At 40.6% G+C, this 72,089-nt stretch overlaps 3 protein-coding genes, 1 long non-coding RNA gene and 1 pseudogene across 6 annotated transcripts; 4 read left to right on the forward strand and 1 right to left on the reverse strand.

The window, feature by feature from the left end:
• Window positions 1–3,225: 3,225 nt before the first annotated feature.
• Window positions 3,226–12,245, reverse strand: CWC15 (CWC15 spliceosome associated protein homolog). Of its 3 annotated transcripts, none has more exons than XM_027563873.1 (7): window positions 12,105–12,245; window positions 10,652–10,790; window positions 9,934–10,046; window positions 9,247–9,335; window positions 7,725–7,838; window positions 4,722–4,840; window positions 3,226–3,690 (listed from the first exon to the last, which is right to left on the reverse strand). In XM_027563873.1, exons 2-7 carry the CDS (start codon window positions 10,780–10,782, stop codon window positions 3,561–3,563), a joined length of 696 nt encoding a protein of 231 aa, XP_027419674.1. In that variant the 5' UTR covers window positions 10,783–10,790; window positions 12,105–12,245; the 3' UTR covers window positions 3,226–3,560. The 3 variants fall into 3 exon arrangements, with proteins under 3 accessions (XP_027419674.1, XP_027419675.1, XP_027419677.1); XM_027563874.1 differs by having other exon boundaries at window positions 11,577–12,203; XM_027563876.1 differs by having other exon boundaries at window positions 12,080–12,172.
• An 81-nt stretch (window positions 12,246–12,326) lies between these two features.
• Window positions 12,327–15,911, forward strand: LOC113905910. Its single transcript, XR_003514753.1, has 3 exons — window positions 12,327–12,673; window positions 14,252–14,345; window positions 14,970–15,911. It is a non-coding gene; the product is annotated as an uncharacterized LOC113905910 (long non-coding RNA).
• Window positions 15,912–40,398: 24,487 nt separating this feature from the next.
• On the forward strand, window positions 40,399–43,459 carry KDM4D (lysine demethylase 4D). Its single transcript, XM_027563877.1, has 2 exons — window positions 40,399–42,251; window positions 42,969–43,459. The coding sequence occupies exon 1, from the start codon at window positions 40,729–40,731 to the stop codon at window positions 42,229–42,231; it is 1,503 nt and encodes a 500-aa protein (XP_027419678.1). The 5' UTR covers window positions 40,399–40,728; the 3' UTR covers window positions 42,232–42,251; window positions 42,969–43,459.
• Window positions 43,460–44,224: 765 nt separating this feature from the next.
• Window positions 44,225–45,017, forward strand: LOC113905133 (annotated as a pseudogene).
• A 5,576-nt stretch (window positions 45,018–50,593) lies between these two features.
• On the forward strand, window positions 50,594–52,303 carry LOC113905134 (lysine-specific demethylase 4D-like). Its single transcript, XM_027562124.1, has one exon. The coding sequence runs from the start codon at window positions 50,643–50,645 to the stop codon at window positions 51,924–51,926; it is 1,284 nt and encodes a 427-aa protein (XP_027417925.1). The 5' UTR covers window positions 50,594–50,642; the 3' UTR covers window positions 51,927–52,303.
• Window positions 52,304–72,089: the final 19,786 nt, after the last annotated feature.

A 72,089-nucleotide genomic window follows, 5' to 3' on the forward strand; every position in this document is an offset into this window, starting at 1 on the left:
ACTAACACAACTTTGTAAATCATGTATATTTCAATTCCAAAAAATAAAAAAGATAAACCTTTATTTCACTTGAGTTTCTATTACTTTATAAAAAAATTTTTTATTTATTTGGCTATCCTGGGTCTTAGTTGCAGCATGTAGGCTCTAGTTCCTTGACCAGGGATTGAACCTGGACCCCTTGCTTTGGGAGCACATAGTGTTACAACTGGACCACCAGGGAAGTCCCTAGTGGGTTTTTAATCCTAGTAACCAAGCAAAACCAATCAATCCCTGTTGAGGCCATACTTATAACCCAAGGTAAACTCTGAAGGGTAGAGAGGGTGCTCAGTTACATCCGACACTTTGTGACCCCATGGACTGTAGCCTGACAGGCTCCTCTGTCCATGGGATTATTCCTGCAGGAATACTGGAGTAGGTTGCCATTTCCTTCTCTGGAGGATCTTGTTGACCCAGAGACCAAACCCACATCTTCTGAGTCTCCTGCACTAGCAGGTGGATTCTTTACCACTGCTGCTGCTGCTGCTGCTAAATCGCTTCAGTCGTGTCCAACTATGTGCCACCCCATAGACGGCAGCCCACCAGGCTCCCCCGTCCCTGGGATTCTCCAGGCAAGAACACTGGAGTGGGTTGCCATTTCCTTCTTCAGTGCATGAAAGGAAAAGTGAAAGTGAAGTCGTGCAGTTGTGTCCGACTCTTCATGACCCCATGGACTGCAGCCTACCAGGCTCCTCCGTCCATGGTATTTTCCAGGCGAGAGCACCGGAGTGGGTTGCCATTGCTTTCTCCACTGAAGGAATTGGGAACCTCTTAATTCAAAACTGTAGGAGAAGGAAATGGCAACCCACTCCAGTATTCTTGCCTGGAGAATCCCATGGATAAAGGAGCCTGGTGGGCTACAGTACATGGGGTTGCATCGGATGCAAATGAGTGACTAACACACACACACACACACACACACACACATATTTTTATGATAGAACAAACAACAGGCATTCAAACTTTTCAGCAGCCCATGCTACATGCTAGAAGAGGCAGGTAGAAAGAAAACATGGGTGAAATCCCTACTATATATCTGCCAGGTACTCAACCTTAAATTGATTCCCATCAAACCGCCTTACTCATCACCCTGGTTACTGCTTTTTCATAGGTGAGAAATGTCAGAAGGGCTATTTCACACGAAGAGTAAGTCAAGTGTAGCAGTTAAGAGGTGGTGGTGGTAGTTTAGTTGCTAAGTTGTGTCCAACTCTTGCATCCCCATGGACTGTAGCCTGCCAGGCTCCTCTGTCCATGGGATTCTCCAGGCAAGAGCACAAGAGTGGGTTGCCATTTCCTTCTCCAAGCAGTAAAGAGGATGGGCTGCAAATAGACACTGCAAGGTTTGAATCTTGGCTTTATTCTCTTAAAGATTTATGACTTGGTTTGTTTTTAAATTTCTCTTATAAACTTCAATTTCCTTGTTTATAAAACCCAGAAAATAATGACACCTGCCTTACAGGGAGCAGTGTTGATTACATGCATGTAGCACATTTGCAAATATTAGCTAGTTCACTTTAGTGGAACCCGAGGTGACAGAGCTGGGCTTCACATTCAGGTCCATCTTGCTTCCAAGTCCCGGCTCTTGGCAGGATTAGACGGTTTCCTCAGCCACACCTATGCAAGATGTGTTGCAAGAACGTTAGGCATTTTTGCTAGGAAGGCTGATACTGCCTTTATAAATCTGAGAGCTGAAACTACCATTTATGTGTGCCCTTGATCTATGACCAGTTACATAATGTCTCACATTGGAAAATATTGGGAAAATGGATAAAGAAATCATTGAAATTAGTTTTACTTTGATTCTTCCTGAATCTATTGGGCTCCAATAGGTTACCTGAAGTAACTGGATCTCAGAATAAGGGTGTATGCACCTAGATTGGGCCCTTGGGTATGAGTTATAAGCCCTTTATATAGTAAAAAGTTTTATTATGATTAATTGCTACTTCTTTTCCTCAAGACTTTACCCATTACCCCAAGAACTAGTTTTGGAAATCTAAATAATGCTTCTCACCTCTGTAAGCACATTTTCACGTAGTTTTAGCACTCAAATGTGTCCCACCACGTATTATTACTGATCCAATCACTCACAGCCTGAATTTCCTTAGCTTTGAATAACCCAGTATTTCCTTCCTATATAAACATTGCTATGAAGAAAATTGAAAATGAATGTGAAGGCATTTTAGAAATTCAAAGTTGGAGATAAAAACATTTCAGTATTATGAGAGGCTTTTAAAAAACACTAGTCAAGGGGCTTCCCTGGTGGTTCAGTGGTTAAGACGCCATGTTCCCAATGCAGGGGGCCCAGGTTTGATCTCCAGTCAGGGAACTAGATCCCACAACTAGGACCCAGCACAGCCAAATTAAAAAAAACAAACAAAAAACACTTGTCAAAGTATTCAAACATCAATGTAAATTGCTCAGTTGGGAAAAACCCAAAAACACAGGGCATAAACTTGGTCAAGACCTGGGCTGTAATTCCAGTTCTCCTCTGGACTCAGGTTAACCTGTGTCCAAGCTTCCACTGAGGATCCTAGAGAAGGGAGTTTAAATAAATGCCAGTGATAAATAAGTTATTTTTGCTTTAAAGGTTTTACCTCTAACCCTACCAAGCTCAACATCATTTACAATAGAGGAATCCTATGAATGGGTCTCTATCTGTAAAGATTCAATTTCCAGTCTTACATTTTCTATCAAAATGATAACCTTAAAAATCCTAGCCAAGGTTTAGGAAAACTTCATTTCCCAGCTGTGTAAACACTCCCACTTTCTGTATCCATATCCTCGTATTTCCAAAAGTTTTATTCCATATATTGTTTGATGTTAAACTCTCCCAGGCTTTGCATCTAGTGAGTATCAGTGTGCAAACTCGCTCTCCCTCAAGAGAAACATGGCAGCTGCGAATCCACAACACAGGTGAATGCCACATGCTTCCTGGGCACACTTAAGAAGCTCTTTCTTACCTGGGGCTGAGAGAAAAGAAGGGGCAATCCCAAAGTGAGAGGGGCCCCATGCTCCCTCACACACGCACTCAGGGTGCTTTCCGCTTGACAACACTCCTCTGTACCAACACAGTGGTCCAAAATGGAATCCCTTTAATCTTTCATCACACTTTTCAAAAGATAGGAGATATCATGAATTAACTGACTTGAGATATGAGGAGAAAAAGTTTACAAAGAAATACCACACACAGAAGAAAATATGCAATGTTTTACTAGCTGCATACATTTCAACAAACAAGTTGGGGACACAGATTTGGCTATTTGGATTATTAAAAATATTTATTACAAGGTTTCTTTTCCTATATTTAAGAGAAAACACATGACTGGAAATATTGAGATGGAAACTGGGTTAAACCAATTCCCAAGTCCTTATCAAGTAATTAATCAATAAAGGAAAAGATACTTTGGAACTAAAAATTAGGGAAGCCTATACACAATTTAGATAGGGGTGGGAGAGAAAAATAAATCAAAATGAAGTCAGATCGTTTACATTTTATAGCCTTCAATTCAGCACATAAAACTGTACTATTTAATGTATTTCTCCATGAACTTTTTGTGAAATTCAGATCGAAGCGTATCATTTACAAATCTTTTGTCTTTCTTCTGATCATCTACACCTTTTGCACAGTTCTTGAAAACAACGTCATCATCCCACCTGAAAGAAAAAAATAGAACAATACCTGTATCAAGAGCTAAAAACATTATGTGAACTGCAAAGCTTCCTCATGCTCAACATGCACATCATTTGATGCTGCAATTATACCCAAAAGAATAAGTAATTTTTAAGAGGCGGTTGGCTTGCTTTTTTAACAGGAAGAGTAATCCCTATTTTAGAATACACACAACATTCTTATTCTTCCAGTATAAGAAACTTTGAGTTAAAAAAGCAGAAGTTGCATAAATATTTAATGTTTTCAGGTCTAAAACAAAGACGCAGCAACCTGGCATTACCCTGATTAGTATGAACAGGTCTCAAGGATAACTGGGCAAGTCACTATAGTTAGATTATGTGGTTTTAAGGATTTTATATATACTCTGTAACCATTTAACAATGTAGGGACAAAAGAAGAAATTATTAGGGTATAATAATTAAGGCTCATATGTTGGCCCACATCTACATTAACCACAAGGAAAGAGCAGCTGAAGAGCTTAGGGCAGAACTCTAGTTAAGATTCTCTTGGTTGGCTTTCATAATGTATAAACTTAAAGAAAAAAAAAACAAACAGGCAGCCCGGGATGGGCTTAAACACATATTTTAGAGAAAATAAAGACGATTATTTCAAAATATCATCTAGCATATACAACACAAACTCATACATGCAATATATGAGTTCTCATAAGTATGTATCAAATGAAAGGCTACACAATGTGTGTGAGTGTGGATGTACGCACGTCAGAGGAAACTGCACATGGAAAATCAGCAAAGAACATGGGCATCTTTGAAAAGTGTTTTAAGTCATCACTGGTGCAGTGCAGAGAAATGTGAAAAGCTGAGCAGAGCTAGGTCAAACATGATCTGCATATTGAGAGATGTTTCAACCTCCAAACATTTCTGTCTGTACCAAACAAGGTAGAACCACCATATAGTTTAATACAACCAGAAAACTACACATACAACTTGTATTTATATATAATCTGTACTGTATACATATATATAAAATCCCAAACTTATTTACTGTACAATACCTTCTTTTAACTTTGAAGTTGGCCTGAGGCTGGGATGGGCCAGTGAGATTAAGAAGAGGGTTTCCACTCAGAATGTTTTCCATACGAATCCTTTCTTCTTCAGCCTTTTGTTCTTGTTCCTATCAATAATATGGGAAGATTTATAAGGAAAAGATTCATTTACTTATATTAACTCTAGCGTCAATCTTATTATCATAACTCATATTTTAAAAGACTGTTAGGATTTTTAGAGGGAGATGGGATACGCATCAAGATAGCATTGCTTTTGTTTTTAAAGATATACCAAAAAAGTCCTACTGAAATAATTTGGGACTTTCATTATAAATATTTCATGTTTGTTATCACTCATTAGTTTCTTTCTGACTCTGAAATTCTTGGGTTGCATATTTATTTAAACATATTTTCTTTCTTGAATTACATACAAAATTACATAATTGCTTAGAGAGTATATCACTAAACATTCTAATCATTTAAGAACATGTTTAAACATCAAAAAGACACATTAGGCAAAGCAATTTATCTCAATTTCTAAAGAAGGGTTAATACAGCAGATTATAAATAATCTTTTGACTCAATAACAATGTAAACTAGCATCTCTAGGACTGGTGACAAGTTATTATTAACCAAGAGCAGTTTCCTATTATTTCCTTTAGAGTTACTGGTTGACTGCCACACATAGCACTGGGGAAAAAAGGTGCCGACTCTTTCCAGACTCAAGTACCAGGTGCATGGTTTCATGACCACAGGTATACAGGATGGACAGCCTGTGGTTTACTCAAATCCAACCGTCTTGTTTTGTAAATAAATTTTACTGGAACAGTCTCATTCATTTATTTATGTTTCCTATGGCTGCTTATCCTACAATCAGCTGAGTTGAAAAGTTGCGACAGAGGCTATGTGGTCTGCAAGCCTAATATAGTTATTATCTAGTCTCTTGCCTGGAAAATCCCATGGACGGAGGAGCCTGGTAGGCTGCAGTTCATGGGGTCACTAAGGGTCGGATACGACTGAGCGACTTCACCTTCACTTTTCACTTTCATGCATCGGAGGAGGAAATGGCAACCCACTCCAGTGTTCTTGCCTGGAGAATCCCAGGGACGGGGGAGCCTGGTGGGCTGCCGTCTATGGGGTCGCACAGAGTCGGACATGTAAGCGGTAGCAGCAGCAGTCCTTTATAGGAAGTTTCCCAGCCCCTAACATAGGCTGACTGGTTTGAAAATGTTTTCAAACACCTCAGCCACTAGAGGTGCCACTAGAAAGTGAGACAAGGAAATAGGTACAAAACTGTCATTCTGACTCTAAAAAACACCAACACATGTTTGTACAAAGAAATCAGATGGATCTTGCAAAATTGCCAAGAATTTCTGTCTGATATGTTTATGCTCCAAATGCATTTAATTGTCTCTTTCTATATCCACAGCTGTTAGGAAGGCCAAAAGAATTTGGAATAGAATAACTGCCCTCTTGTGGTGTGCAGATGTAAGAATGGTCTGATAGTTCTCCTGGAGTTTTGCTATCCTATACCAAATTTTGACACGAATTGTATCTTTAATGTTTTTATTCTTCCAATCTGAATTCTAGCTGTCTTCAAAGCCTATCCCCAATTCTACCTCTTTCCTCAATTCTTCCCTGGCCCTTCTGACCCACATGAATTCTACCTCCCTAGGTTCCAAGCATTAACCTACATCAGTCTTTTTCCTTTTTTTAAACAGAACAATTCTTGGTTCAAATAAAATCTTACACAGAAGCCCACTTAATAAAAAAAAAAATGTGCTCTATTCTGGTTCAAAGTGGAGGCACATAGATCTACTTGAGGGTCTCAGAGTGTGCGAAATTCAACATGTTCAAAATATAACTCATCATTTCTTTTCTCTCCACTGAAACATGCCCATCCTTCTGTGTTCCCTGAATTAGTGCATGGCACTCACACAGACCCAGGAACTGTCATAGCTAATTGGTCACTCTTCTTTGGTCAATTTTATCTCCCTGATAGTTAATGTCTCTCAAATTCAACTCCTAGCATGCAAGAATCTCGGAACAGGATATGAGGATTATTGATACAGCCCTCTAATGAGTTCTTTCTTGCATCCTCCACACTTTGGCCAGAGTAATCTTTCTAAAGATTTGTTACTACTATGGGTAATACTACTATTGTTACTACTATGGGTAATTATGCAATAAAGGTACATACCATGGATCCTATTTAATTATCTGTTTTTGAGTTAGACATTCTTTCCTTCCAAATGGAGTGGGGACTCAGAAAAGCTAGGTTACATAAAATTTATTGACAGATAGCCTCAGCAAGTACCTGGAAAGAAGGCTGGGGCAGAAGACAAGGACAGAGGTAAAGATGGCTTCATTATATCTGTGGGTTCTTCCTAGGTTAATGACTACATCTAGTCATCTTTGATTCTTCTGACACTTAACAGACATTGACTAAATAAATAACTCATTTATTTTTCACAAATAAATGAGTGAAGAATAATTTAATGATTAGGCCTAAAGCATGTTTGAACCATTTCAAAAGAATTTTTAACAGAACTAGGAGACTTAGGGGAGAAGGTGATGGCACCCCACTCCAGTACTCTTGCCTGGAAAATCCCATGGACGGAGGAGCCTGGTAGGCTTCAGTCCATGGGGTCCGCGAGGAGTCGTACATGACTGAGCAACTTCACTTTCACTTTTCACCTTCATGCATTGGAGAAGGAAATGGCAACCCACTCCAGTGTTCTTGCCTGGAGAATCCCAGGGACGGGGGAGCCTGGTGGGCTGCTGTCTCTGGGGTCGCACAGAGTCGGACACGACTGAAGTGACTTAGCAGCAGCAGCAGGAGACTTAGGATGTCACTGAATTTACCAGATTTATAGACCTACAGGTGCTGTAATATCTAGACCTGGCAAGGATGATTTCTAATATAAGGTGCTACTACTTAAATTAAAAAACATTTCTGCTATAGTTTATGTAGTAAAGAAGATGCAAAAACATTTAATATGTTGGTTTTACCTTCCTGGCCTGCTCTTCAGCTCTTTCTTTTTTAATTTTTTCCAGCTCGGCAAGAAGAGCTGCAGTATCGTCATCATCACTCTCCTCTTCAAAATCTTCATCTTCATCTTCCTCCTAAAAAAGAATGGTGATGGCCCAGGAGGTTAGACATAAGGCATAAGTCATATGTTTTCCATAAAAATGGCACTTATCCAATCTTTGGAGCAGGAATTTTCCCTGGGAAAGATAAATGTAGCTAAATACAATTAGAATCAGCAACCAAACAAAAAGTAAAATAAAACCTCACAAGTAGCTTGTGACTACTTACTAAAATGTATTTTTAAATATATTTTAAACATTATAGCAGCAAATAGTATCTTTCAAATTTACATGAACAAGAATTTACATACGAAAATATTTGTAAAACTAGAAAAAGAACACTTTTTACTGACACACACTAACTACATACTTTGAGGATCAAAATAGTCTTATATTGCTCAAAACAACTAGGAAATCAGGATAATTTAAAGTACAAAAAAGGGTGTTAAATTCTCAGAGTAAAATAATTTCAAATGAATAACCATTAAATCTCAATTAAAACTGAGTTCCTTATATGAATTACTATGTTAATTTTTAATTTAGTCAATCAATTCTAGAATTACTAACATATAGTTCATTCTGAAGGAGATCATCCCTGGGATTTCTTTGGAAGGAATGATGCTAAAGCTGCAACTCCAGTACTTTGGCCACCTCATGCGAAGAGTTGACTCACTGGAAAAGACTGATGCTGGGAGGGATTGGGGGCAGGAAGAGAAGGGGACGACAGAGGATGAGATGGCTGGATGGCATCACTGACTCGATGGACGTGAGTCTGAGTGATCTCTGGGAGTTGGTGATGGACAGGGAGGCCTGGCGTGCTTCGATTCATGGGGTCGAAAAGAGTTGGACACAACTGAAGGACTGATCTGATCTGATCAGTCACTTGCTAGCTTGCTATGCTGTGCTATGCTATGCTTAATTAGATGCTACCCTTCAAGACTTTTCCCTGTACATAGAAAACTGCAAACTTAGTGGGACCTAAATTTGAATGTTAATGAAAGTGCCAATCCTTAAAAGCCTTCCACTTAGATCACATGTCTCCCTAAACACAGAGGGAGCCATTATGCTCACTGAACATGTGGAAGGGTCATCACTGGTTGGGAATACGGAAAGGTCCCTACGTTCACTGGAGGGGATGCTACTGATGAAGAGCCCAGTCTGAAGAGGTAAAGCTAGCCAATTTCCATGGTTTAATACCAGGAATTATTTTTTAGGGAAGCACACCTTTTTGGCTCTCCAGAGATCAAACTTGAAATGTGATTAACAAGATAATGCCTTCTTTGTTTTAAAATAGACTATAAAGTTTAGCACTGAAGTCAGAGTTGTAACTGAATAACAGTACGTAAATACAAATTGCTTCTTAAAGCTAAAAGAATAAAAAAAGTATTTCAGAAAAATGGTAAGTAAATTACTACATGGAGATAAGAGGAAGAAATAAACATACATCTGTTAGTGGATCATCTGCATCAAGGTTGGCAGCAGGAATCTGGTCCAGTCGAGGCTTCTTTGACACTGAAGAGGAGGTTGTATGTTCTGGGAGAAAACAAACATTAGTTAACTCACTGAATCAAATCCTGCATTTCCTGTAACATTTTAGGGACTTGGGGGCACAAAGAGCTTTTAGGTCTTAAACATGACAGTAAGGATTATAACAACAGTGGCAGGCAAATAAGTCCTTGACAAATATTTGCTGAATGAGTTAACAAAAGTATTGATTTTAGTATGGGAACTGTAGCCTCAGGAAATTTAGGATATAGTTTACACATGCTAGAAATAAAAATGGAAGAATTTCAAAGACAGAAACCATGGGGCCTTAAAAAGTCTGGCTGCTGTAAATAGTCAAAACCTCCTTAATCTGAATTGAAATAACAGTTGCTAAATATCCCCTAGCTCTTTCTAAAACAGAAACATAAAAAGATGAAATTGGTATCAATTTCATTATCATCTCTAATCCAATCCAATGTAATCTAATCCAATCAATCCAATCCAATCTTTAAAGAAACTGCTATAGCTTTCACCCCACATTTAAAAGCAAACAAACAAAAATGATAATCCATTCCTATTACCACATGAAAGAAAAACTACTGTCAACACAATGTTACGAGAGAGATGTCTAAGATAGTATTGGTACCTCGGGTTGGCCGATCTCTGTTTTTTTCTCTTGCAGCAGCTCTCTCTCTCTCCTCCAACTCTCTCCTGAAGTCACGGTTTCGAACCTCTTCAGGGGCATCCTGAGTGGTCTGTCTAAAGTAGAAACAAGACAAGGCAAAGTCACTTCTAAAAAACACACAGCTGTAGTAATGGAAGACAATTCAAGAAACGCAACTTCATCCTCAGTCCCTAAAGCAGAAAACTCCACTAGGGGAATCAACAAAATCATTATCCGAAGGTTACTAAGAGGCATCCTGTGATGTCAAAAACCTCAAACTAAATCAACAACCTTTAAGAACCTCAAACTAAATCAACATACTTTCCCATAGTAAGGCAGCAGGTTGATCAAAACGCCTTTACTTGTTGTTAGTATGCTAACTCAGGGCTTGTTACAGCAACACTTTTAATCTCATACTGATCAGTATTGATAGTGCTTGTTCCTCCTGAGAGAATATATTATTAGTCATTGTTCAATCAACATATAGAAATTCCTGGTTAACTGGAATTTCTGCTTAAGGAATATCTGGTAGCATCTTAAAATCATGGAGCATAATTTTGGGTGTCAGAAACACTACTACATTCTACTCCTATGAAAACAGATAACTTGAGTGATAATAACCCAAACACGCTATCTCATGACCACATCATTTAACAGATTTGGTCTTGTTTGTGAAACAAAAAATAAAAGGCTTCATTACCTATATTTTATCTTTGTATGAGAGGGTAGGTCTCTGCTTGAATACTGCTTTGAGAGCTGGCTCAAATCACCCTCACCTTTTCCTCTTCCACCTCTTGCAGGTTCAAAAGTTGGCCGAGCTGCTGTTGTCATCTTTTATGCTTTGAAGAAAAACAGTGCCAAGTTATTTTCAATATGACAAACTCTCATTTTGAAAAGCATTAATCTATATCCATCCTTGTGAAATAATGTCCCTAGCTCATTCCCTCAAACATCAGTGACCCCTGGCAATCCACCAAGTTTAAGTTTCTGTCATCTGTGAAATGGGGATATTCCTCAAAAGGTTATTAAATCAGGAGACTTGACACATCAAAACCCTTGTAAAATACAGTACAGCCATGTCTGAGTTTTAAACATCTCCACTCAACCTCATGCCACCAGACTCCTTACTCTCATTTCATCTAAACCTCACACAGCAGAACAGGCTAACAACTACAAAAGCAGAGACATCTTAAAAAAAAAAATCACCGACAAAGTTACTGAGTGTTCTAGGAAAAAAGTGTGTTAAACTTCAGTGACAGTTACATAGGCCTATATCTCCAACAATCTTTTGTTGATCAAATTTCCTCCAGCAGCAGCCAACATAATATAAATCAGATCTTTTCCAAGTTACAATTTAAGAAATGCTGTAAACACAAGAGCCCACCCTCAAAGGACGCTAATAACCAAACATTAGGGACCCGTTTGTGGTTACTGAAACATCCTCAAGCGTCAGAAAAGCAAGTGTCGGGGAAACTGGGGGAAATGATATACTTCTCTAGATTTTCCGGGAAAAAAAAAAAAGGGAGAGCGATGTATCCAGAGAGACACAGAAACAGCGTTGCAGGCCGCTGGGGAGCACCGCCACCTCCCTCCAAAGATAGTCATCCCTGGGGCGGGGAATTCACCTCCGGGCTGTCACAAGGAACTCGCTGACTCTTCACCCCTATCCCAGGGGGCGAGGGGTGGCCCTCTGCAAAGATGCCTTGGCGCTGCGCTCTCGGCGGCCGGCCGGAGACCACGGACACGATCTTTAGGCGCGGAGCCCCACCACTAGTGCGCAGCTCCGCCTCCTCCGCCTTTACGGGCTCTCTGACTCCGCCCCCAGCTGCCCCTTCCGGCCCCACTGACAGCCGGCTCTCCCCACCGGCAGTCCCGGGCCTCCGCGGCCTAAACCGGGTTAGCTGACTCCGCCCCTAGCTGCCCTTTCCGGCACCGCCCACAGGCCGCTTTCCCCGTCCGGCCCCTCTGGGGCCTGCTCGGTCCGCACTGGATTCTCTGCCTCCGCCCCCAACTGCCCCTTTCCGGTCCCACCCACACTCGACTTTCCTCGTCTGAAACTCTGGCGCCTCCAGGGCCCACACCGGGTTCTCTGCCTCCGCCGCCAACTGCCCCTTACGGTCCAACCCACAGTGTGCTTTCCTCTTGCCGCTCACTTTGGCCGAACTCCGACGCCGCTACCTCCGGAGATCATACAGACGCCATCATGACTCTCCGCTCCCAGAAACCTCTGCACCCGCGGCCAAAAAAAGAGCCCAAGACCCGGAAGCAAACCCCAAGCTCTTCAGCCGCCCGCGGACACAAGGACCAATCAGTGGAGACCAAGATGGAAGTCGAAGTGACGACGCAAGGGGCGGGGCTGAAACAGCCCAGGGGGCGGGCGTTTGAAATCAGTGCTTTAGAGTAGACCCTGAACGTCGTTTTGTAGCTTCGGGAGCCAATTAATGTCTCTTCCGTCTTTTCCTTTTCCGACCCCCTCCCAGATTCCTTCATTCCGGTACTGCGTGAACGGAGAGCCCCGGGTAGCCGACACCAAGTCCCCGGCTAGCGAGAGAGCATAGAAAAGGATTACACCAAACTGTTTAAATCCAACGGCTCCTGCTTCCTTTCTCCTGAGCTAGACCCAACAAACCTAGAGAGTTGGGCTACGGAAAGTAGTATTTGCATTTAATTGGATATGAAGAAAGAACAAATATGTACGGGGGCAACCACGATCTTTATAAAGGTACCATTCCTGCAAAAATATTAGTCTTCACAACGAAGGTTGTATTCGTAATGTTCGTTAAAACTTTTACTTTTAAAAAAAGCCTAAGTTCTAGTGGGAGGGGAGGTGTCACTATTTATCGAGATTCATTTATATACTAACCGACATTGAACGTTTAGAACGGTGGCCCAACTGCCAGGAGCCCTAGACGCAGTTACTATTGTAAGATGGCTACTCATGAGTTAGGTGAAGTTTTCATAAGGTAACGAACAGGAAAATTAAAAAATCACCAATCGTCCTAACTCCTTCCCCCACCAAAAGCCCTCTGGGAGCATGGATTTTGTTTGCCTTTTTAGTTCAACTTGGTATCTAATCACATAATCCTTGGCCACAGTAGGTGCTCAGTAAATATTTGTTAAACAAATGAAAATTCAACTCCCCCGACCTTAGTTTCAAATGTAAAGAGCTCATAACATCGAACAGAAAAAAGCTTCCCCCACCCACGCCCCCAGAACTCTTTCTTTGAACTTTAAATGAAACAAAGCATTAGAAAAAGTCCCTTCCCTCATAAAATTCAAGTTGCTAATCTTGATTTTTCTTACCAAAGGTATTAATTACTCTCCTAACCTGCCACATCTCGGTAAAGGACACTACTACCATCAGGCTAGTTACTCAAACCGGAATCCCAGGGCTCCTGCTTAAATTCCTTTTCCTTCACTTTTCTCATCTCATTTACTTGCAAGTCTTCCCAATTCTACTTTCAGCATATACCCCCAATTTCATTCCACTGCCTTAGTCCAAGCCACCGTCATTTTCTACCTGGAGTGTAATTGTCCCCTAATGATCTTCCTGCTCCCACTTTTCTCCTACAGTTAACTTTGCATATAAAAGTGAGAGTGATGTTTTAAAATCGTGAACCAGGTAATGTTACTGTTCTGCATAAAAATTCACTGCACTTAGAATGAAAATCAAATTTCTTAATGTGACCTGACCTGAGAGTTCTTAGGGTTTGGTTCCTACCTACCTCCCTGGCTTCACTTCTGATCATCGTCCTACAGCTCTAGCCGCAGGCAACACTGCGTGTCTGTTTCACAAACTAGATTTCTTTGCACTAGCTTTTCTCTGTCCTATGTGCCTCAGTATTACCGTTCTTCAAGTTTCAACTCAAAGACGACCTCCTCAGGTTTCCCCTGACATCTACACCCCCATCCTGCCAGTACACAAATAGCATCACATCACCCTATGTTAACTAAACACTTCTGAATTTATTGTTTCATTGTTTATTTCCTTGTTTCTTGTCTGAGAGGCAGCATAGCAAAGTCATTAAGAGAAAGGAACCTAATAGCCAGCCTGTTTTGGTTCTGAAATCTAGATCTGCCCTTTCCTAACTAACTTCAGGCAAGATATTTACCCTTTCTGTGCCCTCAGTTTCCTCATGTATTAAATGGGAATAATTCTAGTTTCCACCTCATAATGTTATAAGAATTAAGTGAATTAATACTAGTGCTTAAAATTCTCAGCAAACAATATTTGCTAAACAAATGTTAATTATTATTATTAATAATATTTTTATTATTATTGTCTATCTTCCTGTATTAGAACATAAGTTCCAGGAAAGCAGAAACCTTGTCTCTCTTGTTCACTGGTGTATCCTCTGCATATAGAACAGTGCTTGGCATATAATAGGTTCTGAGTAAGTATCTGTTGAATGAATGAATGAAGTGGAGGAATGACATAAATGGCAAGGTGGTGACACAAATATAGAAAACACTCCTGGTTTTTTATTAATATATTCCAGCTTATCAGCCCCAAGTCAGTCACCTGGATTCGTTTGTCTCCCATTCAACCACATAATCTTTTGGTCGCCAACCATGATTGTATAACCACCCCTGTAGTTTCATTAACACCAACTTAAATATAATTAGCCCACAAAATTAAAAGCTTTAGCCTAAATGGTCTGAAAGTATTAATAAGGAAAAGAAACTAAAAAGTTTGCTTAAATAATTTTAAAATATTAATGAAAAGCCAAAACTCTAAAATTTTTTTATTTAAATGACTTGAAAATATTAGATAAAGTAAGATTAACTTAAAAACTTAATTCGCCTATTCAGCTGGCAAAAAGCATACATAACCAAGAATCCTCATTTTAAACCCATTTACACAAAAATTTAGGTGAGCCCTTTATTCTACCCAGCAATCCTCTTACACTCTCCTAATTGCTTGTTTTCCCACTCTGCATTATTATAATTTGCAACATTCCCCTTTCTTCAAATCTACACACCTATTCCATCCTTCTTTCCTTCATTTTGTTTCCCAGGAATGGATAATCATCTGACTTCCCTGAGAATATAGAAGCTCTTTTTCTCAGAGGACTCCTCATCTCTCCCCAGCAGATGTATTGAGCTGCTTTTGACTGTGTCCTTACATTGAGCTTTCCGTGTATTGGAAGAGGTGAACACACTGTTGAAAGTGAAAGTGAAGTTGCTCAGTCATGTCGGGACTCTTTGCGACCCCATGGACTGTAGCCTGCCAGGCTCCTCTGTCCATGGGATTTTCCAGGCAATAGTCCTGGAGTGGATTGCCATTTCCTTCTCCAGGGGATCTTCCCAACCCAGGGTCTCCCACACTGTAGACAGACGCTTTTACTGTCTGAGCCACCAGGGAATTCACTGTTAGGGAACCCTAATCCTCTCCCTTGTGCTCTGGGTCCAGATCCCTGCAGCCTTCCCTAAAACAGAGCCTGGCACCAATAGGTGCACATAAATGTTTTCCAAATGAATGAATGAGTGAATCCATGAGAGAGTGAGTGAACGAGTTTTAACAGGAAAAAAAAATCACATTTGCTGCAGAAAGTTATTACCTTAATCTTTGTATGTCCTTATACTTTATTCTGCTAGTCTGAAATCCAGATTTAAAGTGAAGATACACCAAGACCCAGAAAGACGTCGTTTTTAGGAAATAATCTCTAAATGAAAAATCAAGTGATTAACAGGCTCTATAAGTACTATCAGAATTTTAATTCAATCAGCCCACCCCTAATTGGATCACAGATCTAATTCAATCAAACTTCCCTTCTCTTCCTCAATTCTAGTAAACCCTCTCATTTACAAAGTTACCAGCCCACAAAGTGTGAAACTTTTGCTTGAAAATGAAGGAAAAAACCTAGTGGTCAGAAGTTAGAAATCACATTTCAAAAATAAAAATATCAATGTAATAATATCAAAAATGTAAAAAATCACATTTAAAAAATAAAGTAATATAAAAAATCTGAAAATGACTGATTTTTATAAAAAGTTATTGCTCTAACCTGTTTTGAAAAGTGAAAGGAATAGAAAAATAAGCTTACTTTCTATCAACAAAATCCTGTTTTTAAATGCAGATGCTTTGGATACCAGAGAGATGCTTTCCCAGCAGTAACCTCAAGATGAAATTTGCTGAGGATCCAGACTAGATTACTGGACCATATTATAGTTGAATCACCTCTTACTTAATCTGAGCACTTTGCTGCTTCACTAGCTAGCCAGTCGGTTATTAATTAAACAATTAAAAACAAACATTAAGAAACAGTCAAACAACTAAAATATAGAAAATAAAGGCTAGAAAAAGATATGCCAGGCAAATTCTAAGCAACAACAATAAAGAACTTTATGTAGCAATATTAATTATAAAAAGTATTCTTTAGTGTAGCATTAACAAGGACACTTACATGGACATCATATTGCATCACAGATATCTAAGATATTAACAAATTAACATTGATACACAGAAGATTGTGTGTAGAATATATGCTTATTGCATTTATATATGCATCTGTATTTATATATTGCATTTATATTTATCTAAGATATTAACAACAAATTAACATTGATACACAGAAGATTGTGTGTAGAATATATGCTTATTGCATTTATATATGCATATATATTTATATATTGCATTTATATTTATATGTAAAATCATTTAACCAAAAAAGAGAATACACATTCTTTTTGATAAACAATGAATATGTACAAAATTTAATCAAGTATAAAGTCCCTGAATAAATTTCAATAAATGCCTATGTATTATCTTTAAATGATAGTATTTAATCTTGCCAGTTTTTTAACTATATAAATGAATCATATATGTTCTTTGGTGTTTTGTTCCTTAATGTCTATTATGTGTAGCTGTGATATATAGAATTTCACTGCATAAAAATGCATCCTATAACTTATTTTAATGGTTATGTTTTCAGTGTATTATAAATAATGCCACCTTGAACATTCTTGGAAATGTGCAGAGCTGTATGTGTATACTTTTCATATATATATAATCCCGTCATCAGGATAAGAATTCTCCTTGTCCCATAATCCCACTTGATACTGTACACTTGATATTGTCCAACTTTTCAATTTTAGCTCATCTGGTGAGTGCATAGTGATATCTTAGTGGGGTCTTAATTTGCATTTCCTTGAGTACTAATTACCTTTCATATGTTTATTGTTCATTTGGATTTCTTTTATGAGGTGTCTGTTCAGTCTGTTGAAATGTTTTTTTCTTATTGATCTCTGTGAGTTCTTAATACTTTGGGCAACAGTTCTCTGTCACTTATTTTACATAAATTGTAAAATAAGCAATGTAAAAATTTATGTAAAATTTATGTAAAAATTTACATAAATTTTTTCATTCTTTTTCACAAGGAGCTTTATGTAGCAATATTATCAAAAGCATTCTTTAAGTAGTGTAGCATTAACAAGGACACAAAGATAGGCATCTTACTGCATCACAGAAATCCACTAGGAAATTAACTCCAAATTAACAACATTGATACACAGAAACAATATGTGTATAGACATTTATGCTTATTGCATTTGGCTTTTTGGTATATTTTAACATAAAAATTAATACCAGGGAATTTCAATTTATTAATTTTTTTTTCCTTTTTGCTTAGTGCATGGTATTTCTTGGTTAAAAAATTCTTCCCTACTTTGAGATTACATTGATATTCTCGGATATTATCTTCTGAAAATTTTATACTTGGGCCTTTCACAGTTCTACCAGGAATTCATTTTTGTATATGGTATAATAGAAGAGTCTTAGAATCTGATAAAGCAAGTCTTCTCACCTTGTCCTTCTTTTATGAGTGCTTTGCTATTCTCTGCCTTTTGCACTTTAAAATTTAAGTTGTCTTATTCTATGAAAATACTTCTGGGATTTTGATTGGGATAATGTTGAATCTGTAGGTAAGTTTAAAACCCGATGTTTACAAAATGGAGTCTTCAAATCTATTATCAGGTTATGTCTTTTCCATTTATTTAAGTCTTCTTTAAGTTCCCTTAAGTAAAATTTATATTATCTTCATAGAAGTCTTGCAAATTTTTGTTAGCTTTAGCCTTAGATACTGTTTAATTTTTAATGCTATTGTAAATGCCATCTTTCTTAAATTTTAGTTGTCTAATTGTTAGTTGCTGGTATATATAAAGATAATTGTTTTTATATATTGCTGTTTAAGTTGAGACTGTTCTAAGCTCTTTTATTAACTAAGATAGTTCATTCATAGATCTTTTGGATTTTTTACATAAGTCATTTCTAGGAATAACAACAGCTTTGGTTCTCTCCCTCCTCCCTTCCCTTTTTTTCCTGCTTTCTTACATTGCATAAGACATCCAGGATATACTGAATAAAAGGTCACAGGCATCCTTGTCTTTTTTCCTGCTTTGAAAGAGAAAACTTTGAACTTTTAATTACTAAGTGTGATGTTTACTGAAGGTTTGGGGTAGATGCACTTTATTCAATTAGAAATTTCCCTACAATTTATAGTTTGCTAAATGAATGGCAGATTTTATCAAATACTTCTTTGCATCTAATAAGATTATTTTTTAATCTTAGTGTGTGTTATTATATTTATTTATTTAAGTATCAACTAACCTTTCATTCCTGGAATCAACCCGTCTTGGTCATGATGAATATACTGTAGGGATCAGTTTACTCAGTTTGTATTTAGGACTTTTGCATCTATGCTCATCAGTGAGATTAGCCTTTTATTTTCCTTTCTCATAATGTCCTTGTTGGAGACATGTACGTACAGTTTGTATCATAAGATTTGTTGGGAAATAGTCTTTCTTTTTCTGTTCTTCAGGAAAATTTGTCTAAGATTGGAATTACTTCTTTGAATATTTGGTAAAAGTTGCTGGTGTAGCCATTTAAGAGTATAGAGTTTTCTTTGGGAAAAGAGTTTTGATTACTGCTTCAGTTTCCTTGCTGGTTATGGATATACTCACCATTCTGTTGCTTTTTGTGTCAATTTTGCTATTTATATTTTTCTAGGAATTTTTTCATCTGAATTTTAAAATATGTTGTCTTAAAGTTGTTTTTACTGTCTTTATTTTCTTTTTTATGTCTGCAGCATCTATAGCGATGACTTCTTTGTCTTTCCTAATATTGATTATTTGTGCCTTCTGTTTCTGGTCTTTACCGTTTTCACCAGGGGTTTGTTGTTTTTATTAGACTTTTCACAAAAAAACTAGCATTGGTTTTGTTCATCTTCTTTATATTGGTTTTCTCTTTCCTCAGTTTCTGGTCTTATTTTTACTATTTCCTTTATTCTACTTTCTTTGCTATACTTCTGACTTTCTGCAGTGGATGCTGAGTTCATTTAATTTTCCAGTCTTTTTTCTTTTCTTATAGTGAAGTTGCTCAGTCGTGTCCGACTCTTTGTGACCCCATGGACTGTAGCCTACCAGGCTCCTCTGTCCATGGGATTTTCCAGGCAATAATCCTGGAATGGATTGCCATTTCCTTCTGCAGGGGATCTTCCCAACCCAGGGATCGAACCCTGGTCTCCCGCATTGTAGACAGACGCTTTACCGTCTGAGCCACCAAGCCTATACATCTTCCTTTTAATACTGATCACTAGTATCCCCCTAGATTTGAAATGTAGGATATTCATTTCTTTAGGATTTCATTTACTTTAAAGTATTTTATTTCTTTATGATTACAAATTTTATTTAGAAATGTATTTTTAATTTTACAAAATATAGAGCTTTCGCTATCATTTTAATATTAATTTTTAACTTTATTGTTTTGTGGTTAGAGGACATGTTCTGCCTACTTTGACATTTGTTAAAACTTGTTTTATGGCCAGAGTTTTATAGTCAATTTTGCAAAATTTCCATAGTACTCAAAAAAATCATATTCTGCAATTTGGGAGACAATATAGATCCCTACCTCCAACAAAAATGTTCTAAATGGTTGAAACAAATAAATATGAAAAAGAGAAACTAAAATAAAATCTTTGTTACTCCAAAATAGTGAATACTTTAACAAGATATAAGGGAACAAACCATAATGGAAAATAGGAATAAATTAGGCTACATTAAAATTTTGAAAACACCTGAAAAATAAACAATAAACAGATTGAAACGGAGGTGGTGCCTAGGATAAGATATTTCAAATCATACAATAGACATAGAATTAGTATCTCAAACATTTAAAACATTTAAAGAACTTTTACAAAGGAAAACACTGAAAAAATGGGCAAAGGATATAATGTAATTGTCAAAACCCACAAAAAGCCAATAAATCAATGAAAAAGCATGAGTCACACAACATTAATATTAACAAAAATATAAAGGTGATAAATTACTTTGTCAATCCAATCACCAACAACTAAAAATTTGACATTATCAAATATATCTGGGGATACAGAGAAATAAACTCGCCTACTCTGCTAGTGACTGTGTTAATTAGGATAATCCACAGGTAAGCAACTTGACATTGCCTAATAAACTACAAAGTACAGTTTCTATATCATTAATAAATAAGACCAAAATATCTAAACAATAAAGTCTCACATATATTCTCACAAATAAGATTTTTAATGCAGCATTGTTTATAATAAAAAACAGTAATCTGAATATTCATCAATAGAGAAATGCATTAAAAATTTTTTTATGGCAGACTATATATGTACATAGATGAATGCATCTTGAAGCTGTTAATGTTGAATTTAAAAATTACAAAAATTAGTATATTTGGTATAAAATCATTTATCCAAAATAAAAATAGCAAACACACAAAACAATACTGTATATGGATACACAGCAGACACACATATGTGCATGTGTGCTCAGTTGCTCAGTCACGTCCAACTCTTTGTGATCCCACGGACTGTAGCCTGTCAGTCCATGGATTGTCCATGGACAATCTCCCTTGTCCATGGGATTATTCCAGCAGGAATACTGAAGTGGGTAGCCATTTCCTACTTCAGGGAATCTTCTTGACCGAGGGATCATTACTGCATCTCCTGCATTGGCAGGTGGATTCTTTACCACTGAACCACCTGGACACACACACACAAAAGACATCCACAGATAGAAAATGCACCAAATTCATGATAGCTGTTGTTTTGGAGTTGGGTAGGAGAAGGAGATTAGGATTTTGGATTTAAATCTGAAAGGGATTTCCATCATCTGAAATATTTATTCTATTTAAAAATACTTGAACCAGGAATAAGACCCTTTAGGATGTCTGTTCAACCTTACACTGGAGATTCTAGTCAAGGCAGTTAGGTAAGAAAAATAAATAAAAAGGTATCCAAGTTGAAAAGAAAGAAATAAAACTATTGACAGATAGCTTGATTTTATATAGAGAAAATCTTAGGGAATGACTAAACTACTACAACAAATAAATTCAACAAGATTGCACAATACACAAGATGCTCTGGTACTGCTGTTGCTGCTGCTAAGTTGCTCCAGTCGTGTCCGACTCTGTGCGACCCCATAGACGGCAGCCCACCAGGCTCCGCCATTGCTGGGATTCTCCAGGCAAGAACACTGGAGTGGGTTGCATTTCCTTTTCCGACGCATGAAGGTGAAAAGTGAAAGTGAAGTCGCTCAGTTGTGTCCGTGACTCTTAGCAACCCCAAGGACTGCAGCCCATCAGGCTGCTCCGTCCATGGGATTTTCCAGGCAAGAGTACTGGAGTGGGGTGCCATTGCCTTCTCTGGATACACAAGATAAGTATACATAAATCAGTTGATTGCTGTACACCAGCAAGATCTGAAAATTTAAGAAAACATTCCATTAACAATATCATCAAAAAGAATAAAATGTTTAAGAATAAATTCAACAAAAAAGATATGAGACTTCTACACTGGAAACTACAAAACATTGTTAAAGAAGATTTAAATAAATGGAAAAACATTCCATATTCATTGATCAGAAAATGCTGTTGTTAAGATGTCAATACTCCCCCAATTGTTCTATGGGTCCAGTGCATTCCCTATTGAAATTCCTGCTGGCTTTTTTCCCCAGGAAAAAAAGTTTATCCTGAAAAAGGTATATAAATACTAAAGACCCAAAATAGCCAAAACAGTCTTGAAAAATAATAAAAAATTTGGAGAACTCATACTTCCCCATTTCAAAACTTCACTGCAAAGTTTCAATTATCAAGGCATTGGTATAGGGACAGCTATATATAGTTTAATGACTAACTGTAAACTTTAATAGAATCAACAAAACTTTCAAGACATTTTCAACAGTGAAAGAACAATCTTTTCAATGCATTTTGCTGGAATAATGGATATCCTTAAAAGTCTGAATCTGGATCCCTACCTCACACCATATTTGGAGAAGGAAATGGCGATCCTCTCCAGTATTCTTGGCTGGAAAATCCCATGGATGGAGGAACCTGGTGGGCTGCAGTCCATGGGGTCGCAAAGAGTCAGAAACGACTAAGCAAGTTCACTTTCACTTTTTTCACCTTACACCATACACAAACACTAAGTCAAAGTTAATCATAGACCTAAATGTAAGCTAAAACTGTAAAACTCTTAAAACAGAAATGTATCTCCATGATCTTGAGCTAGGCAATAATTTCTTAGCTTAAACACCAGCGGCACAAGTGATAAAGAAAACTGATGACTTGGGTTCATCAAAATTAAAACCTTACGCACTTCAAAAGATGCAGTTAAGAAAGTGAAAAGATAACCCCAGACTGGGAGAAAATATTTGCAAATCGTATATTTAAAAAAGAACTTATAATTAGGACATATAAAGATCTCTTGCAACTCAATTAATTATGCAAATATGAGCAAGGGATTTGAATAGAAATTTCTTCAAAAAAGATATGAGTGGCCAATAAGCATAGTGACAAATGCTCAGCATCATACATTGTTAAGGAAATGCAAATCAAAATGAGATACAATGTCATACTAAAGTGCTATTAAAAAAAAAGAGGACAATTAGAGATGTTGGTGAGGATTCTGAAGAATTGGAACTGTCACATATGGTTGATGGAAACTGAAAATGTTGCAGGCACTTTGGGAAAATGGTATAGCAGTTTCTCAAAATGTTAAACATAGGGTTAGTATTGTTCAGTTGCTCAGTCCTGTCTCACTCTTTGTGACCCCATGGACTGCAGCACACCAGGCTTCCCTGTCCTTCATCATCCCCCAGAGCTTGCTCAAACTCATGTTCATTGAGTTGGTGATGCCATCCAACCATCTCATCTTCTGTCATCCCCTTCTCTTCCTGCCTTCAATCTTTCCCAGCATTAGAGTCTTTTCCAATGAGTTGGCTCTTTGCATCAGGTGGCCAAAGTATTGGAGATTCAGCATCAGTCCTTCCAATGAATATTCAGGATTGATGTCCTTTAGGATTGACTGGTTTGATCTCCTTGCTGTCCAAGGGACACTCAAGAGGGAGGGGAGGGGAGGGAGGAGGGTGGAGGGTATACCTGTGGCGGATTCATTTCGATATTTGGCAGAACTAATACAATATTGTAAAGTTTAAAAGTAAAATAAAATTAAAAAAAAAAAAAAAGAGTCTTCTCCAATACCACAGTTCAAAAGCATCAATTCTTCGGCGCTCAGCTTTATGGTGCAACTCTTACATCCATATATGACTACTGGAAAAACAATAGCTTTGACTATACAGACCTTTGTTGGCAAAGTAATGTCTCTGCATTTTAATATGCTGTCTGTGTTTTGTCATAGCTTTCCTTCCAAGGGGCAAATGTCTTTTAATTTCATGGCTGTATTCACCATCTTCTGTGATTTTGGAGCCCAAGAAAATTAAGTCTGTCACTGTTTCTATTGTTTCCCCATCTGTTTGCCATGAAGTGATGGGACCAGATGCCATGATCTTCATTTTTTCAGTGTTGAGTTTTAAGCCAGCTTTTTTACTCTCTTTCACTTTCATCAAGAGGCTCTTTAGTTCCTCTTCACTTTCCGCCATGAGGGTGGTATTGTCTGCATATCTAAGATTATTGATATTTCTCCTGGCAATCTTGATTCCAGCTTGTGCTCCATCCAGCCTGGAATTTTGTGTGATGGACTCTGCGTATAAGTTCAATAAGCTGGGTGACAATATACAGCATTGACATACTCTTTTCCCAATTTGTAACCAGTCCGTTGTTCCATGTCCGGTTCTAACTGCTGCTTTTTGACCTGCATACAGGTTTCTCAGGAGACAGGTAAAGTGATCTGGTATTCCCATCTCTTGAAGAATTTTCCACAGTTTGTTGTGATTCATACCATCAAAGGCTTTAGTATAATCAATGAAGCAAAAGTAGATGTTTTTCTGGAATTCTCACTTTTTCTATGATTCAGTGGATGTTGGCAATTTGATCTCTGGATCCTCTGCCTTTTCTAAACCCAGCTTGAACATCCAAATTCAGCTTGAATTGGAAGTTCTCAGTTCACATACTTTTGAAGCCTAGCTTGGAGAATTTTGAGCATTACTTTGCTAGCGTGTGCAATGAGTGCAATTTTATGGTAGTTTGAACATTCTTTGGAGTTGGAATGAGAACTGACCTTTTCCAGTCCTGTGGCCACTGCTGAGTTTTCCAAATTTGCTGACATATTGAGTGCAGCACTTTGACAGCATCATGTTTTAGGATTTGAAAGAGCTCATCTGGAATTCCACCACCTCCACTAGCTTTGTTACTGTATGACCCAGCAATTCCACTTCTAGGTATCTATACAAAGAAAAAATAAAAACATGTCTACTCAATATGAATGTTCATAATTGCATTATTCATAAGAGCCAAAAGAGTACAACCCAAATGTTATCAACTGATGGATGGATAAACAAAATATGGTATATTCATAACAATGGAATATTATTCAACCATAAAAAGAAACACGCCTACAACATGAATGAACCTCAAAAACATGCTGAATGAAACAAGCCAGACAAAATATCACATGTTCCATTTATGTGAAATGTCCAGAATAGGTTAATCTACAAAGACAGAACGTCGATTAGTGGTTGCCTGGAGCTGAGAGTGGAAATAGGCTGTGACTGCAAATGGGCATGAGGTTTATATGCAGAATGGTGGGAATGTTCTAAAAGTACATTGTGATGATGGCTGCACAGCTCTGTAAATATCCCCCCAAAATCATTCAATTGTACACTTAAAATGGGTGAAATATTTGTTATGTAAATTACATCACAATAAAGCTGTTTAAAAAAACCACTTGAAGCAAATATGGTAAAATATTAAGATGTCAATTCTGCCTGGTTGGAATGCAGGGTTTTGCTATATATTCTATTTTATCTATTTTTACTGTTTCTCAGAAGCAAAAAATCAAGACACCATAAATTCCTAGGCCCCAATTTCAAATGAGATAGATGCATTAATTTACAGTCTTTTGATTATACTCTCACCTTCAGACACTGTCAGTTGCCCCCATTCCCAGAGGAAATTACTTAGAACATTCTCAGCAAATCTTACCAGTCATATATAGCAAACCCAACTCTCTAGTGCCTAACTCTTATTTAAATATAAGCCAAGGGTAATTAGATTTATGAGGAAAGCATTTAACCTGAAAAAATAGAAACCAAGGAAAGCATCCTGGAAGGGTGAATTCAGAGGGAAGCTGACATAATGTAGAGAATAAATGAAACTTAAAAAAAAACAAACCCTATTAATATTTCAAAAGAGACAGAAAAATCTGCAGCCATGAAAAATATTGGATATATAAAAGGAATTCAGAGAACCAAAAGAATTTCTGAAAATTAAAAATAATTGCTAGAAGGCTTGGAAAATAAAAGAACAAAGATGGAAAACAAGAGAAAAATAAGAAAATTAGAGGATCATCCCAGGAGGTCTCATATCCAACAAATTATATTTCCAGAAAGATAAAACTGAAAATATAGTGGAAAGAAATAAAGATGGAATAAGAAAATTCTCAGCAATGAAGAATTTACATCAGAAGATCTAACACAATAACTGGCAAAAAAAAAAAGAACCATATTTTGCTGAAATCTCAGAAAACAAGGAGCAAAGAAATAATCATCAAAGTGTTCAAGGAAGATAGGTTACAGAAAAAGCATCAGAAAGTAGATTGGTTTTGGATTTCTAGAAGCTGCAATTCAATGGAACATTGTCTCCAGAATCTTGAAAGAAAAAGGTAGAGCACAGACATTTTCAGACATGCAGATTCTGGTAGACAGTTGTTATATTTGTGGCCAGTAACGTTAGAATTCTGTTTTGTATCTGAGGAAATTTGTACATTATAACCCCCGCCTTGCCAAGTGGTAAGTCACATATCCAGTATCTGTTATAGCAAAGACATAAACACATGACCTTAGCTCTTCCAATCAGACATTTCCGTGGAAGCGCTCAATTTGAAGAAATGTGTGGAAGTCAGTTTTGCACAAGATGTGTCCCTGGAGGAGGATGGTGAAGACTGAGCTTTCAGAGGCAGCAGTGGCATAGGTTTTAGCCGGTGATGTCCCTTGCTCAGGGTCTTTGACCAGAGAAGGTATAGAATATATAGATGGTTGGATAATTTGGGTGTTGTTCCTGGGTACACAGTCACCAAACCCTATTCTCTGGTCCTCCTGGAGATTCTGTGAGCTACTTCATAATGTCTAATGATGCTTCCAAGGACACTCCTGATGGATACTCCACCAACCCAAGAAAATAAACCAGGAAAGAAGATTGAGATGTGTGTTGGGGCGGGGGGGGGGGGGGGGGGGGCGGGGCTGGCTAGATTAGAGGATCTAACATAATAGAGAAAAAGAACACCCAGAATTTCAGTGACTAGAAACCCCAGGATATAGTCTGTGCAACAGCCTAAAGACTAACCAGTCCAGATTCAAGTAAGCATATGGAGGGCTCCAGGAAGAATATTTCTGAAAAGAGAAATTAGATTTGGTACCTGAAGTGTTTTATGTATTTAGAAGAGATTTACACTACTGGGAATTAATTTGGGGATGATTTAATATGTATAAAACTAGGCAAATGAAATAAAGCATTAATTAACTATAGGATAACGTTTCGTACATGAAAGGCAGTGCAATCATGGTACACTACATGATTCGGCTGTATCTAAGATTGTGTGGCAAAACTTGAGACCAGACTTAACCAAAATATTGGTTAATAGTTATAACCAATTATATATGGGAGGATGGAGTAGGGGAAGTCTGTGTGTGGTGGGATGGAGCAAAAGAGAACTAGATCCATGTTTTTTATAGTTTATGTCTACAGAATCTAAAATTGCAAAGTCTAGAAATACTGGATATACAAAATACCAGAAGCAGCTAAAATATGTAAGAGTAAGCCTTTGAGGAGTGGGAATGAGGGATAGGAAGTGTATTTGTCAGGGTTCTTTATTGCCTAGAGAATTTACCTTTAGGCAAAAGAGGTTGGTTCTGTTTTGGGTTTAGTTTGTTTTTCAGTGTTTTTATGGAATCTCTGGGAGAATTGCAAGAATTAGGATTATATACTGCTCAAGAAATATATTAAAAATTTATTGACAATTCAAAGAGGCCTGTGTTAGAATTAAAATTTGAGTGGCTGTGTCATGAAGATACGAGTTCAAGAAGACTTCTGCCTGACTGCCAGATACTGCTGTGATTGCCACAGCATCCATGTAAGAGCAAAGTAAAGAGAGAAGTTTCTGAGGTTAATATTCCCATGCTCAATTTATCACATGTCACAATGAAATCATTACAAGACATTTAAGTTGCTGATTTAAAGGCCAAGTCATTGTCTTTGTCATGATTTAATTTCTGCTGTTTGACTGGATCAGTATTTGAGCCACGCTGTTCATGCCTGACTTCCCATCATGTGTCATTCTCCTTTATGTCCACACTCCTGGATGTTCCTTACTAGGGAGCCCACATCAAATATTGGCATTTGAGATTAAAAGGGTCCAGTAAAAGGTACCTTTTCATCTTTTCTTTTCCACACAACTTCTCAAGAACAGAATGTTGAAGCTTGTGGAGCAGAAACATGCAGGTATCTCAGAGAAAGAAGCAAGCACATCTCATAGAAGGGATTTATTACTTACGTGCCCATTGAAGGTACAAGCTAGCTTCAAGTAAAACAGTCTGGAGAGTTCCCATGACAACAGTTTAAGCACCAAATAAATGGTGCAGGCAAACAGTGCTCATGGAGTGTAGAGGACAGCCTTTACCAACACCTAGGGTTTGCAGGTTTGGAGCATCCCAGGTGGCACTAGTGGTTAAAGAACCCACCTGCCAATGCAGGAGACAAAAGACACCGGTTCAATCCCTGGGTCAGGAAGATCCCCTGGAGAAGGACATGGCAACCCACTCCAGTATTCTTGTTTGGAGAATCCCATGGACAGAGGAGCCTGGCAGTTGAAGTTATGAGCACACACTCAGAAGGATCCTTCAAGGAGGAGACTTGTCTGGAAGGCAGAGATCATAATTTAGATAACAGTGAGAGAAGAAAGTGGGGCTTCCCTGGTGGCTCAGACAGAATCCACTTACAATGTGGGAGACTTGCGTTTGATCCCTGGGTTGGGAAGATCCGCTGAAGGAAGGAATGGCAACCCCCTCCAGTATTCTTGCCTGGAGAATCCCATGGACAGAGGAGTCTGATGGGCCACAGTCCATAGGTTGGCAAAGAGTAAGACACGACTGAGTGACTTAAGCATTGCATTGAGAGAAGAAAGGCGAGAGCCAAAGTGCGTATATTTGAAGCTGGGAGTTAGTTTTAGGAACTATTGGGAGAGACAGTTGGGAAAACGAGATAAAGATGGTGCTTTAAAAACATTTACTTTGTTCCCTCCAAAACTCCACTGGAGTGACAATAACATGATCTTTGTTTTAAGAAGTAATAAACAGGGCTTACCTGGTGGCTCAGTGGTAAGGAATCTGCCTGCCGATGCAGGAGACATGGGTTTATCCCTGGTCTGGGAAGATCCCGTATGGCCTTGGAGCAACTATAAGGCCTTACGCCACAATTACTGATACCTGCTTACCCGAGAACCCACAACAAGAGAAGCCGCTGCAATGAGAAGCCTGCACACTGCAACCAGGAAGCAAGCCCTGCTTTCCACAGTGAACGAGCCCATGCAGCACGGAAGGCCTGGCACAGCCGAAACTAAAAACTAAAATTATATATATGTTTGTATACATATATAAATAATATACAAAGAAAATGGTAAAGGAGATAATACAGAAGCAAAATTTGAAAACAGAAGGACAGGTAGAAACTGATTTGTCAAACCCTGGAAAGCTGAATTCTAAATTGGCAGTGAAAGTCCAGAAGCAGCTCAGTCGCCTCTAAGAACCTCAAAGGCACCAGGTACCTCTGGATGTGACAGTTAAAACGGGGCTAAGGAGGATCTGTTGGAAGTCTGTCTCAGAAGCAGTTAAGATTTTGCAATTAACATTCCGCCCCTCCCACTCTGGGCAGCAGAGTAAACTGCCATCTCACCCTGACAGAACACTAAGCTTCATTGTCTAGAGTGGCTGAAAAGGATGTTCTCTGGACTGGGGATTTGGGGGAACCACTGGGAGTATGGCTGTCAAAGGGGAAACAGGTTGATTTACTGAACCTCTGCAGTTGAATATTAGAAAATTCAGGACCCATTTTCTGTGTGGTGGGGAAACCAGGCCTGTCCCCTCAGGAGGAAGATCAGAAGATTCTTTACTGTTGAGTATCACCAGTTGTAGAGATACCAGCATCAGAGCTTCAGTCAGGAAACAGCCCAGCCAGATCACCATAAGGGGAAGTATAAGTCACCAAAACCATCCACACACCCAGAGCTTCTAATAAGTTCCCTGTGCCATACATACCCTTATATTTGAGCCTATTACTAAGGATCACTAGACATTTGAGGAAAGCCTTGAACCTGAAAGAAGCCAAAACAAACAGAAAAAGAAGTTTCAAAGAACCAGACTATGCAGGAGGGGAAAGTACCTCCAAAAGCCAATGACATTTTAGTATTTTCTGAGAGACGAAGTAATGCTCAAAATTCTCCAAGTCAGGCTTCAACAGTACATGAACTGAAAACTTCCAGATGTTCAAGCTGGATTTAGAAAGGGAGAGGAAGCAGAGATCAAATTGCCAACATCCATTGGATCATAGAAAAAACAACAGAATTCCAGAAAAACATGTACTTCTGCTTCATTCACTATGCTATAAAGCCTTTGATGGTATGGATCACAATGGGAATATCAAACTACCTTACCTGCCTCCTGAGAAACCTGTATGCAGGTCAAGAAGCAACAGAATGGGAGATGGAACAACAGACTGGTTCAAAATTGGGAAAGCAGTATGTCAAGACTGTATATTGTCACCCTGCTTATTAAGCTTATATGCAGAGTACATGATGCGAAATGCCGGGCTGGATGAAGCACAAGCCAGAATCAAGATTACCAGGAGAAATATCAATCACTTCAGATATGCAGATGATACCACCATTATGGCAGAAAGAGAAGAGGAAATAAAGATCCTCTTGATGAAAGTGAAAGAGTAGAGTGAAAAAGCTGGCTTAAACTCAACATTCAAAAAATGAAGATCATGGCATCTGGTCCCATCATTTCATGGCAAATAGTTGGGGTAAAAATGGAAACAGTGACAGATTTAATTTTCTTGGGCTCAAAAATCACAGCAGATGGTGAATGCAGTCATGAAATTAAAAGATGCTTGTTCCTTGGAAGAAAAGCTATGATAAACCTAGACAGCATATTAAAAAGTAGAGACATTGCTTTGCCAGCAAAGGTCTGTCAAGTCAAAGCTATGGTTTTTTCCAATAGTCTTGTATGGATATGAGAGCTGGACCATAAAGAAAGCTAAGTGCCGAAGAATTGATCCTTTGAACTGTGGTATTAGAGAAGAATCTCGAGAGTCCCTTGGAAAGCAAGGAGATCAAACCAGTCAATCCTAAAGAAAATCAATCCTGAATATTCATTGGAAAGACTAGTACTGAAGCTGAAACTCCAATATTTTGGCCAACTGATGCAAAGAACTGACTCATTTGAAATGACCCTGATGCTGGGAAAGATTGAGGGCAGGAGGAGAAGGGGATGACAGAGGATGAAATGGTTGGATGGCATCACCGACACAATGGATATGAGTCTGGGCAAACTCCAGGAGATGGTGAAGTACAGGGAAGCCTGGCATGCTGTGGTCCATGGGGTCACAAAGAGTTGTTCATGATTGAGCGACTGAACTGAACTGAGAGATTAAATAAGTGTACCCATGAAACAAGAACAGGATCATGGGAGAGTGGGGGTAAGGAAGCTATATACACAGAAAAGAGCTAAGGGAGCAGAGACGAACTGTTGAAAATTAAAAAATTGATAAAAGATATGAAAAAGACAGTAGAAGTAGGTTTGGAAGATAAAGATGAGAAAAAATTTCAGAATATAGTGATAAAGAGAAAATTGAAAGAAGAAAAGACATAAGAATTAGAGGTTGAATCCATGAGGTCTGGTATCCAAATACAGGTGTTAATGTACAGAGGGAATAACTACAGGAAATTGTCAAAGAGGCAACTAAAAAGTTTTTCTAAAACTAAAGAACCTGAATTTTGAGATGGAAAAGATTTTAGAACACTGGAACAAGTAAAAGCTTCTGTAAACTAAGAGGGAAAAAGGAAAATACAGTGAACTAAGACAAGGAATCATATTTGCAACTCCCTTACTCCTCATGTCATACTCACAAAACAATAAAAAGTTAAAAAGAAAGAAACAAAAGCCGTTAGTATTAAAGGCATAGTTAAAATCAGAAATGGAGTAGCCCTCATAGTCAACGAAAGAGTCCGAAATGCAGTACTTGGATGCAATCTCAAAAATGACAGAATGATCTCTGTTGGTTTCCAAGGCAAACCAATCAATATCACAGTAATCCAAGTCTATGCCCTGACCAGTTATGCTGAAGAAGCTGAAGTTGAATCATTCTATGAAGACCTACAAGACCTTCTAGAACTAACACCCAAAAAAGATGTCCTTTTCATTATAGGGGACTGGAATGCAAAAGTAGGAACTCAAGAGATACCTGGCGCAACAGGCAAATTTGGCCTTGGAGTACAGAATGAAGCAGGGCAAAGGCTAATAGAGTTCTGCCAAGAGAACGCACTGGTCATAGCAAACACCCTCTTCCAACAACACAAGAGAACACTCTACACATGGACATTACCAGATGGTCAATACCGAAATCAGACTAATTATATTCTTTGCAGCCAAAGATGGAGAAGTTCTATACAATCAGCAAAAACAAGACTGGGAGCTGACTGTGGCACAGACTGGACTATTTATTGCCAAATTCAGACTTAAATTGAAGAAAGTAGGGAAAACCATTAGACCATGCAAATATGACCTAAATCAAATCCCTTATGATTATACAGTGGAAGTGGGAAATAGATTTAAGGGATGAGATCTGATAGAGTGCCTGAAGAACTATGGATAGGGGTTCGTGACATTTTACAGGAGACAGGGATCAAGACTATCCCCAAGGAAAAGAAGTGCAAAAAGGCAAAATGGTTGTCTGAAGAGGCCTTGCAAATAGCTGTAAATAGAAGAGAAGTGAAAGGCAAAGGAGAAAAGGAAAGATATACCCATTTGAATGCAGAGTTCCAAAGAATAGCAAGAAGAGATGAGAAAGCCTTCCTCAGTGATCAGTGCAAAGAAATAGAGGAAAACAACAGAATGAGAAAGTCTAGAGATCTCTTCAAGAAAATTAGAGATACTAAGGGAACATTTCATGCAAAGATGAACACAATAAAGAACAGAAATGGTATGGACCTAACCGAAGCAGAAGATATTAAGAAGAGGTGGCAAGAATACACAGAAGAACTATACAAAAAAGATCTTCATGACCCAGATAACCATGATGGTGTGATCACCAGCCTAGAACAAGACATCCTGGAATGTGAAGTCAAGTGGGCCTTAGAAAGCATCACTACGAACAAAGCTAGTGGAGGTGATGGCATTCAAGTTGAGCTATTTCAAATCCTAAAAGATGATGCTGTGAAAGTGCTGCACTCAATATGCCAGCAAATCTGAAAAACTCAGCAGTGGCCACAGGACTGGAAAAGGTCAGTTTTAATTCCAAGCCCAAAGAAAGGCAATGCCAAAGAATGTTCAAACTATTGCACTCATCTCACACAATAGTAAAGAAATGCTCAAAATTCTCCAAGCGAGGCTTCAACAGTACGTGAATCATGAACTTCCAGATGTTTCAAGCTGGTTTTAGAAAAGGCAGAGCAACCAAAGATCAAATTGCCAACATCTGCTGGATTATCAAAAAAGCAACAGAGTCCCAGAAAAACATCTACTTCAGCTTTATTGACTATGCCAAAGCCTCTGACTGTGTGGATCACAACAAACTCTAGAAAATTCTTTGAGATAGGAATACCATACCACCTGACCTGCCTCTTGAGAAACCTGTATGCAGGTCAGAAAGCAAAAGTTAGAACTGGACATGGAACAACAGACTGGTTCTAAATAGGAAAAGGAGTATATTGTCACCCTGCTTATTTAACTTATATGCAGAGTACATCATGAGAAACGCTGGGCTGGAGGAAGCACAAGCTAGAATCAAGATTGCCAGGAGAAATAGCAATAACATGATGACACCACCCTTATGGCAGAAAGTGAAGAGGAACTAAAAAGCCTCTTGATGAAAGTGAAAGAGGAGAGTGAAAAAGTTGGCTTAGAGCTCAACATTCAGAAAACGAAGATCATGGCATCTGGTCCCATCACTTCATGGGAAATAGATGGGGAAACAGTGGAAACAGTGTCAGACTTTATTTTGGGGGGCTCCAAAATCACTGCAGATGGTGACTGCAGCCATGAAATTCAAAGATGTTTGCTTTTTGGAAAAGTTATGACCAACTTAGACAGTATATTAAAAAGCAGAGACATTACTTTGCCAACAAAGGTCCATCTAGTCAAAGCTATGGTTTTTCCTGTAGTCATGTATGGATCTGACAGTTGGACTATAAAGAAAGCTGAGCACTGAAGAATTGATGCTTTTGAACTGAGGTGTTGGAGAAGACTCTTGAGAGTCCCTTGGACTGCAAGGAAATCCAACCAGTCTATCCTAAAGGAAATCAGTCCTGAAAATTCATTGGAAGGACTAATGCTGAAGCTGAAACTCCAATAGTTTGGCCACCTGATGTGAAGAACTGACTCACTGGAAAAGACCTGATGCTGGGAAAGATTGAAGGTGAGAGTAGGGGTCGACAGAGGATGAGACAGTTGGATGGCATCACCGACTCAATGGACCTGAGTTTGGGCAAGTACCAGGAGTTGATGTTGGACAGGGAGGCCTGGCATGCTGCAGTCCATGGGATTGCAAAGCGTTGGACGTGACTGAGTGACTGAACTGAACTGAACTAACATACAAAAGGGAAAAAACTCATAAGGCAATATTTATCTGCCTCTGGATGGGGAAATAACTTTTTAAACTTAAAAGCCATGAAAGGCATTACATAGGAAAAACAGACTCAACTTTTTAATAAGACTGAAATGAATGTCAAAAATCATTTAAAACAATATAAATTTCAGAAATGGCAAACTGGGAAAAAACTATAACTAGATTCAACAAGAGGTTTAATATGTAAAATATTCATATGAACAGTTTGTAAAATATTCATATGAGCAGTTTGTAAAATATTCATATACTATGTAAAATATGTGAAATGTTCACATAATATGTAAAATGTTCACATAAGTAGATGAGACAAAACACTAGAAGCATATTAGAGAAAAATGGGCGAAGGATATGAACCAGTGCATATGATAAAATCCAAATGGCTAACATTCATTGAAGAAAAAAAAATCAATCTTAGTAGTAATCCAAGAAGTATAATTTACAACTTGAGCTACTCTTTTTCACTTACAAATTATTAAAAGATTTTTTTCAGAACAAAGTTAACAGTAAGGATGTAAAGTGATATCTTTCTGGAAAATTTTGGCAATATGAGTTAAGGATCTTAAAATATTTAAACTTTGCAATGTGGTAATTCCATTTCTAAATATCTAATCCAAGGAATATTGTTTAACTGATATTTTACTTTATATATTGATCTAAGTGCTTAAATATAGGATATTTATAAATGAGTAATAATTATGGAAAAGTAAAAAAATTACTGTACAACAATAGGAGGAAAGTTGAGTCACTTATCTCCATCAAATAGAATTTACTGAGCTGTCAAATATTATGGTTATAATTATTTTCAATAAATGGTTAGCAGACATTATAACTTGAGAAGAAATTTATTAAATACATCATTTAGATATTGACTGTCAGCAGAAACAGTGGCTAATGCCTGAGGCATTTTGTCAACAGTCCCCATCTGGAATAATAACTTTGAAAATATGCATGCAACATGAAAGACAAGAAGGCTTTCCTGCTGTCCTTAAATTATTGTGAGCAATCTAGACAGTGGCCACAGTGAGAGGGATTTTTAAATTTCATTTCTCACCTTCTCAGTTTAAAACACACACACACCCCGCCCCGCCCCCCCCTCCCCTGGAAATCTTGGAGAAATTATTTTTTAAAGACTTCCTAATTTCCAGAAATCCATTAAGTCTAATTATTCTGATAAAAATATTCTTCAATTGTCAGAATTGACAAGTTTCCTTAGATGAAGAATTTCTGTGTTACTTGGGAATACCATGAATAAGGGTAAAATGGAAGAGTATCTGAAATGAAAAGGTCTATATTCACCTAGTACTTATGACTCCAACTCAAAGAAACATGGAGGCAGTCTCACAGTAAAAGCAGCCATCTGAGACCCACAGAGAAAGCATATGTCTGGAGCACGGAAGGATCACTGTCATTGTACCTGCAAATTCTGAGTTTTGATTTGAGCACAGAGTTACACTTACAAAATCAGAGTGTTTCCTTTGGATGCTCAATATCTGAAGACTAATGCTTACATCAGTTCAGTTCAGTTCATTTCAGTTCAGTCGCTCAGTCGTGTCCGACTCTTTGTGACCCCATGAATCGCAGCACGCCAGGCCTCCCTGTCCATCACCAACTCCCATAGTTCACTCAGACTCACATCCATCAAGTCAGTGATGCCATCCAGCCATCTCATCCTCTGTCGTCCCCTTCTCCTCTTGCCCCCAATCCCTCCCAGCATCAGAGTCTTTTCCAATGAGTCAACTCTTCGCATGAGGTGGCCAAAGTATTGGAGTTGCAGCTTTAGCATCATTCCTTCCAAAGAAATCCCAGGGCTGATCTCCTGGGAGAAAGGGGTAAGGTCAGGAGGTGATGATGGGCCAGATCATGTAGGGACTTTTAGGACATTCCAAGGATTCTAAGTGGAGTGGAGTAGGTATGCCTGAAGTTTGAGGACAGGGAAGGTGACATAGAATATTTAGAGGGTGGAAATTAGGGGAGTATAAGAGGATTAGGCATATTAAAAAGCAGAGACATTACTTTGCCAACAAAGGTCCATCTAGTCAAGGCTATGGTTTTTCCAGTAGTCATGTATGGATGTGAGAGTTGGACTATAATGAAAGCTGAGCACCGAAGAATTGATGCTTTTGAAGTGTGGGTGTTGGAGAAGACTCTTGAGAGTCCTTTGGACTACAAGGAGATCCAACCAGTCCATCCTAAAGGAGATCAGTCCTGAGTGTTCATTGGAAGGACTGATGTTGAAGCTGAAAGTCCAAGACTTTGGCCACCTTATGTGAAGAACTGATTCATTTGAAAAGACCCTGATGCTGGGAGATATTGAGGGCAGGAGGAGAAGGGGACAACAGAAGATGAGATAGTTGGATGGCATCACCAACTCAATGGAGATGAGTTTGGGTAAACTCCAGGAGTTGGTGATGGACAGGGAGGCCTGGTGTGCTGCAGTCCATGGGGTCACAAACAGTTGGATACCACTGAGCGACTGAACTGAACTGAAGAGAATTAGGAAACAGAGAGAGCACTTGAAATTGAGTTAATGAATAGTTTGCTGATTCTTTTTATTTTCTTCTAAATTTAATGAGACTGTTACTTTTGTTTCACTGTGAAGAATGGTCCTTGCTATTTTTTTACATTAAAATTCTTTATCTTACAAAAGAAGTTTCCCTTGATGCTTTGCAAGTAAGAATTTTAAAATCATGAATGGATGTTGCATTTCATCAAATGCCTTTTTTTGGATACCTACAATATGATGATATGTTTAATTCCCTTTGTTAATATTCTGAATTATACCGTTAGATTTTCCAATGCTGAATCATTCTTGCATTCTATTTAGTCATGATGTATTATTATTTTACTGTATTGCTACAGCATTTCATTGAATAATATTCCATTTTATGCTTTTATCAGTGCTTAAACAAAGATAGCCCATAGCTTTATTTTCTATTGTCCTTTATTTAATTTTGCTCTCAGAGATGAGAATAGTCTCATCTGAATAGCTTTCCACCTTTTTCTATACTCTGAAACAACTTGAATAATAAGAGTTAACTGTTTTTTGAAAATTTTCTAGATTCACATATAAAATGATGTGTCTCCTGGACTTTGAAGGGTCATACTTTGAACCAGATCTTTATACTGGGATATTGAAGCTTTCTTGTTTTCCTTGGATCCATTTTGGATATGTTTCCTCCCTAGAAAATTATTTTTCTCTCTTATCTTTGGAAAGTTTTGCTGTCATGTTGCTCCTAATATTCTCTTTTGAGATTTAAAAAATTCTTTGCTGTTACTAGCTTTGGCCCCTATTTCATTCCTAGTAACTTATTTTTCCCTTCTTACTTTTTAAAAAAATTATTTATTTTCTTTTTGGTGGCTCTGGGTCTTCGTTGCTCTGCGTGCAGGCTTTCTCTAGGCTCGGAGAGCTGGGGCTCCACTCCAGCTGCGGCGCGCCGGCTTCTCCTTGCAGTGGCTGCTCCTGTCATGGAGAGCCAGCTCGAGGCATGTGGGCTTCGCTTGTTGAAGTGGGCAGGCTCACTAGCTGTGGGGCATGGGCTTAGTCGTTCTGAGGCATGTGCAGTCTTCCCAGACCAGGGATTGAACCTGTGTCCCCTGCATTTACAGGTGGATTCTTATCCATTGTACCACCAGGGAAGTCCCCTTCTTCCTTTTCTCGTGCTCAGTTATTCCCATGGTTTTTTGCTCTTATTAATTTCTTCAAAGAATATTTTTGGTCATCAGTTTTCTGTTTTGTATGTGTTATCGCTGATTAATGTCATCTTTATTCTTTATTTTTATTCTTCTTTCCCTTTTTAAAAATTTTTAAATATACTTTTTTAGTTTTTTCTCCTTTTTAGCTTCTTCAATTGAATGTTTAGTTCATTTACTTTCAATCACTCTTCCTTTTCCTTTTGTTATAATAATATATCTCTGACTCCTTTAATGCTTTTCACCCTAAACTCTATTTTTAAATATATGTATTTAACTAACTTAAGTAAATTTTTGAAAATTTAGTTCACAGAAATCTGTGAAAATTATGACAATGAACCATTCTGATGGCTGTGTTTACCTATGTTCCAAACAGCATATTTATATTACTCTAGAAACTTCCTTATAACTCCACTCATAACCTCTCTTTCACAAAGGTAGCCACTATTATGACTTCTAACATAGATTACTTTGCCTCCTTTCTATCTTCGTATAAATGGAAGCATAGAATAGATATTCTTTTAAGCCTAGATAATTAGTTTTATGTTTATAGAATTATCCCTATATTTTCAAGTAATTCTTGTCTTATCTTCATTGCTGTATTGTATCACACTGTATGGATATACTACCACGTGTTTATCCATTCTACTGTTGATTGACATTTGGGATGTTTCCAGTGTTTCAGTTCAGTTCAGTTCAGTCGCTCAGTCATGTCCGACTTTTTGTGACCCCATGAATTGCAGCACACCAGGCCTCCCTGTCCATCACCAACTCCTGGAGTTCACTCAAACTCATGTCCATCGAGTTGGTGATGCTGTCCAGCCATCTCATCCTCTGTCATCCCCTTCTCCTCCTGCCCCCAATCCCTCCCAGCATCAGAGTCTTTTCCAATGAGTCAACTCTTCCCATGAGGTGGCCAAAGTACTGGAGTTTCAGCTTTAGCATCAGTCCTTCCAATGAACACCCAGGACTGATCTCCTTTAGAATGGACTGGTTGGACCTCCTTGCAGTCCAAGGGACTCTCAAGAGTCTTCTCAAGCACCACAGCTCAAAAGCATCAATTCTTCAGCGCTCAGCTTTCTTCAGTCCAACTCTCACATCCATACATGACCACTGGAAAAACCATAGCCTTGACTAGATGGATCTTTGTTGGCAAAGTAATGTCTCTGCTTTTGAATATGCTGTCTAGGTTGGTCATAACTTTCCTTCCAAGGAGTAAGCATCTTTTAATTTCATGGCTGCAGTCACCATCTGCAGTGATTTTGGAGCCCCCCAAAATAAAGTCTGACACTGTTTCCACTGTTTCCCCATCTATTTCCCATGAAGTGATGGGACCAGATGCCATGATCTTCGTTTTCTGAATGTTGAGTTTTAAGCCAACTTTTTCACTCTCCACTTTCACTTTCATCAAGAGGCTTTTTAGTTCCTCTTCACTTTCTGCCATAAGGGTGGTGTCATCTGCATATCTGAGCTTATTGATATTTCTCCTGGCAATCTTGATTCCAGCTTGTGCTTCTTCCAGCCCAGCATTTCTCATGATGTACTCTGCATATAAGTTAAATAAGCAGGGTGACAATATACAGCCTTGATGTACTCCTTTTCCTATTTAGAACCAGTCTGTTGTTCCATGTCCAGTTCTAACTGTTGCTTCCTGACCTGCATATAGGTTTCTCAAGAGGCAGGTCAGGTGGTCTGGTATCCCCATCTCTTTCAGAATTTTCCACAGTTTACTGTGATCCACACAGTCAAAGGCTTTGGCATAGTCAATAAAGCAGAAATAGATGTTTTTCTGGAACTCTCTTGCTTTTTCCATGATCCAGCTGATGTTGGCAATTTGGTTTCTGGTTCCTCTGCCGTTTCTAAAACCAGCTTGAACATCTAGAAGTTCATGGTTCACATATTGCTGAAGCCTGGCTTGGAGAATTTTGAGCATTACTTTACTAGCGTGTGAGATGAGTGCAATTGTGTAGTAGTTTGAGCATTCTTTGGCATTGCCTTTCTTTGGGATTGGAATGAAAACTGACCTTTTCCAGTGTTTAGTTACTAGAAATAATGTTGTTTTGAACATTCTTGGACTTGACTTTCAGTGCATAGGCATACACATATCCTAGGCACGTGGTAACAGTTGAATCATAGCAAAAGGGTAAACTCAGTAATATAGTACTGTCCAAATTGTTTTTCAAAGTGAGTGTAATGATTTACATTCTCCTTACTAGAATATAAGAATTTCCATTGTTCCACATCAATACCATTTCTTGTATTGCCAGTTTTGTGAAATTTTAGCCTTTATTTGAGCATGCAATTATATCCCATGATACAGTTTATTTGTAGTTCTCTATTAACATTTTCCAAACATTAGTTTTCAACCTTTCTGTATTATATATATATATATATATATATATAGATATATATATTTTTAGGTTTTGTTTTCAGTACCACCCTGAAGACACTACATTTGAGATATCTGTCCAAGACTGGGTAATTCAATATACCTCAAGAGGACAGAGCCAAAGGTCAACTAAGGAACATCATAGACTTGCAGGCTCAGCCATTAGTCCTGATCAAAGCTTCTGTCCAGACTGGATTCCCCTGGAGAAGCAGCAGGCCTGAGCAGTACCATCAGCTCGTTGTATTAAAGTCCACTGGGCATTCCTTCTGACTCACAGATCTTCAAACCGTTTTTGAAAAAGTAACATTTTCCAGCATCCTCACATATCCAGAATATACAGAAAAACTTGGCAGTTTGTTTCTTATTAATGGAAGCTATGAAGCCCAGTTGTGCTCAGAACCCAAGTTGTAGCATAATGATATTTCATCCAACCAAAGAAGAGTTTACTGATTTTGATAAATACATTGCTTACATAGAATCGCAAGGGGCCCACCGAGCAGGCTTGGCTAAGATAGTTCCACCCAAGGAATGGAAAGCCAGACACACCTACGACGATATCAATGACATCTTAATAACCGCTCCGCTCCAGCAGGTGGTCTCTGGGCGGGCAGGTGTGTTTACTCAATACCACAAAAAGAAGAAAGCCATGACCGTGGCAGAGTACCGCCACTTAGCAAATACTGAAAAATACCAGACTCCATCACACTTAGATTTTGAAGAATTGGAGCGAAAATATTGGAAAACCCGCCTCTTCGAGTCCCCAATATACGGCGCGGACATCAGTGGCTCTTTATTTGATGAAAACACGAAGCAGTGGAACCTGGGACGCCTGGGGACCATCCAGGACCTGCTGGAGCAGGAGTGCGGGGTGGTCATCGAGGGCGTCAACACCCCCTACCTGTACTTCGGCATGTGGAAGACCGCCTTCGCCTGGCACACGGAGGACATGGACCTTTATAGCATCAACTTCCTGCACTTCGGGGAGCCCAAGACCTGGTACGCGGTGCCACCCGAGCACGGCCGGCGCCTGGAACGCCTGGCCGGCGCGCTCTTCCCGGGCAGCTCGAGGGGCTGCGAGGCCTTCCTGCGCCACAAGGCGGCGCTCATCTCGCCCACGGTGCTCCGGGACAACGGCATCCCCTTCGGTCGGGTCACGCAGGAGGCGGGCGAGTTCATGGTGACCTTCCCCTACGGCTACCACTCGGGCTTCAACCACGGCTTCAACTGCGCCGAGGCCATCAATTTCGCCACCCCGCGCTGGATCGATTATGGCAAAGTGGCCTCGCAGTGCAGCTGCGGCGAGGCGCAGGTGGCCTTCTCCATGGACGCCTTCGTGCGCATCCTGCAGCCCGAGCGCTATGAGCTGTGGAAGCGCGGGCAGGACCGGACGGTGGTGAACCACGCCGAGCCCGCGGCGCCGGGCGGCCAGGAGCTGAGAGCCTGGAAGGAGGTGCAGACGCTGGGCCCCAAGTACTTCCCGCCTCGCCGCTCCGCCCGCCTGCGTCAGCCCGTGTCCTCAAGCGAGGGCACTGACCCCAGAGCCCCTGTGCGGGCCGTGTCCCTGCGACCCTTGCCTGCCCGGGGTTCCTGCTCGGCTTCCCAGTTTGACGCTGTCGCCGGCAGCAGCTCACGGAAGCCCAGCCAGACCCCTCCGCTGTTGCCAGGTCCGTCGGTGGCGTCGTGCCTCCACCCAGTTGGCAGATGTGGTTCTCGTCGTCGCCCTCAGGAAAAAGGCACTCAAGAGCTGACTGCCCCCATCGGAGCTAAGAGGGCCCTTGCCTTAGACCGCAAGGCTCAGGACCCCAAGGCTCAACCCCTGTCTGCAGAGGGACGGATGGACAATCCTGCCCCAACGAGCCCTGGACTTTAGCCTCCTGCTAAGGCCTGCAGGTATGACTGTGGCCCTGTCCCATAACCCAGCCTTTGTACCCCACTGCTCTTGGGTGTGGAGGATCCTCAAGAGTGGTCACATTGACATTTCAGAGGCTTGGGTATTTTCAGGTCATTAATCTTGCATGGGGGCTTTCCAGGTGGCTGGTGAAGAAGGCAATGGCACCCCACTCCAGTACTCTTGCCTGGAAAATCCCATGGACTGAGGAGCCTGGTAGGCGGCAGTCCATGGGGTCACTAAGAGTAGGGCACGACTGAGAGACTTCACTTTCACTTTTCCTTTCATGCATTGGAGAAGGAAATGGCAACCCACTCCAGTGTTCTTGCCTGGAGAATCCCAGGGACGGGGGAGCCTGGTGGGCTGCCATCCGTGGGATTGCACAGAGTCGGACACGACTGAAGCAACTTAGCAGCAGCAGCAACAGTGACACAGAACCCACTTACCAACATAGGAGACCCTGGAGACATGGGTTCGATTCCTAGGTAGGGAAGATGCCTGGGGGAGGGCGTAGCAATCCACTCCAGTATTCTTGCCTGAAAAATCCCATGCATGGAGGAGCCTGGTGGGCTAGGATCCATAGGGTTGCAAAGAGTTGGACATGACCAAAGCAACTGAGCACATGTGCAGTCTTGCATGAGGGTCCCTCCTGTGTTGCCCCTGGAAGTGCTGGGTCCATGGTGCTTACCCAATTCTCCAGTGTTTGTTCTTTCTCCCAGAACCTGGAATCTTCAGACACTGCTAACTCCTGTGTCACCAGCTGAAGCTTCATCCACTGGACACTCTAGTGACCCTGTGAACTAGGTCCTGCTGAGGTCACCAGAGCCGATCTACCTCAGATCCCATCCTGTGGGCCAACTCTGGATACTGCATAGCTTCTGAAGAATCCTGAGTTTTGAATACTCTCCAACTTTTCTCCTGTTCTTCTTCCTACTTCCTTTTCACCCATCCCTTGGTTCTGCCACACAAAGCTCTTTTGACCAATTAGGTCACTAGAGGCTCAGATAACAATATATAATATTTCTGAGTCTTTAATGTATTGAAAAAGTGTTATTTTCCAGTATTTGTTTGCAACTATATTAAAGGCAACCAGAAAGTTAACATCTGACTTGATTTCTGGGATTGTTCATTCAGTCATTTGAGAGGTGGTAATGCTGGATGGCATTGCTGACTTGATGGACGTGAGTCTGAGTGAACTCCGGGAGTTGGTGATGGACAGGGAAGCCTGGCATGCTGCGATTCATGGGGTCACAGAGTCGGACACGACTGAGTGACTGAACTGAACTGAACTGAGCTGAATGCTTTTATGCACTTTTCTGAATAGTTATATAAAAACATTTAAAGCAAAACTTATTTTTATGAGCTTATTGCATTGTGTGGTGTTGATGAATGAGTTGGGGGTTGATTGTTGGGTTCTGGCTGACTGGCTGGGTTGGGGGATTTGGTCTGCAGCCATATGTTAAGGATGACTTGGTGGAAATCACCTGGGAGATATGAGCCAACATGGGACGAAGAGTGCCTGCTCTCCACTGTCTTCTCGATGTTGTGAGTCTATTTCACATGGTTAAGTCATGATACATCCCAACAAATGAATCCACACATAAATGAACAAGAATTTCAAGTGGGCATATGTTCTATGAAGCAATGAAAGGGGGTGGGATGAGACAGCAGAATGCGTAGTCTGGTTCCAGTGGTCAGGAAATACTTCCTAGAGCAGGAGATCTTTCCCTGTCCCAAATGACAAGAAGGGATGTCCAGAGCTGATTTCTCCTTGGAAGAAACAGCAAGTGTAACAGATGTAACATAGAGCTTGGGGTTGTTGTTTTTACAGAGATAGAAAGGAAGCTCCTTTGTGTCTGGGGCATAGAAAGGGGAGAGACAGGGTGCAAGGTATATAGGACCTTGTAGCTCATGATGAGTATTTGAGTTTATTCAACTTGAAATGAGAAGGCTTTGGAAGTTTAAAACAGCACTTGAGGGCTAGAGCAGTTTTTAAAGGAGGGGCGAGAGGCGGGCGGGTTGGGACCGCCTCAGTACAGGCCACCAGCGGTATCATGGTGACCCGGAACCCCCCTCCCCAAGAATATGAAAGTGATGATGATTCTTATGAAGTGTTGGATTTAACTGAGTATGCCAGAAGACATCACTGGTGGAATCGAGTGTTTGGCCACAGTTCGGACCTATGGTAGAAAAATACTCGGTAGCCACCCAGATTGTAATGGGTGGAGTGAGTGGCTGGTGTGTGGGATTTTTGTTCCAGAAAGTTGGAAAACTTGCAGCAACTGCAGTAGGTGGTGGCTTTCTTCTCCTTCAGATTGCCAGTCACAGTGGCTATGTGCAGATCGACTGGAAGAGAGTGGGAAAAGATGTAAACAAAGCAAAACGACAGGTTAAAAACCGAGCAAATAAGGCAGCACCTGAAGTCAATGACATAATAGAAGAAGCAACAGAATTTGTCAAGCAGAACATTGTGATATGCAGTGGATTTGTGGGAGGCTCTTTGCTAGGCCTTGCATCTTAAGAATATAAATGTTGTGTCACAGTGAAGTCACCTCTGAGAAGAGAAGTGGTGGTGACAAGATGGTCTCATCATTACACATTGACAGATTCTCCAGGATGACAAGAAACCACTAGCTGGACAATACCCAACTCACTGCTTAGCATTTTGCCATCTGAAATTTAGCAGACTAGTATCTGCTATAAAATAACCTGTATGGTATGTGGATAATAGTATCCCTGAGCAAAATATGGCTTTCATTATTTTTTAAGAATTTGTATTTGTTTAAAATTTGCCTATAAAACACTACTATTGGATGTAGATATGGAGGGAAAATGAATTGTTGGATGTATTCCCCAGTAAAATATTATCCTCATTTTATTTAAATAAAATGTTTTCCATTGTGCTTTTTTAGTATAGTGCCAATAATTAAAACTTTGCATTATAGCTTCAACTGTAGGGCTGACATTTTTTTAAAGATATGTTTGCAGTAAACTGAAGAACTGTAACACATTTGTGGAAGGATTTACAGATAATAGAAAGTGCTGGGTTTTTTTTTGCTTAATATCTTTAATAAGAATTATTAAAGATATTAAGCAAAAACACCAGCACTTGACATGATACAATTTGCATATTTAAATAACCACATCCGTTGTTCTGTGCACCACATGGGGACAAGAGAAATAGTTAAAACAGGTGAGAGTTAGTCGCTCAGTCGTGTCCAACTCTTTGCAACTGCATGGACTGGAGCCCAGGAGGTTCCTCTGTCTATGGAATTCTCCAGGCAAGAATACTGGAGTGGGTTGCCATTCCCTTCTCCAGGGGATCTTCCTGACCCAGGGATCGAACTCATGTCTCCTGCATTGCAGGTGGATTCTTTACTGTCTGAGCCACCAGAGAAGTCCCCAAACAGGTGAGAGTTGATGGTTATTGACTCAGGCCTTAGTGTTGAAAATGCACAGAAGTGGCCAAACAGAATAAATTTTGAAAACTGGATGCAGAAGGAAACATTTCAGAGATACAAAGCACATCTCTCTTCCCTCCAGCTCTGCCCCCACAGAATTTCCAGAAGACTTTGGAATCTGAAGCACCATGTAAAACAAAAGGGGACAGTCATGAACAAGTAAGGCTTCTTTGAATTTCTGATTGAGGAATGGCAAAAGCTCACGTCTCATTCCTGTCACCATGCAGCGAGGCAAATTTGTGGTAGCGTATTCTGTGGAAAATTGAGATTGAGCAACTGAACTTGGGGATTCCAGGCACAGTGGAGGATGGCAGTGAAATGCTTGGCTGAAAAGATGATTAGGTCCTGTACTGAGATGGTGGGACCACAGGATGGAAGCTGACGGGAATTACTGGGCAGGTAGCAGCCCTAGAGTTCCCTTGGACCATAACAGTAGATCTTATTCGAGCAGGGGGTAACTTTTAGTGCCTGAGATGTTGGGGGGTTTGGTCCTGTAATATAGGTCAGTTGTGGGTATGGTAGTGCAGAGAAATAAAAGAACTCTGAAAAGTCTCTATGAAGACAGTAGCCTGGCTCATATTGCTCTTTTCCATTTTACAAACAGAACTTCTCCTTGTTATAGTTCAGGAATATCCCAGTCTCCTCTCTGGCATACAGATGTCCTGGAGAGCCTAGGATAACAAAATTGAGGGATTGGAAGAAAAAGAAACAAAAGCAGTTTTCAGCAAATATTGCTCCCATTGTACTCCTTATGTTTTCACTCGGTTACTTGCATACTTAAAATATTTCCCAGGCTTCCCTGATGACTCAGTGGTAAAGAGTCTGCCTGATAATGCAGGAGACTTGGGTTCAATTTCTGATCCCGGAAGATCCCACATGCCTTGGAGCAACCGAACCCGTGTGCCACAACTATTGAGTCTATGCTCTAGAGCCATGGAATGTCAACGACTGAAGCCCGTGAGCCCTAGATCCTGTACTTAGCAACAAGAGAAGTCAACCCGATGAGAAGCCTGGGCACCACAGCTAGAGATTAGCCCCCATTTGCCGCAACTACCAGAAAAGCTTGTGCAGCAATGAAGACCCAGCACATGCAAAAATAAATAAGTAAAATCAATAAATTTTTTTTAAAAGTGTTATGCTTTTTTAAAGAAAATGAAAAATTTTCCTTACCCAATCAGGACAAGCAGTGTTAAGTATACAGGTTAGCGGTACCAATAAACTGGTTTCTAAATTAGTCTTCTTGTCCTAAGTAGGCATTTCTCCAAAGAAAATATACAAATAGCCAATAGGCACATGAAGATTCTCAACACTGCTAATTATTAGAGAAATGCAAATCAAAACCACAATGACATCACCTCACACCTGTCAGAATGGCCATCTCAAAAAGTATACAAATAAATGTTGCAGAGGGTATGGATAAAAGGGAACCTTTTTACACCTTGAGGGGAAATGTAAATTGGTGCAGCCACTATGGAGAACAGTATGGAGGTATTTTTAAAAAACCAAAATAATAGAGCTACCATATGATCCAATATAAAATGGATGGGAATGTGCTAATTTAATTCAGATGACCATTATATCTACCACTGTGGGCAAGAATCCCTTAGAAAAAAATGGAGTAGTTCTCATAGTCAACAGAAGAGTCCAAAATGCAGTACTTGGGTGCAATCTCAAAAACGACAGAATGATCTCTGTTTGTTTCCAAGGCAAACCATTCAATATCATGGTAATCCAAATCTATGTCCCAACCACTAATGCTAAAGAAGCTTCAGTTGACCAGATCTATGAAGACCTACAAGACCTTCTAGAACTAACACCAAAAATAGATGTCCTTTTTATCATAAGAGATTGGAATGCAGAAGCGGGAAGTTAAGAGATAGCTGGAATAATAGGCAACTTTGGCCTTGGAGTACAAAATGAAGCAGGGCATTGGCTAACAGTTTTGTCAAGAGCACATGCTGGTCATAGCAAACATCCTTTTCTAACAATCCAAGAGATGACTGTACACACGGATATCATCAGATGGTCAATACCGAAATGACATAATATTCTTTGCAGCCAAAGATGAAGAAGCCCTATATCATTAGTAAAAACAAGACCTGGATCTGACTGTAGCTCATATCATGAGCTCCTATTGCAAAATTCAGGGTTAAATTGAAGTAGGGAAAACCACTAGGCCATACACCTAAATATGACCTAAATCAATTTCCTTATGATTATACAGTGGAGGTGACAAATAGTTTTGAGGGATTAGATCTGGTAGACAGAGTACTTGAGGAACTATGGAAGAAGGTTCATAACACTGTACAAAAGGCAATGACCAAAACCATCCCAAAGAAAAAGAAATGCAAGAAGGCATAGTGGTTGTCTGAGGAGGCTGTACATATAGCTAGGAAAGAGAAGTGAAAGGCAAGGGAGAAAGGGGAAGATATACCTATCTGAATGCAGAGTTCCAGAGAATAGCATGGAGAGAGATAGAGGAAGGTCTTCCTAAATAAACAATGTAAAGAAACAGAGGAAAGTAATAGAATCAGAAAAACTAGAGATCTCTTTAAGAAAATTGGAGATAGAGAGGAAACATTCATTAATTTCTAGGATGGGCACAATAAAGGACAGAAACGGTAAGGACCTAATAGAAGCAGAAGAGATTAAGAAGTGGAAAGAATACACAGAAGAACATACAAGAAAAGTCTTAAAGGCCTGGATAACCATGATGGTATGGTGAGCTGATATGAATTTGTCGTGTTCACTCAGTCATGTCCAGCTCTTTGCGACCCTATGGACTGTAGCCCCCCAGGCTCCTCTGTCCATGGGATTTCCCAGGTAAGAATACTGGAGTGGGTTGCCATTGCCTTCTCCAAGGGATCTTCCCAACCCAGGGATCAAACCCCAGTCTCCCGCACTGCAGGCAGATTCTTTACCATCCAAGCCACCAGGGAAGTGCCACTCTTATAATTTTCAACCTCTCAGTTATCTGTTGATTGGTTTAAAAATCAAAAGGGCACAGACTACCTGGGTTGACCAATCAGAGCCCTCATCCCATGATTACTGTTGATTGGTCCTGATCAAATTATACCTTTGCCTAGGTATAAAGCCAGAGCCATCAGGACATTGGTCTGCATTTGGAGACCAGCTGCTGAGAGAACACTGTCTTTCTGAATCCTTGAATAGCTCCAATTGGAATCAGGATTTTGTTGATCAGAGGTATGTCATTTTATTTCTATTTGTGCTTGTAAGCAAAAGAGGTATTTTTTCTATTACAAGTTTTTTAAAGTCACTATATATGTATATATACTGTATACATATATAGAGAGAGAGAGTGAGAGAGAGAGATACATTGGGATATCATTTCCTTGTGTTTTTATTATTAAACTATTTTCTGACAAAAGGAGCTAATTTTTTTCTTAATTTTTTTTTTTGGTAAAAATCACAAAGATTTTCAGGAAAAAGCACCTCATTTAGTTAACTGGGATCCAATGGAAATAAGATGGTTTCTAGAATTGGGTAAGGAGCAAGTCGATTAGAAGGAACTTGAAAAATGTGTAGGATCAAATTAAAGACTTTGATTGGATTTGAGGGTATTAGAATTAGGGTGGTGCTGACTGAGCTGAGACCGAGGTGGGACAGACAGAGCCAGACTCTGAGCACAACCATTTTTATTTAGAGGCTGAATTCTTCAAGGAAACCATTTTCTGGGCTGTAGTGTTTCCTCATTTGGAATTAAGGTTTTAGATTAGCAGAAGGCAAGCACTTTTTTTTGATGTTTGTCCTTTCAAATACAAAGATGAAAAAGACATTTTATATTAGAAAGCAACTTTTTCCCCTTGGTAAAATTCTCATTTTATGCATTTTAAGTACAAGTATTAAATGCATATGATTTTGACTTCTTCTTTGGAGGCATCTATTTGTTATTAAAGGAATTGAAACCTTTTTACTATTTCACTTCATAATTGATGTTAATTTGTATATGGGATCTATAGATATTGTATGCTAATCAGTGTTCAGAAACTTAGTTGATCCATATATTTCTAATAATCTGTTTGTGAATGCAATTTAATAATTGTACTTTAGTTGGAATGTTTCAGATGTATCTGTTAAGGATAATGCTTGTTATTATCCTTATTATATGTGCACATTGGTATCTGTACTTTATTTCTTTCTCTGCCTTATTTCATTTGGAATAATACCCTCCATGTCAACCAATGCTATTGCGAATGGAAAAATTTCATTCTTGTTTATCACTGAGTAGTATTCCACCAAATATCTATATCACATCTTCTGTATTCATTTAACCATGGATGGACACTATGGTTGTTTGCATATCTTGGCTATTGTGAGTAATGCCTCAAGGAACCTAGAAGGGCAGATATTATTTTGATATTCTGTTTTTATTTCATTTGGATATATACCCAGAAATGAGATTGCTGGATTGTATAATAGTTCTATATAAAATTTTAAAGAACCTCTCTACAGTTTTCCATAGTATGTACCATAACTGCACCAATTTACATTCCTGTTTACAAAGTATATTTTTGCCCTTAAATTCAGATTTCGAAATTAAGATTGCTATAAAATTTTGCTTTAAATCAGTTCCTTTTGTCATCTACTCATCTTCAGATATTCTGTATTTTCTTTAGGTTTGGCTTTGAAACTTCCATGAAGACACTTTTTGCCACAGTGAGCTGAGAAACTGCCAGGCACTCAAGCCTGTGAATCCAGGGAGGCCTCCCAGGCACTTACATCTCCAACCAAAGAAAGTCACAGAGCTGCAGACTGAGGCAGGACTTGGTTCAGGGAGCCTTCCCCTCTGGGAAACACCCTCTTTCCTTTGGCTACAGAATAAAGCATAGGGAAGAGGTTACTCCCTAATACTCTCAGGTACCCACAGCATACCTAAGACCCCGAGAAGCCACTGCTGATTATACTGCAGCCATGCAGGCTAAGCACTTTGGTTCCCAGAACCCAAGTTGTAAGATCATGACCTTCCACCCAACCATGGAAGAATACGCGGATTTCAACAAATACATTGCTTACATAGAATCGCAAGGGGCCCACCGAGCAGGCTTGGCTAAGATAGTTCCACCCAAGGAATGGAAAGCCAGACAGACCTACGACGATATCGATGACATCTTAATAGCCGCTCCGCTCCAGCAGGTGGTCTCTGGGCGGGCAGGTGTGTTTACTCAATACCACAAAAAGAAGAAAGCCATGACCGTGGCAGAGTACCGCCAGTTAGCAAATACTGAAAAATACCAGACTCCATTCTACTCCGATTTTGAGGAATTGGAGCGAAAATATTGGAAAACCCGCCTCTTTGAGTCCCCAATATACGGCGCGGACATCAGTGGCTCTTTATTTGATGAAAACACGAAGCAGTGGAACCTGGGACGCCTGGGGACCATCCAGGACCTGCTGGAGCAGGAGTGCGGGGTGGTCATCGAGGGCGTCAACACCCCCTACCTGTACTTCGGCATGTGGAAGACCGCCTTCGCCTGGCACACGGAGGACATGGACCTTTATAGCATCAACTTCCTGCACTTCGGGGAGCCCAAGACCTGGTACGCGGTGCCACCCGAGCACGGCCGGCGCCTGGAACGCCTGGCCAGCGCGCTCTTCCCGGAGAGCTCGCGGAGCTGCGAGGCCTTCCTGCGCCACAAGGCGGCGCTCATCTCGCCCACGGTGCTCCGGGACAACGGCATCCCCTTCGGTCGGGTCACGCAGGAGGCGGGCGAGTTCATGGTGACCTTCCCCTACGGCTACCACTCGGGCTTCAACCACGGCTTCAATTGCGCCGAGGCCATCAATTTCGCCACCCCGCGCTGGATCGATTATGGCAAAGTGGCCTCGCAGTGCAGCTGCGGCGAGGCGCAGGTGGCCTTCTCCATGGACGCCTTCGTGCGCATCCTGCAGCCCGAGCGCTATGAGCTGTGGAAGCGCGGGCAGGACCGGGCGGTGGTGAACCACGCCGAGCCCGCGGCGCCGTGCGGCCAGGAGCTGAGTGCCTGGAGGGAGGTGCACTCGCCCTGGGGAACCCGGCTCGCCTGCAACTCCCAGGAGCCGCGCCAGACCCCGCCGCGGACGCCAGGTCCATCTCCTCCAGATCACCACCCAACTGGCAGATGTGTTTCTCGTCGTCGTCGTCCTCGGAAAAGGGGTACTCCAGAGCTGACTGTCCGACCCGGGCGAAGAGGAGCCTCTCCAAAGACTCAGATATGAGACGCAGCCCTGCCCTGCAGAGGAACCCTGGATGGAACAACCCAGCCGGTGGGCTCCAACGTCTTGCTAAGGCCTCCGAGTATGACTGCTCTTAGGAGAAGCCTTTGTACCCCACTGTTCTTGGGTGTGGACGATCCTCAAGACTGGTCAACACATTTCAGAGCTTTGGGTATTAGCAGGTCATTAGTCTTGCAGGAGGGTCCCTCCTGTGTTGCTCCTGGAAGTATACTGGGTATTTTGAGTCTTTGATATATTGGAAAAGTGTTCTCTGCCAGTATTTGTTCGCAACTATATTAAAGGTAACTAGGATGTTAACATCTGACTTGATTTCTGGTGTTGTTCAATCATTTGGGAGGTGTTTAGGCACTTTTCTGAATTACTGTATCAAAACATTTTAAGTAAAAGTTATTTTTATGAGCTTGTTGCATTGTGTGGTGTTGATGAATGAGTTTGGGGTTGATTGTTGGGTTCAGGCTGACTGGATGGGTTGGGGGATTTGATTTGCAGCCATATATTAAGGATGAGGACTTGGTGGAAATCACCTGGTACTTGTCTGACCCAAGTTGCTAGGAGAGATGAACCAACATAGGATAAAAAAGCCATCATCTGAAAATCTTCTAACTCTCCCCTGCCTTTTCAATGCTGTGTGTCTATTTCACGTGGTTAAGTCATGGATACATCCCAGTAAATGAATCCACACGTAAATGAACAGGACAGTTTCAAGTGGGCATACATTCTGTGCAGCAATGAAAGTCTAGTTCGAGTGGTAAGGAAATACTTCCTAGAGCAGGAGACATTTCCCAGTCCCAAATGACAAGAAGGGAGATCCAGAGCTGATTTCCACTTGGAAGAAACAGCCGTGTAACAGACTTACCATAGAGCTTGGTATTGTTTTTGCAGGATAGAAAGTTATCGGACACTCCTTTGTATCTGGGGCAGACAAAGCAGGAGGCAGGATCTGGGGTATGTAGGACCTTGTAGCTTATGTCAAGTATTTGAGTTTGTTTAACTTGAAATGAGAAGTCATTGGAAGTTTAAAATAGCACTTGACATGATACCATTTCTCCATTTAAATAATCACCTTCATTGTTCTGTGGACCATGTTAGGGGCAGGAAAATGTAGTTGTGGGTGTATGAATGCTCAGTCATGTCCAACTCTTTGCCACTCTGTGGGTTGGAGTCTTCCAGGATTTTCTGTCCATGGGATTTTCCAAGCAAGAATACTGGAGCAGGTCTCCTGCATTGGCGAGTGGATGCTTTACCACTGAGACACCTGGGAAGTCCAGAATGTAGTTAGAACATCTAAATAGTACAGGTGGTAGTTGATGTTTACTCAGTTAGGCCCTAATTACGAAAATGTACAGAAGTGGTCAGAATCATTCCTGGAAATTGAAAATGGTAGTTTGGATGCAGAAGGAAACATTTCAGAGATACAAACCACAGCTCTCTTCCCTCCCACTCTGCCCCAGAGAATTTCAGTAAGACTTTGGAATTTGAAGCACCATATAAAACTAAAGGGGAGTCATGAAAAAGTAAGGCTTGTTTGAAACTCTGAGGAGTAGCAAAAGCCCATAGGGCTTCCTCAGTGGCTCAGTGGTAAAGAATAAGCCTGCAATGCAGGAGACGCGGGTTTGATTCCCAGAGGAGGGCATGGTGACCCACTCTAGTATTCTTGCCTGGAGAATCCCATGGACAGAGAAGCCTGGTGGGCTATAGTCCACGGGGTTGCAAAGAGTTGGGCATGACTGAAGTGACTGAGCACGCATGCACAAAAGCCCATGTTTCATTCTTATCAACATGCAGCTAGGCAACTTTGTGGTTGCTTGTTCTGTGAAAGTTGAGAGAGTGAATTCATGGACCCGGGCACAGTGAAGGATGGTAGTAAGATGCTTGGCTGACAAGATGATTAAGGCTTGTTTTGAGATGGTGGAACCACAGGATGGATGCAGACTGGGATTACTTGGAAGACAGCAGCCCTAGAAAGCAGCAGGACCAGAGTAGATCTTTATGAGCAGGGAGTAAACTTTCATGTGATAAGTAACTGCAATATTGAGGGATTTTGGTCCTTTAATGTAGGAAAGTTTTGGATACAGTACTGCAGAGTAATAAGGGATTCTGAAAAGTCTCTATGAGCCTGGTTCATATTGCTATTTTAAACTTTAGAAGCTGAAATTCTCTTGCTATATTTCAGGAATATTATGATCTCTTCCCCTGTAGATGCATATCCTGGAAAACCTAAGCTAACAGAATTGGGAGTTTTGAAGGAAAAGAAACAAAAGCGATTTTCAGAAAATATTGCTCCCGTTGTACTCCTTATGTTTTTCACTCTCATACTTAAAAGACAATTTTCCTTGCCCAATGAAGACAAGAAATATAAAAAATACAGTTTAGCTTTACCAATATACTGGTTCCTAAATTAGTCTTCCTGACCTAAGTAGGCATTTCTCCAAAGAAGACATACAAATGGCCAACAGGCACAAGAAAAGATGCTCGACATTTCTGTTTATTAGAGAAATGCAAATCAAAACTACAATGAGATCACTTCACACCTGTCAGAATGGCCATCATCAAAATATCTACAAATAATAAAAGCTGGAGAGAGTGTAACCCTCTTACACGTTTGGTGGGAATGTAAAGTGCTTCAGCCACTATGGAGAACAGTATGGAAGTTCCTTAAAAAAACAAGACTAGAACTACCATATGATCCAGCAATCACACTCTTAAACATACATCCAGAAAAGAGAAAAACTAACTGGAAAAGATGCATGCCCCCCAGTGTTTATAGTAGCACTATTTACAATAGCCAAGATAGGGCTTCCCTCATGGCTCAGCTGGTAAAGAATCTGCCTGCAATGCGGGAGACCTGGGTTCGATCCCTAGGTTGGGAAGATCCCCTGGAGGAGGGCATGGCAACCCACTCCAGTATTCTGGCCTGGAAAATTTCCATGGACAGAGGAACCTTTCAGGCTGCAGTCGTGGGGTTGCAAAGAGTCTGACACAACTGAGCGACTAAGCACAGAAGACAGGGAAACAATCCAGTTCCCATCAACAGATGAAAGGTTAAAGAAGTAGTGTGTGTATAGACACATATATACACACAATGGAATATTACTCAGCCACAAAAGAATGAAGTATTGTCACTTGCAATAACATGGATGGACCTCGAGAATATCATATTAAGTGAACACACAGAGAAAGACAAATATATCACATGTGTAATATAAAAACAATACAAGTGAATTTATATACAAAACAGAAAACAAACTTGTCGCTAGTAAAGTGGAAAAGAAGCAGGAGAGGGATGGATTAGGGGCACGGGGTCAAAGATACACACAACTGTACATAAAATAGATAAGCAACAAGGATTTGCTGCATAGTACCTGGAACTGTACTGCAGAATCCGCCTGCAATGCAGGACACTCAGAGCTGTGCGTTCGACCCCTGGATTGGGAAGATGCCCTGGAGAAAGGCATGACAACCCCCTCCAGTATTCTTGCCTGGAGAATCCCATGGACAGAGGAGCCTGACAGGCTACAGTCCATAGGGTCACAAAAAGTTGGGCACGACTGAAGCAACTGAGCACTCACACACAGGGAACAATATTCAATATCTTGAAATAACATGAAGACAAATAATCTGAAAAAAACATGTATAACATTCACTTTGCTGTACATGTGAGTCTAACACAACATTGCATATCAACCATTACATTTAAATTTAAAAAATTAATCTTGAAAGGATCAGGAGCTGGGAGTGGTAATGAATGGGACTCATCAAGTGATTCTATTCAAAATTCTGTTTTACTTCATGTGGATGGACACATTCAATTTGGACACTCTCAATCTGGACTGCTCTTCTCAGGACAAGATGCCCATAGCCAGCTGTTTCTCCATGTCCAAGAGGTTTTTGCTAAACTTAATCTTGGAAAAACAAGACCACTGAAAATGAAATTATATACAAGCAAGAATAGAGCCACCTTTGTTCTTATTGCCATGATCTTTTAGGCTCCTTTCCATTGCTGCAGAAGGCAATGACCCCACTCCAGTACTCTTGCCTGGAAAATCCCATGGACAGAGGAGCCTGGTGGGCTGCGGTCCATGGGGTCGTGAAGAGTCGGACACAGCTGAGCGACTTCCCTTTCACTTTTCACTTTCATGCATTGGAGAAGGAAATGGCAACCCACTCCAATGTTCTTGCCTGGAGAATCCCAGGGACGGGGAAGCCTGGTGGGCTGCTGTCTATGGGGGTCGCACAGAGTCAGACACGGCTGAAGTGACTCAGCAGCAGCAGCAGCAGCCACTTCTGAGAAATAACCACGAATTCAGTGTATATTTATCAGATGTTTAACAGATGTCTAGGACATCAAAAGCAGTATGTTTCACATGGTTTTGTCAATGTATCCTCTTTAAACTGTCAGTGTTGCAGGGACTTCTCCGGTTGTTCAGGGGTTAAGAATCTGCCTTGTAATGCAGGGAACACGGGATCAGTCCCTGGTCTGGGAAGATCCCACATGCCACCGGGCAACTAAGCCCATGCGCCCCAACTGCTGAAACCTGCCCATTGAGAAGCCTGCACGGGGCAGTGAAGAGTAGCAACTAGAGAAAGCCCGTGTGGCAATGAAGACCCCGTGCAGCCAAAAATACTAAACAAATATTTTTAAAAGTCAATATTACAGTTACAAGGCCTAAATTATTATATATAGATCCTAGTCAGTTCAATAGAGTCAACTAGATTGCTTTAATTTTTTAAATTTTATTCACGGTGCTGTTGATAGACAGGATGATTATTTCTAAAGCTTTTGAATTCAGACAATGCTTTTTACACAACAGCTTTGTACCTAGGATTACTGGTTTGTATTCATGCTCATTTTGAACTTTCTAGGAAAAGCCAGATTACCCTCCAGTTTCCATCACTGTTGGCAGTACAGGAGGGTTCTGGTTTCTCCATCTCTTGACCCACATTCTACACTGTCAGACCTAATCTAAATGGGCAACGGATAGCATTTCATTGCTTTCCCCTGACTACTAGAGATACTGCACACCTTGTGTTGATTGGCCATTTGGATTTCCTCTGTTGTGAACGACCTAAGGCTCTGCCCAATTTTTTCTTGGTTTGACTATATTTTGTTGTTGCTATGTAAGACATATGTGATATTTAGGATACTAATTCACTGTCAGTTTCATGTATGATGAAAAACTTCTAGAATGTAATTTCTTTTAATTTTTTTACGTCGTTTTGTCAGGGTTGTTCAGATTAGTAAAACTGATATGAGATGCATACAGCTCTTATTAGAGGAATGTGTTTACCCAGTACGAGACATCCGCTGATCTGTCAGATGGATCATCTGCAACAGGCCGTACCAGGAATATGACCTGGGTCTGGGTTCAAAAGCTTGGGGACCAGGAGTGCCCATGTCAAGTGCCCCACAGCAGGTAAATGGATGTGTCTGCTCAGCAGAGAGAGCAAACTTGCCTTTCTTCTGCTCTGTTCTATTCAGGCTCTCTGTGGTTCTATTCAGGCTCTCTGTGGTTTCAGGCTCTCATGGTCCCATCTGTTGGTGAAGGCAATCTTTACTCAGTCTACTGCTGCGAATGGTAACCTCTTCCTGGGACAGCCAGGTGGACACAGCAGAAATGATGCTTTACGAGCAATCTGGGCATCTGGGTTGACGTCCTTTAGGGTTGACTGGTTTGATCTCTTTGCTGTCCAAAGGGACTCTCAGGAGTCTTCTCCAGCACCACAATTTGAAAGCATCAATTCTTTGGTGCTCAGCCTTGTTTATGGCCCAACTCTCACATCTGTACATGACTACTGGAAGAGTCATAACTTTGACTATATGGACCTTTGTTCACAAAGTAATATCTCTGCTATTTAGTACACTGTCTAGCCCCTACCCTGGTGCTTCCCTGGTAGCTCAGACAGTAAAGAATCTGCCTGCAATATGGAAGACCCAGGTTTGATTCCTGGGTAAGGAAGATCCCCTGAAGAAGGGAATGGCTACCCACTCCAGTATTCTTGCCTGGAGAATTCCACAGACAGAGGAGCCTGACAGGCTACAGTCTATGGGGTCACAAAGAGATGGACAAGACTGAGTGACTAACACTTTCACTTTTTTCTTCTAGATTTGTCAAAGCTTTTCTTCCAAGGAGCAAGTATCTTTTAATTTCATGGCTGCAGTCACCATCTGCAGTGATTTTGAAGCCCAAGAAAATTAAATCTGTCACTGCTTCCATTTTTCCCTCATCTATTTGCCATGAAGTGATGGGACAGGATGCCAAGATCTTAGTTTTTAGAATGTTGAGTTTCAAGTCAGCTTTTTCCCTTTCCCTTTTCATCCTTATCAAGGGGCCCTTTTATTCCTCTTTGCTTTCTTGCATTAGAGTAGTATTATCTACATATCTGAGGTTGTTGATACATCTCCCAGCAATCTGGATTCCAGCTTGTGATGAGTCATCAGGTAAGACTAACTATAAGGTACTCTTCAATTGCTGCTAGACAAATTGCTAATTTCTTTTTTGCTATTTCTTAGGATATTTGCTTGGTTTGACTTTTAACCAAGTTTCTTTGTTCCTGGCAAGATTGGTTTAAAAATCAAAAAGGGACAGAAAAAAGTGTTGACCAATCAGAGCCCTAATCACATAATTACTGTTGATTGCTGCTGATCAAATTATACTGTTTCCCAGGTATAAAGCTAGAGCCATCAGGACATGGGCCTGCATTTGGAGTCCAGTTGCCAGGAGAACAGTGTCTCTCTGGGTCCTTGTATAGCTGCAGTTGGAATCAGGATTTTGTTGATAGAAGGTAGGTCCCTTTACTTGTGTTATTTGTGCTTCTGAGGGAAGGAGTTATTTTCTTACCACAAGTTTTAAAAAGCAACTTTAGTTATGCACATACACGCACATAGATGGAAAGAGAAAATTATACACTGGGATATTGTTTCCTTGAGTTTTATTTTTAAACAATTTTCCAACTTGTGGAGTTAATTTTCTTCTTAATATTTTCCTAGTAAATTGCAAAGATTTTCAGGAAAAAAAAAACACACCTGATTTGTTGATCCAATGGGAATAAGAGGGTTTCTAGAACTGGGCAAGGGGTGAGTCAACTGGAAGAGACTTGAAAAGCATGTGGCTTCCCTGGTTCAGAGGGTAAAGAACCCGCCTGCACTGAAGGAGACCTGGGTTCGATCCCTGTGTCAGGAAGATCCCCTGGAGAAGGGAATGGCAACCCACTCCAGTATCCTTGCCTGGAGAATTCCTTGGACAGAGGAGCCTGGAAGGCTACTGTCTATGGTTTTGCAAAGAGTCAGACACGACTGAATTGACTAACACTTTCTGAAAAACATGTGTGATCAAATTAGAGATTGGCTATAAGGGTATTAGAATTAGGGTGGTGCTGATTGAATTGAAATTGGAGTGAGGCATATAGAATTCAGCATGTTTCATTTAAAGGTCGAATCCTTCAAGGAAAACATTTTCTTCATTGTAGTGTAACATCATTTGGAATTAAGATTTTAGACTAGACGAAAGCAAGAACTTTTTGACTATCTTTTTTTCCTTTGAAGAATAAAGATGGAAAAGATGACATTTTATATCAGAAAGCAACTTTTTCCCTGATAAAATTCGCATATATTTATGCATTTAAAGTACAAGTATTAAATGCATGTAATTTTTAGATTTCTTCATTGGAATTATGCATTTCTATTATTAAAGGGATTGAAATCTTTTTACTGTTTCACTTTATAATTGATTATTAACTGGAGTATATGATCTATAGATTCTGAATGCTAATCAGTATCTAGAAACTTGGTTGAACTTTTTATTTCTAGTAATTTGTCTAACAAAGCAAATTACTGATTAGATTTTAATTAGAATGTTTCAAATGTGTACCCATTAAGGATAATGCTAGTTAGGAATGTATAAATTTGTGTTCTGTACTGTTTTGCCTGCTTTTGTTGACATAGGCACTCTTTCTGTTCATGGTAGATTGTTGCTGCATCCCCTAGTTTACCATAATACGATTTGCGATTTGCTTGTACTTTTCTGTTTATTCTTCACCTTCATGGTTTTACACTTTTAATGGTCTATGAATTGCTTTTTGGTTTCAGTCATCTATTTCTATTGGGTGTATGTTTTCTTTTGCAAATGTTTCAGCTTATATCTTTGTTTTCTTTTCCCTCATTTCTTTCAGGTTAAACCATCCAATTTCTTGAATTGAGGGTTTAACTCATTTATTTTCAGACTTGCTTAATTTCCTTTTAGTTCAGTTAGATATTTCTCTTTTACTGTCTTATGATTTGCCCTAATTCATTATTTTTAATTTTCAGCTTTATTACTCTATAATTGACATATAAAATTGTAAAATATCAAGATTTGATTGTGGTGATTTGATATACATTGAGTAAGGATTACCCCCGGCATCTAGTTAACACAATTACCTCATATATTTCCTTTTTGTTTTTTGGCTGAGCCACACAGCCTGTGGGATCTCAGTACTCTGACCCAGGTGTGGGTCTCATCAGTGTCCTCGGGAAGAGGGACCCAGGGAAGCGACTGTCTGGGCCCGGGTTAGGAGGAGCCTCTCATCAGACACGGCGCACGCATCTCTGGAGCTCGAAGCTCAGTTCCCGTTTGCTGACGGCCCTTCGATGGACAGCCCTGCCCTGCTGAGCCCTTGGCTCCAGCATCCTGCTAAAGCTTCCGGATGCTGCTGTGCTCCTGATCTTCAACCCTTGGGTCCCCCTTTGGATCCTGGAAATCCAATGCACCCCGGCCCGTGCCTGCAATCGCTGGAGGGTATTGCGGCCGGTGACCTTTACGGCGCCCCCTTGATTCCTCCCAACGTCAGTGAGACTCTGACCGCGTTCCCCAGAGATGCTGCTAGGACCTGCAGGGCCCCCATAAACCTGGGTGAGGTGGTAAGGTTGGACCACTCTTATGCCTCTAGGAGTCTGGCACCAGCTGCAGAGACCAGAGTCTCCAGCACCCTTGACTGTGATCCCCTGGGGCTAAAGCTGGAGGCACTTGCATCTCTTGAGTCCTGGGACGAGTTCTCCACCAATGGATGGTCTTCAATCTGTGAGCCCATGACTACTGAAGAATTTGCCAAATGTGACTCTCGGGGATTTTTTTTTAACTCTGTGTCTGTCTGCTTAGTTTCTCAGTCCTGTCCATCTCTTTGTGACCTCATGGACTGTAGCCCACCAGGCTCCTCTGTCCATGGAATTCTCCAGGCAAGGATATTGGAGTGAGTTGCTGTTCCTTTCTCCAACGGATCTTCCTGACCCAGGAATTGAACCCAGGTCTCCTGCATTACAGACAGATTCTTTACTGTCTGAACCACCAGGGAAGCCCTTTGTAACTATATTGATATTTGTTAAAGCTGTTATCCCGATGTATATCCACAAAACAAAGGTACAATCCTTAAAATATATTTTTAAATTCAGCATTATCTCCTAAAGGAAAGTGACCTTTCAATAACTAGTCCCCTCTTTTGCCTAGTATAACTTCCCTATTTACACTCCCTTCTGCCCACATTTTTTATTTTGTACAGCTTCTTGGTGCTTTCTGCTAGACTGAATGCTGCCAAGTTTGAATTGTATTTTGCATAAGTAAACTCTTCAATTTTTTAATATGCCTCAGTTTATCTTTCAACAATCTAAAGCAGAGTAATCCAGAAAAGTTAAAAGTAAACGAATGAACAAAATTATACCAAGAAAAATACAAACAGAAAGCAGAAGTCATGAATCTTAGTGTCAGAGAAAATAGAATTGAATCTCAAAGGTATATGAAAGGGCTCTAAAGGCTACATCTCACCATAAATGTATAACAGTCATGAATGCCCAGGCAACTTTGATAAAGTTTAAATTATAGAAAATCAAACAAGTTGGAAGAAACATTAAAAATAGAATTTAAATTACTTAATGTGATATTTTGATTTATAATATGAAATATATGTTTGGTCCTCATCTCAGTTTCTGATTGATAGCTCCTAAAACCCTTGGAATTTCCGAAGTAAATAAAGTTACGTTTTATGATTTTGTTACCTTACTGTGGTAGCTATTAAACTGCCCCTAAGTCACTTAAGCATGTTTCCCCTAGCTGGTTGCTAGGGGGACCAACCCTACAATTAAGAGGATTGGAATTTTCAGCCCCACCCTAGACTTTCAAGGAGGAGGAGGGGCTGGAAATTGAGCCAATCACCAATGGCCAATCATTTAATCAATCATGCATATGTAATAAAACCTCCATAACCCCCCACCCCCACCAAAAAAGGACAAAGTTTGGGGAGCTTCTGGGTCAGTAAACCCAGCAATTCTCTAAAGAGAACTGGGGACAGTATTGCACCTAGAGAGGGCCTGGAACCCCATTTCACCTTATGTTGTGCAAGAGAGGAAAAAAATGGACAGACTTAGGTGGCTTAGAGGGTAAAGCATCTGCCTGTGATGCAGGTTCCATCCCTGGGTCGGGAAGATCCCCTGGAGAAGGAAGTGACAACCCACTCCAATATTCTTGCCTGGAAAATCCCATAGACAGAGCAGCCTGGCGGGCTACAGTCCATGGGGTGGCAAAGAGTCGGACACAACTGAACGACTTCACTTCAAGGATGTAGAAAACTTCAACAGCATTAACCATAAGGTAGAATTTATGTATCTGGTAATAGAGGACTCCCTTTTGTCAATGCAAAAGGATCAATCACAAAAATTGACAATAAATACATTTAGGTGAATAGAAAACATTAAATTCTTAAGTAAGAAAGAAGGTCAAACTCTAATTATCATGCAATAAAACTAGAAATTAACTGTAAAAATCAGGAAATACAGAAGTCTTTCCTGGAAAGTAAAAAATTCTCAACTAAAAGACCTGTAGGTTAGAGGGATATAAACCACAATAGTTAAATTCCCTGGATACAAGGACATAGAATAAATATTTGTTAACTGTATAAACGGGCTTCCCTGGTAGCTCAGCTGGTAAAGATTGGGGCTTCCCTGGTAGCCCAGCCAGTAAAGAATCTGCCTGCAACGTGGGAGACATGGGTTCAGTCTCTAGGTTGGGAAGATTCCCTGGAGGAGGGCATGGCAACCCACTCCAGTATTCTTGCCTGAAGAATCCCCATGGACAGAGGAGCCTGGCGGGCTACAGTCCATGGGGTTGCAGAGTCACATGGCTGGGCAACTAAGCACAGCTCATAGCAACTATATAAACTCTGGAACCAGACTGCCTGATTTTGAATCCCAGCTTCCCTCTTACCAGTTTGTTTGACTGACCTTCCTAAATTATTTAACTTCATGCTGAATCAGTTTCCTTACTTGTGAAATGAGATAGTAATAGTACCTGATACAATTCTATGAATCAGTATTTGTAAGTTCTACGAAGGATGCCTGGGACATAATAAGCATGACTGGAATGTTTTTAGATATAAAAATGAATGAAATACATAAGAATATATGAGATTCAATTGAAATAGTAATGGGGAAAATTTACAGGATTAATTTTTTTAATCAATAAAATTAAAAGAATGCAATTCAATTGACTTTGCTCCTGTCTCAAAGTTAGGGAAAAACAAACAGAAAGTAAGTAGCAGGAAGGAATAAATAAATATATATGCAGAAATAAATGAATTAGAAAAATTGTAATATAATATAACTAAATCAACAAAAAGCTCAACTGGATACTTTTTAAGGAAAAGTTAATTAACTAAAACAGATTTCAGAAGAGATAGAAAACCTAAGATATAAATTTCCAAGTAAGACATGCAGAAAGATGTCAAAAGGTATGTCTCTTCAAAAATCACTAGTATTAGGTAGTTTCATGGGGAAAGTGTGTGAAACCTTTAACCCACGGATCTTTTCAAATTGATTTAGGCATTCAAAAAGAAGAAAAAATTCAAAGTTTTAGAGTAAGCATAATATTGATAGAAAAACCTGACAAATTATGTAATAGTCAAAAGTTATTTGTGAATATTGATGTTAAAGTTTTAAATTAAAACTAGCTGTACTGTGCTTAATTGCTGCAGTCATTTCCAACTCTTTGTGGCCCCATGGACCATAGCCCGCCAGGCTCCTCTGTCCATGGGGATTCTCCAGGCAAGAATAATGGAGTGGGTCTCCATGCCGTCCTCCAGGGGATCTTCCTGACCCAGGGATCGAACCAGCCTCTCCTGTCTTGCAGGCAGATTCTTTACCACTGAGCCACCACCAAAGCTCTAAAATTAGATGAAAGTGAAAGTCACGAAGTAGTGTCTGACTCTTTGTGACCCCATAGATTGTAGCCCACCAGGCTCCTCTGTCCAGGGAATTCTCCAGGCCAGAATACTGGGGTGGGTAGCCTTTCCCTTCTCCAAGGGATCTTCCCAACCCAGCGATTGAACTCAGGTCTCCTGCATTGCAGGTGGATTCTTTACCATCTGAGCTACCAGGTTTTAAATTAAAATTAGCTCAGTTGTGTCCAGCTCTTCGCAACCCAATGGACATTAGCCCACCAAGTTCCTTTGTCCATGGGATTTTTCAGGTAGGAACACTGGAGTGGGTTGCCATTTCCTCCTCCAGGGGATCTTCCTGACCCCACGTTGAACCCACGTCTCCTGTGAGGCCTGCATTGGCAGGCTCATTCTTTACCACTTCAACACCCAAGAAGCCCCTATTTAGAGAATAACAATGATTAAATGTTTATTGCAGGGAAACAATGATGGTTTAAAATAAGGAAACCTGATAATATGACTAATAGATCCAAGAAGGAAAGTTATATGATCGCTTTCATAAATTCAAATGGACATACGACAGAATTCAACAGTTATGTTTAAGACATGGCCCCAGTGAATATTTCCTTAAACCGAAAACATTTCCTCTATTTATCTAGTTAAATATTTTATCCCCAAAGCCAGCATTTTGGTTAAGCGGGAAATAATTGAGACATTTCTGCCAGTAATTAGAATTAGAGGTATTAACCAATGCAAAATACTAGAGTTATAAGTGATGGAAAGGAAGAAACAATATTTCCTTTTATTAAAATTGGTATGAAAACCTTGGTTCCTGGAAAACTCAAGAAAGCAGCTATTTACACCTATCTTTTTTTCTCCTTCTCTTGACCCTGCTACTGCTGCTGCTAAGTCACTTCAGTCGTGTCCGACTCTGTGAGACCCCAAAGACGGCAGCCTGCCAGGCTCCCCCATCCCTGGGATTCTCCAGGCAAGAACACTGGAGTGGGTTGCCATTTCCTTTCCCAATGTAGGAAAGGGAAAAGTGAACGTGAAGTTGCTCAGTCGTGCCTGACTCACAGCAACCCCATGGACCGCAGCCCACCAGGCTCCTCCGCCCATGGGATTTTCCAGGCAAGAGTACTGGAGTGGGGTGCCATTGCCTTCTCCACTCTTGACCCTAGCAGGGCTCATTGCTGCCTAGATTTTACTTCTTGGGACTTTTTACCAATGGTGAAGGGCACTTCTTCATGGAAGAGGCAGACATTAATCTTAAATCAGTAGGGTGGGATTGAATCAGAACTTTTTTGTCCATCTAAAATGAGTAAAAATAAAAGGAAAGAAGGGCCAGACATTCAGAAAGTCTCATCTGGGTAAATTGTTGGGCACTGCTGTGTGCAGAAGGGTAGTCAGAGTTGGTTCATGAGGAGGGTTCCTAAAATCAAGATTTCAGAAAAGGTCAGAGGACAAGGGTGACTTAGTTGGGGTGAGGAGGATAATCATTTAAGGAAGGAGAGGAGGTAAAGAAACAGAGGTCACCTTGCTGAACAATGTAAGAACTGTCTAGAGAGACCTTTCACATTTTTCTTGCTTATGTCAACCGTCACCCATACATAGTCACTACTTCTACCTTTCCTGGAACTTCTGTTTTATCACTTCTTTCTCTTTTGGCAGGTGATAATGACTCCTACTGACCGGGCAAGATTCCCTCATTGTCCCACCCTCTCTGATCTTGTGTGGCGCACTATGGATATTATATTACTCCACTGAGCACAGACAATATGCCGGGCACCACACCAAGCCTCAAGATCAGCACAATACACAAACTCAGTCTATGAAGCAGAAACTACTAATATTCTCTTTAAAGAGATGAAGATATAGAATATAGAAAAATTGAATAAAATACTTAAGGTCTCCATGTAGTAAATGTTGGGCTGAATATTCAAATCCAGATTATTGATTAAGGCTAATTCTGCATTTGAATTATCATCCCTATGGAGATAAACCTCTTTTCAGGAAGGTCTAAGTCTTGATTGATTTTTATATTCCCCATTGAGCCTGTTGTGTTACCTTAAGCATAGTGGTCACTCGATTCATATTTATTTGAACAAATGATTAAGTTAAATCATCTAGCTAACATTTCTTATCTTTTTCTCTCCTTACTAAACATTTTTCTGAGTCCTCACCTTTCAATCTTTCTGTGGCTTTCAATTTTAGGATTAATTCTATTTTGAATTTTAGTGAGAAGTCATGGAAATGGATTAGGATATGTCCGATTGAATTAAAATATTTTGGCCTATCAGATCATTCTCTTTTATTTTGAGAATAGCTCCAATGTGGCTCAGTGGTAAAGAACCTGCCTGCCAAGCAGGAGACTCAGGTCCAATCCCTGGGTCGGGAAGATCCCCTGGAGAAGGAAATGGCATCCCACTCTAGTATTCTTGCCTGGGGAATTCCTTGGACTGGTAGGCTACAGTCCACAGGGTCACCAAGAGTTGGACACGACTTAGTTACTGAGCATGAACGAAACACTACCGAGAAAGCATTTTACGGGACTGGGAGAAAACATTTTATGGAGCTGGGAGTGTCTCATTTGAAATTAGGATTTGAGCTTCGTGGAAGATTTGCTGCCTAATTATATTCTTATTTTCTTGCTAAATGTGTGAAATTGATAGGGAGAAGCTTTTCTGTTAAAAGTTTAAAGCATTTGTTTTTCAGTTGTGGGAATATCTTTTATGATTTCTACATCAGAAGCTGTGATAAATGGAGTTCTTATTTCTCCTAGATTGAAAAAAAGTATATATGTATAAATATACATGAAAACCCCAAATACATATTATTTACACATGAATATACACAAATATGTATGTAATATACAGTGGTCTCATGAGTGATAGATAGTTTTGCTATGTTGTCAAGTTAAATGTTTTAAAAACAGATTTGTATCAGGCAAAAATATTTTCTTCTTACGGGAAACTGAAGGAGTGGGCCAGAGCTAGAGTTGAATGATTTTGGAAGATGCTGAGGAATTGGAAAGGAACGGTGCTGAGAGAATCCAATTTTTGGTGGGACACAGATGCAGACCATCAGTCCATGCTTCTTCATTTTGAGGTGGAGTCCAAAGCGGAAAGCATACTTCTGGCTCTTGAAAAATGTTCGTGTGAAGTTAGGATTTCACATTTATTGAACAATTGCCTGTTTAGTCCTCCACTCTTGTTTCTTATTTAAATAAAAAGTATGTAAAAGAAATTAAGGCAAGAACTATTTACTTTTGAGATGGAGTTGTTGTTGTTGGGCTTCCCTGGTGTTTCAGACTGTAAAGAATCTACCTGCAAAGCAGGAGACCCAGCAGACATGGGCTCAATCCCTGGGTCGGGAAGATCCCCTGGAGAAGGAAATGGCAACCAACTCCAGTATTCTTGCCTGGAGAATTCCAGGGACAGAGAAGCCTGGTGGGCTACAGTCCACGGGGTCACAAAGAGTTGGACACGACTAACACTTTCACTGTTGTTGTTACTCAGTCACTAAGTCAAGTCCGACTCTTTGCAACCCTCTGGAGTTTGCTTAAACTCATGTCTATTGAGTCCATGGTGCCATTAAATTTTTTTTAAATCTTTCCTTTTTATTTTGGTGATTAAATTTTTTAAAGTTTTATCAAGCGATCTTTTCATGTTCCAGTTTCAAAGAAATATTTTCAATCAAAATATTTTCTTTTAGTGAAATGATAACAAACTGAGGTTTGCTAGCAGTGGAAAGTGTTGCATTCAATATGTCAGCAAATTTGGAAAACTCAGCAGTGGCCACAGGACTGGAAAAGGTCAGTTTTCATTTCAATCCCAAAGAAAGGCAATGCCAGAGAAAGCTCAAACTACCACAAAATTGCACTCATCTCACACACTAGTAAAGTAATGCTCAAAATTCTCCAAGCCAGACTTCAATGGTATGTGAATCGTGAACTTCCAGATGTTCAAGCTGGCAGAGGAACCAGAGATCAAACTGTCAATATCCGTTGGATCATAGAAAAAGCACAAGAATTACAAAATTCTGCTTGATCAACTATGCCAAAGCCTTTCACTGTGTGGACCACAACAAACTCTGGAAAATTCTTCGAGAGATGGGCATACCAGACCACCTTAGCTGCCTCTTGAGAAATCTGTATGCAGGTCAAGAAGCAACAGTTAGAACTGGACATGGGACAACAGACTGGTTCCAAATTGGGAAAGGAGTACGTCAAGGCTGTATATATTGTCACCCTGCTTATTTAGCTTCTATGCAGAGTACATCATGAGAAATGCTGGGCTGGATGAAGCACAAGCTGGAATCAAAATTTCTGGGAGAAATATCAACAACCTCAGATATGCAGATGACACCATCCTCATGGCAGAAAGTGAAGAAGAACTAAAGAGCCTCTTGATGAGAGTGAAAGAGGAGAGTGAAAAAGTTGGCTTAAAACTCAACATTCAGAAACCTAAGATCATGGCATCTGGTCCCATCACTTCATGGCAAATAGATGGGGAAACAGTGGAAACAGTAACAGACTTTATTTTTTTTGGCTTCCAAATCACTGCAGATGGTGACTGAAGCCATGAAATTAAAAGATGTTTGCTCTTTGAAAGAAAAGTTATGACCAACCTGGACAGCATATTAAAAAGCAGAGACATAACTTTGCCAACAAAGGTCCCTCTAGTCAAGGCTGTGGTTTTTCCTGTGGTCATGTATGGATGTGAGAGTTGGACTATTAAGAATGCTGAGCGCCAAAGAACTGATGCTTTTGAAGTGTGCTGTTGGAGAAGACTCTTGGGAGTCCCTTGGACTGTAAGGAGATCCAACCAGTCCATCCTAAAGGAAATCAATTCTGAAGGACTGATGCTGAAGCTGAAACTCCAATATTTGGTTGCTGCTGCTGCTGCTGCTAAGTCGCTTCAGTCGTGTCTGACTCTGTGCGACCCCATGGACTACAGCCTACCAGGCTTCTCCATCCATGGGATTCTCCAGGCAAGAACACTGGAGCGGGTTGCCATTTCCTTCTCCAATATTTGGCTACCTGATGCAAAGAGCTGACTCATTTGAAAAGACCCTGACGCTGGGAAAGATGGAAGGCAGGAGGAGAAGGGGATGACAGAGGATGAGATGGGGGGATGGCATCAATGCCATCAAACTCAATGGACATGAGTTTGAGTAAACTCCAGGCATTGGTGATGGACAGGGAGGCCTGGTGTGCTGCAGTCCATGGGGTCTCAAAGAATTGGACAGAAGTGAGCGACTGAACTGACTAAACTGAAAAGAACAGTTTTGAGTCTGTGATTGCTCTGCTGGCAATGGAATTATATCAGAGCTGACTAAATGAAATTTTTCCCTCAGTCATATCCATAATATAAAATCTTCACTAATTTTTTTTTTAATTGAAATCCTGTTTCCTTTGTGAGAGAAACTGCTGACTCTAGGATTCAGTTCCTGAATGAACTGGAAAGTTGGGAGATATTTTTATAATTTTAGTTCCTTGGAGTTCAGGTGAGAACTATTGGTGAGTGACATATTGGGAGGTTTTGCTGTTATTGTAGGGTTTCCCTGGTGGCTCAGAGATAAAGAATCTGCCTGCCAATACAGAAGACAAGAGTTCCATCTCTGGGTTGGGAAGATGCGCTAGAGAAGGAAACGGCAATCCACTCCAGTAATCTCGCCTGGGAAATCCCATGGAAGCAGGAGCCTGCTGGGTTATAGTCCTTGGAGCCCCCAAAGAGATAGACACGGCTTAGCAACTAAGCAAAACAACAACTGTTGTAGTACTTAATGCTTATGTTTTCTATGATGATTCACAAGGATCTCTAGCAACTTCAGCTATATGCAGAATCAGTTCAGTTCAGCTGCTCAGTTGTGTCCGACTCTTTGTAACCCCATGGACTGCAGCACACCAGGCCTCCCTGTCCATCACCAACTCCCAGAGTTTACTCAAACTCACATACATCAAGTCGGTGATGCCATCCAACCATCTCATCCTCTGTTGTCCCCTTCTCCTCCCACCTTCAATCTTTGCCAGCATCAGGGTCTTTTCAAATGAGTCAGAATATATGCAGAATAGAATTTAGGATTTTGGAGTTTATGAGGCTTATTAATTTAAATTCATAGCATGTGAGGAACATGACATCTAGAATCTAAATTTTCAAATAACGACATATCGTCCAGTCTTGGGGGGCGGTGGGGGAAAGTATTTCACAAATATATTGCTTACAAGGAATCCTAAGACAGGCACAGGACAGGCCCGGGGAAGAAAGGGAAAAATCAGTGTCCGATACGAATTGTAATTGCCGGTCAGTCCAGCAGAGGGTGAGAGGGAGGCAGGTGTGTCTACTAAAAGGGAGAAAAGCAGAGCCCTGGCAGTGAGCGAGCATCGCCAGGTTTAGGGAAGAGCTGAAAGCATCCGACTCGGGCAGACGTGGATTTTGAAAATTTGGATGGAAAACATTCGAAGAAACACACGCATATGCCTCTGTTATCGTGTTAAAACCGATGAGTCCGTCTATGAGAACAAGCGCTGTGGACCTGCTGGAGCAGGAGTGCGGGGTGGTCATCGAGGGCGTCAACACCCCCTACCTGTACTTCGGCATGTGGAAGATCGCTTTCGCCGGGCACACGGAGGACATGGACCTTTACAGCATCAACTTCCTGCACTTCGGGGAGCCCAAGACCTGACCTGGTACGCGGTGCCGCCCGAGCACGGCCGGCGCCTGGAACGCCTGGCCAGCGCGCTCTTCCCGGAGAGCTCGCGGAGCTGCGAGGCCTTCCTGCGCCACAAGGCGGCGCTCATCTCGCCCACGGTGCTCCGGGACAACGGCATCCCCTTCGGTCGGGTCACGCAGGAGGCGGGCGAGTTCATGATGACCTTCCCCTACGGCTACCACTCGGGCTTCAACCACGGCTTCAACTGCGCCGAGGCCATCAATTTCGCCACCCCGCGCTGGATCGATTATGGCAAAGCGGCCTGGGAATGGGACTCTGCATGACTTTGGGGGGAAATCTGGGTCAGAATAAGGGCGATTTCAGGCCAGCACCTTTAAGAGATTAAAAATCGAGGGGAAAGTCAGATGGAGACCTGCAATTACCAGCTGGGAAGGGAATCCGACGTTATGCTAGTGACGTTAACAGCGGAACTTTGTAAGGTACTGAAAGCCCCTGATGGGGAAACAGTGGAAACAGTGGCAGCCTTTATTTTGGGGGGCTCCAAAATCACTGCAGATGGTGACTGCGTCCATGAAATTAAAAGACGCTTAAAAGGAAAGTTATGACCAACCTAGACAGCATATTAAAAAGCAGAGACATAACTTTGCCAACAAAGGTCTGTCTAGTCAAGGCTATGGTTTTTCCAGTGGTCATGTATGGATGTGAGAGTTGGACTATAAAGAAAGTTGAGCGCTGAAGAATTGCTGCCTTTGAACTGTGATGTTGGAGAAGACTCTTGAGAGTCCCTTGGACTGCAAGGAGATCCAACCAGTCCATCCTAAAGGGGATCAATCCTAAGTGTTCCTTGGAAGGACTGATGTTGAAGCTGAAACTCCAATACTTTGGCCACCTGATGTGAAGAGCTGACTCATTTGAAAAGACCCTGATACTGGGAAATATTGAAGATGGGAGGAGAAGGGGACAACAGAGGATGAGATGGGGGGCTAGCATCACCAACTTGATGGACATGAGTTTGAGTAAACTCCGGGAATTGGTGATGGACAGGGAGGCCTGGTGTGCTGCAGTCCATAGGGTCACAAAGAGTCAGACACAACTGAGAGACTGAACTGAACTGAAAACGCCTGGCCAGGATGGAGGGGGGTTAGGGGGTGTGGTGGGGGGAAGAGTGCCTTCTGTTTTCCAGCAGCAATAAGGGATAAAGACTTTATTTTCTTGGAGCAGCAAAGAAGTAGGGAGATGGGAGAGTTTGTCTTCCTTTCCAGCCAGACCTGGCGGTACAAGCATAAGATGAGC

Source organism: Bos indicus x Bos taurus, chromosome 15 (genome assembly GCF_003369695.1).
Source record: "Bos indicus x Bos taurus breed Angus x Brahman F1 hybrid chromosome 15, Bos_hybrid_MaternalHap_v2.0, whole genome shotgun sequence".
In the NCBI taxonomy this organism is placed as follows: Eukaryota; Metazoa; Chordata; class Mammalia; order Artiodactyla; family Bovidae; genus Bos; species Bos indicus x Bos taurus.

Excerpts from the sequence above, each read along its gene's own strand:
- CWC15 (XM_027563873.1), bottom strand. The coding sequence starts at position 10,782 with ATGACAACAGCAGCTCGGCCAACTTTTGAACCTGCAAGAGGTGGAAGA. Across the intron at positions 10,047-10,651 it reads CATACAAAGATAAAATATAG|ACAGACCACTCAGGATGCCC; the intron begins GTAATGAAGCCT and ends TTTCTACTTTAG. Across the intron at positions 3,691-4,721 it reads AACTTCAAAGTTAAAAGAAG|GTGGGATGATGACGTTGTTT; the intron begins GTATTGTACAGT and ends TTTTTCTTTCAG.
- KDM4D (XM_027563877.1), top strand. The coding sequence starts at position 40,729 with ATGGAAGCTATGAAGCCCAGTTGTGCTCAGAACCCAAGTTGTAGCATA.
- LOC113905134 (XM_027562124.1), top strand. The coding sequence starts at position 50,643 with ATGCAGGCTAAGCACTTTGGTTCCCAGAACCCAAGTTGTAAGATCATG.